The following is a 72,089-nucleotide window of genomic DNA, read 5'->3' on the forward strand; positions in this document are numbered from 1 at the left end:
TCTCAGCTGCAGATCTTAAAAGGTGAGCTGCAATTGCACATGCAATAAGGTTTCTAAATTACTAGCAACTCTGAGCTGGTCCCAAACGCAAAACAAAAACCAAAACAGAGCCTGATGCTCTACGCATGAAAGATAACAAGCAGTGAATGTGCCTGCGTACCTGAGAGACTGGCAGCATACTGCTCTGAAATTACACAAGCAGTACCCTGGCATACCATCAGCATCTTCTGTGACATGTCCATACTTCCAGTGAGGTCTTCAAAGCCTCCATACTTGAAATACTGAAGTAGAGCTAATTTGCTTAAGCTCCAAAAGCCCACTTGCCTGCTTCTGAACTGACAGGGACAGGAATAAAAACAAAAATGCAACAAGATATGCCCTTCCAGGGCCCCATTTATTAAGTGAATAAAAAAATAAGATAATTTAAGTGCATAGGCACAGTAATCCGCTCCATGGTGAAAAGACCTCAGGTTAACAGTAAACAGAGTTTACAACACCTTGTAAACAGATCGCTTTACAAGCAGGAAGAATACTGAAACATGACACACATTGGATTAAAAGATCCCTGGTGCAGCAATACTCCACACTTCTCATCTGGTGATTTCAGAGCACTTCGCCAAAGGCGAGAGCATCCTTTGGTCTGTTTTCATAGAAGCACACGTGAAACGAACAAAACACAAGGAACTTGCACTGTAAACAGCTGAAAAAGCGCCACAGCATTTTTTGAGGATGATGGCTTACCCCTTGTTAGGTTTGTTTTGCAATGAAAAATAATGGCCAAAGCTATTGTGCATTATGGAACTTTTAAAAATTACTTTTTTTTTTTTTTGGGCAATCTGTTGCCCAGTTGAAAAGATTTTTTTTTTTTTAATACAGTACATGGCATTTCTCCTCAATTGCACCAGAAGTAAATTTGGAAGCACTTTCAGTTTGTGTTATAGGCAAATAGAAATGAAAAACAAGTCAGGCAGGCTTTTAACATCCTTTCCATCTCTCTGCCCACTATTTTATCCCCACCCTTTCACATCTCCGATTCCACATACATTCCATTGATCAGATAATCCACTTGCGTGTAATCCTTCTTCTTGTAGCTCTCATAGGCTTGCATAAGGAAGAGAACTATAACAGCTATGAAAAAAACCATACCAACTAAAAGCACTGCAAGAAGTGAACTTCTGTCCACTAAGTACTGAGTCAGGGGCTCTGCAGCAATGAGAAGATACTCATTGTCCATATCCTGAGTTTTTGCAAGGCCCAAAGCTGTTGTTTTGGGTGCATTTGCTGGAGCTGTGGTTGTTGAAAAAATGTGAGATGTTGAGTTTATCCCATGTCCAGCCATAGCTTCTGCTGTAGAGGCAGTAGTTAAAACTGTGGCACCTCTTGTAGAGCCCAGAAGAGAAGCTGATTTACTCCAGGATGTTGTGGCTGTGCTTGTTTCTGGCTCTGCATCTAGCAATGTAACAACAGACAGTGGATTCGCAAAGTGTGAACTCTCCAAGGTGGTGAGTGCTGTGGCATGAGTGGAAGCAGTGGAAGATGTTCCTGCATCCTGTGGGGTGAGGGTGGTCAATGTTGTGCTCAATGTCTTCAGGCCAGCTCCAACAGTGGTGGGGCTATTAGAGTGGGGAGTGCTGGTGGTGGCGGTGGCTGCTGGGTTAAACTGCTCTGTTTGAGGCCTTTGAATACCTACCTCAGGAATGACAGTGAGGGGAGCAGAAACAGGGGACAATACTGAGAGCGCGCTACTATTTCCTGATTTTTTGGTGGTCACAAGCTTGGTGACATGGCTGGAAGTGGAAGCAGGAATGTTACCAGAAGTGGGAGAAGAGACAGGGGATGACATGGCTTCAGCAAGGATACCAGAACCTCCAGGGCCGTTTGAGGCTTTGGCAGTTGCTTCAGAAGCTGTAGTGAGGACAGTCGTGTTTGTAAAGTTTGTTGTGACAGCTGTAGCAGTGGTGGTGGTCGCTATGGTGGTGGTAGCATTGCTTGCAATTGTTTTTCTTGCATTTGTTGTTACATCTCTACTCTCAACTGAAAGCAAATGCCTCAGGCGAATCTTGTGAGTCCAAGCAGCTGAGGAAAACAGGTTTTCCACCTTGTGTCGGTCAACCTGTGCATTCACCATCCTCTCCTTTTTCTGTGGATAGCTTTGGTGATGGAACACGACCATTTCCCTTCTCCCACAGACAATTTCTTCAAAAAGACAAAACCAATGAGTTTTATAAGCATACAGCTCAAGCTCAAATCCAACCTCATACCCCCAACATGCAAATCAGAACACGTATTCTGTAGTACATTTAGTACAACTGGAATAAATCAGTCCTGAAGTCAGCAAGAACATGAAAACTCAGACCCCTGCCTTCATTGCACATAATCTCTTTGGGGTTTGGGGGGCATTTTTTGGGGGTGGGGTTTTTTTTTTGCGCCACAGACCTCTGGCATTTGCCCAACCAGGGAATTCATTCCACAAAAGGGAGGTAATGAAGTACAGAGCAACAACACAGAAGCACATTATCAACAGGAGCAGCGTTATGAGTGCCAGTTCCTGAGAAGACGACTCATGCTTTCACAGATACACAGCATCAATAAAGCCTTCGTGCTTAGATTTGTAATTTTCACCTCTCAAAACTAAGTGGAAATCTCCACTTACACCTTCATACTTCACAAGAATTTCCTTCACAACTAGTGATATAGATTTATAGTGACATAAATCCCATCTACTTATCAAAGGTCTGGTTGCTACGTTACAGAGAAACCTTTGCTAACCCAAAAGAACCATGAACAAACTTTCTTTTTTTTCAACTTGGGTATAGCGAACTCTTGAAACATATTTTAGAAGATTGATTCCCCAGTTACCTACAAGTTTTGCCTTATTATTGTGTCATTTCATTAAAATTCAAGATCCTGGCACTGGAAAGTCACCATGAGCAATTGCTGCTACACCTCTGGCACAAAATCCTGGTAATCTCAGAAAAAACAATGCCAACACATTTTCCTTTCTCTTAAATATATCTGTCATGCCTTTATTTTCCAAAGGATAGTGTGTGGAGTGCAAATAGTGTGAAATGAACGTCTTCAACTTGGAGACAAACTGTTACTCGGTAACAGCTACAAAAGTTACTCAAAGACACACTAAGCACATACAAGTGCCAAAACCTCTATGTGGCTAGTGAAACAGTTTTTCCACTGACCTGACTTTACCTACAGAATCATCCTGCAGGCCTTTCATAACCCATTTCCCTCAGATGAAAGCCAGTCAAGGTCTAAACGTAGGCATTTAAAGCAAAAGCACCAGGACCCTGGATTCAGCAGGAGCCTGAAGCATGGCGTTACCTCCAAGCAGATCTTTGATTTCTTGTTCTCCGGCATTCTGGCACATGCTCAGCTGGTGACACTGCAAGAGGATACAGCAATTCTGGTAGGGCGTAGACCAATGACAGTGACGGTTACCTGAAAACAGCAGCAAAAACGCATCGCTACACACAGTATTGAACACAGTATATTGCTTCATGGCTGTAATAAAGAATTAAAAAAAAAAAGATAGCTGGAAGGTCTGGCTTTCAAGGATCCTGACACAGTCTTAGCAAAAATAACTGGAAAATCAATGAAATCGATATAGCAGCTGCAGCATACCTACCTGCTTGTCTTCTGGTACCAACATGTCACTAGCATTCACCTAGATGTCTTAATAAGGGGGTGGAGGGGAGGGAAGAGTGAGCCAAAACTGAGAAGATTCCCATCTCATCACCCATAGGGGACAGCTCTCATCTTAGTGCTTGGAGTTACACAGAAATTTACTCTTCATTTGCTGAACAACAATATCATTAGCCATGGAATACAACACAGAAATTGTATTTTAGTAAGTCAAATCCCAACACAAGCTAAATAAACTCAACAAGAAATCTCTCTCCTGGCATCCCTTCAAACTCACTAACTTCTTTCCGGGCATGTCTACATACACATAACCAAGCTTCGAGGGAAGGAATGAATCTCCTCTAACCAGCGCTGAGGAGACATCTCAAACACTGCACCCAGTTTTCGGCTCGCCAGCATACAAGTGCAGTATTGACATACTGGAGCGAGTCCAAGGGAGACTACCAGAGTTCTGAGGGGCTGAAGCAGAGGAGTTTCAGGAAATTCCAAATTAGCATCAAGCGAAAAAACTAGTTTCTGCCATGAGGGCACTCAAACACTGGGCTGGGGGCCAGAGAGGTGGTACACTCTCCATCAGGTCTTGAACAGTCAGATCTAAGTCAGGTTCAGACCAAAGACCTTCAAAAGGTCCCTTCCTGCCTAACTTCTGCTATGATTCTTATGTAAGATCCTAGTACCATGCAATGAATTTCTGGGACACGTGCTGTAACAAAAAAAACAAAACAGAAGACAACAGTGTTCAGTCTGGCACAAAGCAGATACGTGCCCAACTGACCACCCATCAGCGAATTAAAAGGAACTTAAGTGCACAGTAGGAGAAATTAATTTGCATTTTGTTAGAAGTGTGAGGAAGGGCAAAGAACATGCTTATGTGGTACATGTGGCTATGTTTAAAGCTCTTACCTACAAAGAGAGTTACCCTCACTGAGGATTAAGGCTACGAGAAGCCTGAACTTCTCATTTACGTTACCACAGTTACTAAAAGGGCTTGTGGAAAATTTACGAACTTTGAGAAATCCCTGTACCAACAACTGCAGTCTGTTTTGACAGCAGTAAAGCAACTAGCAAAGGTGGAATTCTACTGATATTGAGAAAATGTTAAGAAAGTGACTGAAACCATTCAAAGCCTCTAAAAAATGGTACTTACATGATGAAATAAAAAGCTTCAAGAGTCACACAGAGCAGGAGCCCTTCAAGAAATTCAAATCCACTTAGAAATGAAAGCATGTTTAGATGTGCCCCGATTCCCAGTTCCACCTCCAGACCCTCGGTTGACAAGCCATGCTAGTGGAGAAACGCGGGCCATCTACTACTGTAAATCGTGCCATTCTCACTTCTTGTGAAGGCGAAAACAAAAAGCCAGCAGCATATCTTGCACTGGCTACATATCTAAGTCAGTCAGTTTAGAAAGGTGAAGAGACTAACAGGGTAAGAATGGTTAAAGCACCCAGGTTTCTGCTGCTATCAGGCAGGGTGGTGCCCAGCTGCTTACAGCTTCCCTATTGCTCCCCAGGAAAACCAGGTACCTCTGTTGAGATGGACTGATTAGTACTCCCTTCGATGCAACTCAAGACTGAGGCTCCAGCTAACGTGTCCACTGCAAGATACGTGCCACCCAGTGCCTCCTAGTTACTTCCAGTTACAAGACAGAAAAAAAAAAAAAAGAAAAAAAGTGGAAGGACAACAAAAGCTCTTCAGAGCTATTGTGAAAGGAAACCATGTAGGCAGACATCAAGGTCTTGCCCTACCAAATTGGTTTGTTTCATTTTTAAGCCTGCTGTTACTGGAAGGAGTTCACAGATACCCAAAGGCAAGCAGAAGCCAGGTAAGGAGATGCATTGTGGAAGCAGGGAGCGGGAATATTTGCTCTTGCAGCCATGACGTATTTTCCCTTTATTTTCCTCAGAGCATGCAAGATAGCTCAGAATTATGGCTAATTGGCTCTGTTCTCGGAGTCAGACTGCTCAGATGGCCAAGATGCTCCCCTCCAGACCTGGACTGGCCACCACAGAAGAAACTTGGGAGAGCTCTGAATACAGCTTGGGATGCAAAGGGAAGAGCATGATCCTATCTCACCTCCCAGCACGGGTTCATTGTGCTCACCAGGCATCTGGGAATCCTGGATTGCCAGATCTTTGCTACGATGGACACTTTCTCTATCACGTATATCACTTACCCTAGCAGCATCTAGAGACTTGAACCCGTTGCATTAGACCACATACAAAGGTTAAGAGTTATGACTCACGCTGTCAGCCCTACAGAGTTTTGCTGCTCTATTAGCATGCAATTGAAGTGTCAAATTGTCTTGTGAAATTGGTACAATCGTTTTGTGATATGTTGGTTGCTAACTACATATCCTGGCCTCTGGTGTGGACATTCGAAGGCGATGCTGGAATAGCTAGACCCGCAACCATTCCCTTTTCTGGAGGGCACATCTGAGATGTGAATGTATTGGCAAAAGTGGTTCTTTTTGTGATAGTTGCCCTAGTTCTTTAACTTAGTGATGTTATGTCAGCAAAGGTATAAATTACATCTACAGAAGAGAGCCTAACCAGAGGCAGCTGATAGCACCTTTTCTAACCATATCAAGATATCAGGAGGTTAAGATGACATGTCCACAGTGTTTAGAGATTCTCAGGTAGAACAGACAAACAAACAGTGCTACAGACCCTAAGGGTCAGCACAGTCAGTGTGAGTGCATCATCTCTGTAGGGTGTGACATTTTAAAAAGCAGAAGCTGAAGTTTTCACAGCTCTGGTGCCTGGGAGACAAACCCACTCATATTTTACCTCCTAAATAAAATGCTTAGTTTATAAAGGTGCTTTCTTTCCACTACGAAGGGATGTCTCACATTTAAAATAAACGTTTGAAGCCACTGGCATTAAAAAAGGCATCTTTATGATGTTCTTACCAACCTGATTGTCAGACACCTGAGTAGAGGTCTCATCTTCACTACAGCATCATCTGTTGTTTGTAGGTGTTACAAGCTTTCACATATGGCTAGCTGAGATAAGGTCCTTCATAAGGCCAACTCTGAAAGACTCATTCAGCAGTTTAATGCTTTGTAAAGCCATCCCAGAGGTCGACAGCAGAAGACTCACCTCTCCAGATTTGTTTAACCCTGTGCTGGGTTGCAGGATACAACTGTTTTCTTCTAAGGCAGAAAAACCACACATAAATACCTGTGAGCAAAGACTACTCATTCCAGTGAAGCTGTCTACAACAGCACTGTTCACTTGCAAACATCTGGAAACATAGAATAATCATTCTTCAAGTGACCTAACACCGTTTGCACGCTACCAGTGCACACCAAGCGCACATGCATTCTGTTTCTCAAGGAAGCTAGAAGGGCCCTGGGAAATGGCTGTTCTGGATTCAATTTAACCAAAGCTGTCAGAAGTAATTTAGTACCACAGGACTGTACAGACAAGCTGTAACTGTAAATGCCTGTAAACGACGGGAATTAAGAAAGATAGTTGTCAGGGGAAGCAGAGGATACTTTTAAGAAACAGAAAACGCAGCTGGAATTCCAGCTACGGGTAAAGAACCTCACCTGAAGCACTTGGGCTTCGACAAGCCTGTCTGCACTGCTTTTCAGTTGTAAGCCTGTTTATTCGCACTACATGGACTCCTCTCCCTTTCATGACAGAAAATCCGTGTTCACATCTACAGAAGGAAATCAGCAGGAAGAACACAACGGCAGTCCACATCTTCAGGGTTGGCCTTGCAGGGGGGCTTCTCTTCCCAGCAGTCATTCTTTCTTATACCACTTTCAGATCCAATGCAATATACCTATTTAAAAAAGAAAAAGAAAACTATCAATTTATAGCACAGAATCACAGAATGTTCGGGGTTGGAAGGGACCTCTGTGGGTCATCTAGTCCAGCCCCCCTGCTGAAACAGGGTCACCTAGAGCAGGCTGCACAGGACCTTGTCCAGGTGGCTCTTGAATATCTCCAGAGAAGGAGACTCCACAACCTCCCTGGGCAGCCTGTTCCAGGGCTCCGTCACCCTCAGAGGGAAGAAGTTCTTCCTCATGTTCAGATGGAACTTCCTCTGCTTCAGTTTGTGTCCGTTGCCCCTTGTCCTGTTGCTGGGCACCACTGAAAAGAGTTTGGCCCCATCCTCCTGACACCCACCCTTCAGATATTTATAAGCATTTATTAGGTCCCCTCGCAGCCTTCTCCAGGCTGAACAAGCCCAGCTCCCTCAGCCTTTCCTCATAGGAGGAGATGCTCCAGTCCCCTCACCATCTTTGTAGTCCTCCTCTGGACTCTCTCCAGTAGCTCTTCATCTTTCTTGAACTGGGAAGCCCAGAACTGGACGCAGTACTCCAGATGGGGCCTCACTAGGGCAGTGTAGAGGGGAAGGAGAACCTCCCTCGACCTGCAGGCCACACTCCTCCTAATGCACCCCAGGATACCATTGGCCTTCCTGGCAACCAGGGCACACTGCTGGCTCATGGTCAACTGGTCATCCACCTGCACTCCCAGGTCCCTCTCCACAGAGCTGCTCTCCAGCAGGTCTGCCCCAAGCCTGTACTGACGCATGGGGTTGTTCCTCCCCAGGTGCGGGACCCTGCACTTGCCCTTGTTGAACCTCATCAGGTTCCTCTGCCCAACTCTCCAGCCTGTCCAGGTCACGCTGAATGGCAGCACAGCCTTCTGGTGTATCCACCGCTCCTCCCAGTTTGGTGTCATCAGCAAACTTGCTGAGGGTACACTATAACTCTTCATCCAGGTCATTGATTAAGTTAAACAAGGCTGGGCCAAGTACTGACCCCTGGTGGACACCACTAGTTGCAGGCCTCCAACTAGACTCAGCGCCGCTGATGACAACCCTCTGAGCTCTGCCATTCAGCCAGTTCTCAATCCACCTCACTGACCACTAATCCAGCCCATACTTCCTGAGCTTCCCTAGGAGGATATTATGGGAGACAGTGTCAAAAGCCTTGCTGAAGTCGAGGTAGACAGCATCCACGGCTCTCCCTTCATCTATCTATATCCCCTCATCTATCTATACCACGAGAATGTTCTACTAAACACAATCCTATCAGCAGGAATGGGAAAAAAACGTACAAAGGGCAGACAAATATCATTACACACAACATACAGGCAATAATGCAGAGGTAGGAAGAAAAAAGACCATTCCCAAATTCATGGAGAGGCTTTCTTTGGAAATGGTACTTTGCTCTTCTTTCCTCAGGGCCCAATGGAGAACAGCTCATCAAAAGCCATGTGTACAAAACCAAACTGAAAGACCACAGGCATACGGCAGCACAGACCTGATGCCTTCTGACTCACTCTGGGACCTTTAGTGTTTTTCCCAGGCTCAGCAGAAGGGTTTGCAACAGCTTGAGCCCACTGATAATATGGGGAAATATAGTCCTGGTCCCACCTTTACACCAAGTCAGTCAAAACCAAGCATCAACCTTAGTTCCTTCCTGCTTTGATTTTCCTGCTCATTGCAGAAAGCTAAAAGAAACTTCGATTGAAAACAAGCAAAAGCCAATACTTCAGGTCTTCCAAGACATTACACAGACACATCAGCTGTTACTTAAGAAGATTCACACCCACAGTAAGCCTTCATTTCCCCACATAAAACAATAAATAGGCTATGTCTTTTCTTCATTATCAATGCACACAAGAGACACTGTCCCAATGGATGTGCTCTCAACCTTAAAGTCACTGGAGCAGCTCCCGTTGACTTCAGAGCAGATCATCACCTTCTACCTGGATTTATCCTCTTGTTTACAAGACTTTAAAGCCTTATACGAGCCAGACCAATTGTAAGTCTCCTCCCTAAGTATTATTTACAGCTAACCCTCCTCATCATCACTGAAGCAAGCTTTAGTCCTGATCCTGCAGTTATGAAGAGAAATGTCCTGGCCTTCAAAGAGTGTTGAGATTCAACTTTGCATGACATCAAGAGGTGTACAAGACGACTGCAGGCGAAGACGCAAAGGCAGTTCACAACACAGAATGAGCAGTATGTGTGAATGGTATAAATAGCACAGTGAAACACATCCAACAATCAACTGTAACATGCGAAACCCTGATCTAGCCATCTATGAAGAAGTTTTGCCCTGACCTCTCAGCTCCAGTCCCAATCAGTCCCCATCATTTAAGAAGCTGAGCAAGCACTGTTTTTTCCTCCAAGAAAGCCCAAGATAACATTTATTAGCTTTGACTCTCAGATTGCAACATTTTGATGCTTCATACCATGAAACTTTTGTTTTCAAATTTTCCTCCTTTATGCCCTAAAGCCCTGAACAGGGTAACAGAGTTTTAGCCTCAAAACCACCCTGCCTGAAAAAGGGTGGAATATAAACAGCTACCCCATACTTCACAGAGGACACACAACATACAGGTCCACATTGGGCTACCAGAGTCAAGGATGGGGACAAAACTCGATACTAAAGTTCAGTGCCTCAAATTCAGCATCCCTAGTCACCCTGTAAGCTCCCTAAGGAACTAAAAGCCTCTTTCCTGCCCTTTTATTTCTTCTAGTAAAAAGTTTTATTTTGCCTGTCGAAAATAAACGGAGCATTGCTACATCTTCTGCTCTCCCAGAGAGCAGGGGACCCCGAAAGGATCAAACTGCAAGGTACTTGCACTGCTGACCTTAGCTGATGCACTCCTCTGTGGGTTTCTCCCTGGAGTAAGTATGCACAGCACCATGCTCGTTTTGTATGAGCACGTTTCTCACTGCAGCCAAAAGTTCATGCCTGGGTCATCCCACCTGGCAGCTGGAAATATTTCTAAGTCTAACCTGACAATAGACCAGCCTCATCTAGTCCTGTGTACTGCACCTGGTGTCCAGCCAGTGCCAGCTTTTGCTGGGGTCTCTCCCCCATTTTGCACTGCACAAGCACAGCGCAGACTGACTTTGTTCATTCCTTCTCAACTCTTGCTCTTCCAAGTGCAGCTTAGCAGGAGCTGAAAGAACCAGCACAGCAGAGGAGATGACCTGTGTGATACACAACCATAGCCTCCACAACACAGAATTATAGAATCATTAAGGTTGGAAAAGACCTCTAAGATCATCAAGTCCAACCATCAACCCAACACCACCATGTCTGCTAAACCATGTCCTGAAGTGCCACATCTACACATTTTTTTAACACCTCCAGGGATGGTGAGTCCACCACTTCCCTGGGCAGCTTGTCCCAATGCCTGACCACTCTTTCAGTAAAGAAATTTTTCCTAATATCTAATCTAAACCTCCCCTGATGCAACTTGAGGCCATTGCCTCTTGTCCTATCGTACATGGTACACAGGCATCAGCCGCTCAGGAAAGCAGCCGTGTATTTTCAGCACAGAATTTGTAATACGAATCTATATTATTCAGCCAAGTTAGCTTCAATACTTTTCCCATTATTCTGAACTCCAAGGCACTTCCACAAGTTTGCCTTAGCATACGCTGTAGTTTAATCATTGAAAACTCCAGTCGACAAGACTGGGAGCACGGAGGAAAGCAAGGGAAGATGTGAACTACTCCGCCCACAAGAGATTCTCCTAGAGCAAGACAGATCCTTATTGCTGACAGACAGCAAAAGTTAGCTTTAAGCTCTGAATCCTTCACCTTCAAGCAAGTGCTTTGGGTTGCCTCACAGACACTATAGGTAGCTCACCAGGACACTCAGAGCACCGTTTGTCAACCTGCACTACCACCACACACTTTTTTTAAATTTTACCCATCACAGGCACCGATTCAGCAAGCAGTATTTGACTCACAGAATAAAAGAAAAGATACATGAGTAAGGGTAAATTTTACATTTTAAAGACAGTGCAGCTTATGTTTGCTGTCCCTTTTCAAGGTAAAAGGCTTACAAGAAACAGTATTTTATGGCCTAAGAAGTGACCCTGAGAATGAATTGGATGTGCAACAATGCATGCATTTACTGTTTTAAAGAAAATAGTAAAGAATAACAGCAATGAACACAAACACAGAGCACTCTCTTATTATAGGTTTTTTTCCTACCTTTACTAATATCTTTGTAGTTATACTAACCAACCCCCAAAGAATAAATATCTCCCGTTACATTTTGGAAATGCAGATATAGCAGCATTACATCTATGCATAAATACTATAATTATTATAGTTAAAATCTCAGTCCTTTAGGACAAATAAAATAATTTAAATTAATCTCAACTGACACATTTTTGTAATATCAAATGTTTATCACACTCAATGTCCAGAAGCTGTCCTGTTGCATCAACACACCCGTCTGTTCCCCATGCATGGAGATACTTTGTATCCCCAACCACATTAACCCACCAGAAGTCCTTCCCATCACAGCTGACTGTGGTCCCACTCGACCGCAACAGCTCCAGAGAAAAGCAAAATCCCAGTAAACGCCTCATCTCTTCCAAAGCACCTGGCACCCTTTCTGGATTAGGCCAGCATTGGTTAGTGGGACACACACACTGAGCTCTGACACAAGAGGTTTGTCTCCCTTTTCCCTCTCACTAAACACGGTCTCCTCAGGGACCAACTGATAATCCCTTTCCCAAGGCACTCAACAGAAACTTACAAGCTTAAAACAATTTTAAATGTTCCCTAGCCAATTATAAAAACCCCTTTACAAACTGTATAGTGAAAGCATGTGAAGTAGACAAATGCAACAGACTGTAAGCACAGCAGACAAGCAAACTGCTCATTTGCAAGTCCAGCAAGGGGATAACCAGATGCAGTCATACCTTAATGTAGTCCAGATGATGCTTGGGATGCTGTATTAAATATCAGAACCTTCAGCTAGGGGTGTACTTTTTTTGGCCTCTTCCACTTTAGCACAATCCCATGCATCCAGAACAAGAGTTGCAATTACTTGCAGATGACCTTTCCTGACTTAATAACAGCCTTTTATAACTACAAGCAGTAAGCTTTATTTCTGCCTTCCCACCACACTTCTAGCCAATCCCACATGGCTCCATTTGTACTCAGAGACCCCAATGAGCACCCACCTTACACATCTACACCCCAGAAAAGCACCAGCTAAAGCTTCTTCTCCAGATCATGTTGCTCACCAGAAGAAACCATCCTCTGGCTTCTGGAGACAACACAAAGGAAGAGATGAATATTACTGTTCCCATTAGAAGTAATTTTGAGAAATCAGTGCAAAATTCACTCTTTGAGCACTACCCTTCTTCATCTGTAGAGCATCCCCAAGGAAATTAAAAGTCAAACCAAACCACAAAAGACAGCAACAAATAAAATCTGGGAAAGGACTACGCTCTCAAAAGTGCAAAGTTTATTTTTACCATCTGTGTCTACAACTCAGCAGGGAACAAGCACGCTGGAAAACCAGAATAACTTTGACTCAACAGCTAGATGACTGATGACTTTACAATGTACACACACATCCAGAGGGCATTGCCTGCTGGGTTTCAGAAGTATCCCTCCTTTCTTGCTAATCTCCCTGTGTCTGAGCCAAGGAATCTTTGCAAAAAAAAATAAAAATTCAAATATTACTTCAAACAACATTGATTGGGGTGATGTTGCAAGAACAGAGTGAAACCTTTGGAATATAAACCACTTGCCTCCATGCCTTCCCAGCTAGCCTCAATTGTTCCTTGTTAAGCAGCTGCAAGGCGCATGCAGTGACTGCACCAAGACAAAAAGGAGAGATGTATAAGAGCTAAGCAAAAAAACATGGAAAGAGGGAGTGTGCATGTTAGAGATCAAAGTGAGCAAAGCAAATCATTTAGGGGAACACATGCTCTTTTGAGCCGTCATCGAAGAGCCAGCACACACTGCCCCAAAATTCATATTTACAAGCGTGCATGGAATAGACATGAAACAAGGTCAAAGAGCTGCAGATGAATCTTCTGCCCTAACAAAGGAGGGAAAACAAGGGTGGAATACCTTTTGCAGACAATGATGCTACTCTCACATCAAATTGAGAAGACATAAGGCCTGTTTTCAACTTGCACTTGCTGCTAAACACTTCATGTGTTGTCAGCTCTCAAAACAAACGCTATATTTCACTCTTTACAAAACAAGAACTAAAACAGATTTTGCTAAGGGAGGACAAGTACATCTCATTTTGTGAATCGAGGCTGGAACGCAGGAGGCAGGGAATCTGTGCTGCAATCTTAAGAAGCATTTGGATTCCCAAGCTTACATCCAAGGCTGAAGTTGCACGTGTGGATAGGTCTGGAGACAGACAGGGCAGCACCAAACACAGGAGGCTGACCCACTGTCAGCTGAGCATGACCAGAAGAAGTTGTAACATTCTCCGTGCAGCAGCTTTAGAGCCATTAAATTCCTTTGGCTCCCTAAGAAAATAAAGGACAAGTAACAAAGCTGTTTCTACAAAGTGTCACATGCTATCAACAATGAAGGACAAACTGAACAGAGGTTGTGAAGCAGAGAAGCATTACAGATTACAGGGGAGGAAATGCATTACTAGGCCTCTGGTCTGTACACAGTTCCTTTGACTTCCGAAAACACCTGCACAGCATGAAGCATTCCTACTTAGAAAACCTGGGATACAACAGTCAAAGGTCCATTTGCTGCCCCAATACAGGCTCTCCATGCCCCCACAATTTCCAGTATTAACAAAATGCTCCTATGGGAGGATGACTAAGGTGGACGTGCACAGTTCTGTACTTTCAGAGGAAGCTTTGAAGGAAAACATTTCTAGAAATCACCGAGTCTTCTGATGGATACAACAGCCAGGCTAGGATGGTGACCAGCCAGCTAGATCTGATAAACACCTGGGGCTGACACAAGGCCACCAGAGCATTCAAGGTTGATCTGTTGCAACAGTAATACAGAAGCTATATGTGCTCTGAAATGTGATTCAGAGAAGAAACACTGCCAGCTCAGGTCTGGAAGAACATTACTTACATTCCTTCTCCTACCACACAATTTCTTCAAAGCATAACACTGCACAGCTGGCCATGTATTACAGAAGAGATGGCACATTCTTTCACATTAGCAGGCACACTCCTCACTGCGGCAGGCAGAACAGGATATTGGACAGACATCAGTTTGGTCTGCTGCTGCCTTTTCTGACGTTTCTCCTGATACACGTCCACAAAAAATGATTTTAAAAAATCCTACAAAGCCAAGAAGTCTACACAGAGTGCCTCACACTGGAATCTGTTACAAACAACAGCCCGATAAGTAAAACCTTTTTAATTAGGCAGCCATAAAGTTATACATCTTCTCCTCCCCTACATATGAACAACCTCCTCCAGTTCATAGTGTAGTCCCCTTCTTTAGGTGAATCTCCATCAATCTGCACAACACACAGCCCACAGGAAAGGTGACTGCGATGCTGACAGTAGCATCTACAAGCTTCAGAGAATGAGCCAGAAAATGCCAACAGCTGCAAATGATGAAGTCAAAAGAACAGAGAGAGCATCCTTGCTCAGCACACCCAACATGCCCTCTAGATTCACATTTGACCAACTTAGATGGGAGTTAAGCCAGAGAAAGAAATAATCCAGTGTCACTGAGCAGACAGCCTCTGAGAAGGCTGCTGCATCATCTGGAAGACTGGTGTGGACACGGTGCTTTTTAAAAGAAGTTTGCAGCTGCTAAACTATTTCTCCAGATACCACATATTACATTCTGCAAGAAAATTCATTCTTCTACTCATAAATGGCCAAACATAATAAATCAAGACTTTCAAGACACTCTGCATGAATAGAACACACACCGGTGAAAGTCTCTTTCAAAGAGTGGGAATGCCAAATTTTGCTGAGAAACTCTGCAATCATACTTGGACTTGGCTGACATGTGAAACTTCCATAAGTATACAGCGCTTCAGGCTCCATGCTGACAAAGGCATGTTAGGCTACACGGGGCCAAGGCTGTGCAAAGCTCACGAGCAACAGCATCTCTGTAAGGTCAACACCACCACTTTCCCACAAAAGTAATGGAAATCCATTTCCATGCAAGAGGTGGATTAATTTCAGGCTCTGAACAGCAGACCTCATTCACACAGATATTAAAGTGCTATATCCTTCATGTTCAGGATTTTCAGCAACTTGCCCAATCATCCTTTCCCTATCAAGAACCCAGAGAGGAAGGAAGTTTTAGTGGTTAGTGCCCACGTCTGACAGTGACACAACCCAAGCTCAGGCTCCTTCCCTCCTTCCAGCTTCCCGTGGAAGTGATTCAGGGCTACAGATTCACAGTCTTTGGCAAATTTAGCCACAGTGGCTTTTGTGGGTGGGTTTTTCTGGTTAGTTTTGTTTTGAATATTACCGGCTTTACCCATCTCCATCTTTCTGTGCCTTGGTTCCCCACCATATTCCTCTTTCAGGGCACAAGACAGACATCTTATGCATTTGTTACCCCATTAACGAGGACAGCCCACACTGACACCATTGAGGCTTCATGGCCATCACATTTTGTCTCTGAGAAAACGAATGTTAAAGTCTAAACCGCCAAAACCAGTATCACCCATCTGTCATCTTTTCTCACTCATATTAGTGCCATGTTCTGCGGTTCTGATGGTGAGAAGTACTACTCAGCAGGACACTTTTCCTGTGAAAAATGACCAAACAGCTATTCCATTTATGAAAATGTGGCTTGTTTTAGAATATCTGAAACAATCCAGTTTTAATATAAAGAAAAATAAACTGCCAAAGGCTAACTGCATAAACCTGTGACTCTATAATAAATGCATCAACAAAAATACCTCTAAGCAATAAAAATGCGCATGATGGCTCAACTGCAACCTTCCCCGGTCTGATCCGTACCCCAAGCAGCAAGCAAATTTTCAGACATGCTATTGTCTCATAGGAACAGGAGATCATATGCAGGGCATTTCACACCACATGGTTCAAATTAACCAGCTTTCAACAAGACCCTCAAAGGAACCATCCCAGCAGGCTCCCACATGAACTCTGCAGCCATCGAGCTGATACAGAGCAAAGGCGATCAGGAAGGGTTCAGGAAGGGTAAAAGGTAAGCTCATGAATTTGGTTTCTCTGAGTGCTTGCAGAAGCAAGTACACTGCAGCATGGGTGCTTCATGCTTGCTGAGAGATGGCATTAGGAGCTAGAACCAGCACACTGTACATGCACAGGAATAAGTTGTGTCTGAGGTGCTATTAAATTCAAAACCGGCAAGTCTGGAGCTAACAGAGACTTAAAAAAGCAGCGACTTCAGCCTGAAGGTACAATTAACCGAGTGTTACTTTTGGAGCAAATAAAGCTGCCAATGTGTTAAAGTCTGGTCACCCACCCATCTCCTGCCCTACAGAATTTTACCACAATCAGCAATTTCATGGCAATACAGGTCAAGTTTAATGTCACTGAAATTGATAGTTTCAGTGCTACCTTTCACTCCAGACATTTTTGAAAAATCGTTATGCTCCTCTAAGTTTATGTAGAGGAATACTAATTTTAGACACGTAGAAACAGAGAACACATCTCCATACAGAACACAAGGCTCTGCAAGTTTGCTCAGGAATTTAAGCAGGTGCATGGTTTTCAGCAGGGTTACACACAGCAGTGATGGCACCCTATGTTACAAAAGCACCAAGCAATACTGTGGAGAGCTCAGAAATGGAGAAGAAAGATCAGACAGCCTGGAAACAGCCAAAACGTGGTCCCAGGGCAACAACTGAAGGGGAACATCTGCTCAGTGCTAAAAGAACTGGAAGGAATGAAAGCATTTTTAGCTATTTCTCCTTTCTGAAGGAAGTAGGATCTTTGTGCACATCCTGAAATACAGAGAATAAAAAAAATTTTTTTTTAAATATGAAAAGATACGTGCCTCCTGCTCTGGTAATCCTTACGAGCAAAACAACCAGAAGGCTCCTAAGGGTGTTTCTTCTTTTTACCTTTGTTTTTTAACCAGAGTTGTTAGTTTAGCTTTATGTGGAAGGTCTGCCAGCTGAGATGCCGCAAAAAGACATTCCAGCTTATCACAATGCAATACGATACTGGGGAGCTTTTCACCATATATATGTTAGCACAAAACAAAAGATTCTTCACAAACTCTCCAAGCCAGGAAGTCATTATATGAAAGTTGCTGGCACATACCTCCCTGCTTTGTGATTTTGACAGCTTGAAAGATGTGGAAATCACAGGGCAGGGTGGGTGGGGAAGCTCGGCCAAGTCTATTTTTTCCAAACAAAGAGAGAATCAAATGCAGTAGCAGCTCCCCTCATCGCTGTTGGCTGTCTCTGTGGTAGGTTCTTCATAGACAGTAAGTCTTCAAGTCATGTACCAACCTGAATCTAAAACTACGGTTCGTCAGAACCTAGAGGGAAAAACATCCTTCCCTCTCCTTACTCTCATGGCTGTCTATGGCTGCCAAGGCAGAATCCACAGAAATGCTTCAGCCTGGCTCTTGTGTCTCCTCTCCCACACAGCAACAGCGCAGCAGATGTACTCTCCTACCTTGTTCTAGGTTCCCTCTTTTCAGTTTCAGAGGAACTCATTTGAGTATTGAGTCCTGATGCTAACTGATTAATAGGTCAAAATAAAATAAGCTTGGTTTGAGATCCTGAAAGCTTTTCCAGTACAAATGACTGTACAAAGAGCCCCTTATTAGAGCAGCAGTTCGCGCAGGCAGGGCGAGCGGGGAAGGCGACTGGCAGGGTACAGCCGCCCCTTCTGGCAACTCAAGTAGTGGGCATCGCTCTTCCAGGAGATATTCTAGCCATGGTTACCACCCGTGGTAAAGCTGTTGCTCGAAGGAGTGTGGGGACCCAGACGGAGGCCCCACGCAAGAACGCGGGTGTCCAGGTCTCTGGCTGCAGGGAGTGCCTGAGCCTGGCGCTCGTACCGGAGGACAGCAGAGACAACGGCTGTGTTGGGTGCGAGCAGGTGAATGACCTGCTCAGCCTGGTGGCAGAGCTGAAGGAGGAAGTGGAGAGGCTGAGGAGCATCCGGGAGTGTGAGAGGGAGATCGACTGGTGGAGCCGCACCCTGCCCTCCCTGAGGCAGAGGCAGCAGGAGGTGGCTCCACAGAAAGCAGAGAACTCCCTACTCTCTTGCCACCGAGCAGAAAGAGGGGCCCTAAGAGATGGGGGGGAATGGAAACGGATCCCTACTCGGGGTGGCAAGCGAATCTCCTCCTGGCCTCCCTCACCTGCCCAGTTGCCCTTAAGCAACAGGTATGGGGCTCTGGAATGTGAGGGACTGGCCACAGAGGATGTGGGTGAAGGTGAGGCTCCATCCAAGGGGTTGCCTAGAACGAGTCAGACAGCCCCACGTATTACAACTGCCTCAACTAAGAAAAAAAGGAGGGTCATTGTCATAGGTGATTCCCTTCTGAGGGGAACAGAGGGCCCGATCTGCCGACTGGACCCATCCCACAGGGAAGTCTGCTGCCTCCCTGGGGCCCGGGTTAGGGATGTTGCTAAGAAACTCCTTGGTCTGGTGCGGCCCTCTGATTACTACCCCCTCTTGGTAATGCAGGTTGGCAGGGACGAGATCGCAGAAAGAAGTCACAAGGCCATCAAAAGGGACTTCAGGGCACTGGGGCGACTGGTTGAGGGATCAGGGGTGCAGGTGGTGTTTTCCTCCATCCCATCAGTGGCAGGGAACAGCACTGAAAGGGGCAGGAAAACTCACCTGGTCAACAGGTGGCTCAAGGACTGGTGCCATCCGTCAAATTTTGGCTTCTTTGATCATGGGGAGGTGTACACAGCACCGGGCCTGCTGGCCACAAGTGGAACTCAGCTTTCACAAAGGGGAAAAAGAATTCTTGGCCACGAGCTGGCGGGGCTCATTGAGAGGGCTTTAAACTAGGTTCGAAGGGGGAAGGGGATATTGCCCAGCTCACTAGGGATGAGCCTAGGCTTGGAGTGCCAAGGCCAGGGGTGAGATTGACAGCCCAGCTCAAGTGTGTTTACACCAATGCACATAGCATGGGCAATAAACAGGAGGAGCTGGAAGCCATTATACAGCAGGACGGCTACGACTTGGTCGCCATCACAGAAACGTGGTGGGACAACTCGCATGACTGGCATGCTGTCATAGATGGCTACAGACTCTTTAGGAAAGACAGACCAACAAGGAGAGGTGGGGGAGTTGCTCTATATGTGAGGGAGCAACTGGAATGCATTGAGCTTGGCCTGGGGGCAAATGAGGAACGAGTTGAAAGCTTGTGGGTTAGAATTAAGGGACAGGCTCACACAGGTGACATTACGGTGGGTGTATACTACAGGCCACCTGACCAGGAGGAGGAGGTTGATGAGGCCTTCTACAGGCAGCTGCAAGCAGCCTCACAGTCACAGGCCCTGGTTCTCATGGGGGACTTCAACCACCCTGGCATCAGCTGGGAAGACCATACAGCTAGGCAGGCGCAATCCAGGAGGTTCCTACAGAGCATTGATGATAACTTTCTGATGCAAGTGGTGGAGGAACCAACAAGGAAAGGCGCGCTGCTGGACCTCGTGTTAACAAACAAGGAGGGACTGGTGGAGGATGTGAAGGTTGGAGGTAGACTCGGCTGCAGTGACCATAAAATGGTCGAGTTCAGGATCCTGCGTGGAGGAAGCAGGGCGATAAGCAGGATCAAAACCCTGGACCTCAGGAGGGCTGACTTTGCCCTCTTCAAGGAGCTACTGGGAGGAATCCCGTGGGCCAGGGCTCTCGAAGGCAGGGGGGTCCATGAGTGCTGGTCACTCTTTAAACAACACTTCTTCCATGCACAGGAGCAATGCATCCCCCTGAGAAAGAAATTTAGCAAAGGAGGCAGGAGACCTGCATGGTTAAACAAGGAGCTTCTAGCGGAGATCAGACAGAAGAGAAAGGTCCATGGAATGTGGAAAGAGGGACAGGCCACTTGGGAAGAGTACAGAAACGTGGTGAGAGCATGCAGGGATGCGACGAGGAAGGCCAAGGCTCACCTGGAATTGAAGCTGGCAAGGGATGTCAAAAACAACAAGAAGGGCTTCTTCACCTACATCAGCAGCAAAAGGAAGGCTAGGGACAACGCGGGGCCGCTGCTGAATGAGGCGGGTGTCCTGGTGACGGAGGATGCGGAGAAGGCAGAGCTACTGAATGCCTTCTTTGCTTCAGTCTTCAGTGCTAAGACTGGCCCTCAGGAATCCCAGGCCCCGGAGGTAAGAGAAGAAGCCTACAAAGAGGACGACTTTCCCTTGGTCGAGGAGGACTATGTGAGGGATCGCTTAAGCAATCTGGACGTCCACAAATCCATGGGCCCCGATGGAATGCACCCACAAGTGCTGAGGGAGCTGGCGGATGTCATTGCTGAGCCACTCTCCATCATCTTTGAAAGGTCTTGGAGGACAGGAGAGGTGCCCGAGGACTGGAGAAAGGCCACTGTCACTCTAATCTTCAAAAAGGGCAAGAAGGAGGACCCAGGGAACTACAGGCTGGTCAGCCTCACCTCCATCCCGGGAAAGGTGATGGAGCAGCTTATCCTGGAGGCCATCATGAAGGAAGTGGAAGAAAAGAAGGTTATCAGGAGTAGTCAGCATGGATTCACCAAGGGGAAATCATGCCTGACCAATCTGATAGCTTTCTACGATGACATGACTGGCTGGGTAGACGAAGGGAGAGCCGTGGATGTTGTCTACCTGGACTTCAGCAAGGCTTTCGATACAGTCTCCCATGATATCCTCCTAGGGAAGCTGAGGAAGTGTGGGCTGGGTGAGTGGTCGGTGAAGTGGATAGAGAACTGGCTGAATGGCAGAACTCAGAGGGTTGTCATCAGCGGCGCTGAGTCTAGTTGGAGGCTGGTGACAAGTGGTGTCCCCCAGGGGTCAGTACTGGGCCCAGTCTTGTTTAACTTCTTCATCAACGACCTGGATGAAGAGTTAGAATGTACCCTCAGGAAGTTTGCTGATGACACCAAACTGGGAGGTGTGGTAGATACACCAGAAGGCTGTGCTGCCATTCAGCGTGACCTGGATAGGCTGGAAAGCTGGGCAGAGAGGAACCTGATGAGGTTCAACAAGGGCAAGTGCAGGGTCCTGCACCTGGGGAGGAACAACCTCATGCACCAGTACAGGCTTGGGGTGGACCTGCTGGAGAGCAGCTCTGCAGAGAGGGACCTGGGTGTCCTGGTAGACGACAGGTTAACCATGAGCCAGCAGTGTGCCCTGGCTGCCAAGAAAGCCAATGGGATCCTGGGGTGCATCAAGAAGAGTGTGGCCAGCAGGTCGAGAGAGGTTCTCCTTCCCCTCTACACTGCCCTAGTGAGGCCTCATCTGGAGTACTGTGTCCAGTTCTGGGCTCCCCAGTTCAAGAAAGATGAAGAGCTACTGGAGAGAGTCCAGCGGAGGGCTACAAGGATGGTGAGGGGACTGGAGCATCTCCCCTACGAGGAGAGGTTGAGGGAACTGGGCTTGTTCAGCCTGAAGAAGAGAAGGCTGCGAGGGGACCTTATAAATGCCCACAAATATCTGAAGGGTGGGTGTCAGGAGGATGGGGCCAAGCTCTTATCAGTAGTGCCCAGTGACAGGACAAGGGGCAATGGGCACAAACTGAGGCACAGGAAGTTCCGTCTGAACATGAGGAAGAACTTCTTCCTTCTGAGGGTGACGGAGCACTGGAACAGGCTGCCCAGGGAGGTTGTGGAGTCTCCTTCTCTGGAGATATTCAAGACCCGCCTGGACAAGGTCCTGTGCAGCCTGCTGTAGGTGACCCTGCTTCGGCAGGGGGGTTGGACTAGATGACCCACAGAGGTCCCTTCCAACCCCTACTATTCTGTGATATTCTGTGATATTATTCGTGGAAGGTGGATTGCACAGGCAGTAGCAGATTCTTCTGAACCTTTCCAAGCTTGATATGGAAGGTCTGTCTATCTAGCTGTCTGCTGCTGACACTGCTAATGAACACTCCAAAACTGTTCCATAGAGTTAACTGAATACTATGGGTATCTACAGACAGTCAGCAGAGCAGCTCACCAAGAGAGATTACAACTAGCACAAATATCAGTTTAACTTATACCAAAGTCTTTGGACACTATGCATGTTTTCACATAATCTCTCATGTTCTGTGTTTTACTGGACATACGGGGTCCAAATACAGGTATTTCCTGAAGCACTCTTGGATGCCTCTGTGCTTACCTCAGTCTCCAATTTTTGCTCAGCAGTATGCCAACAGAGTTTGGAAAAAACAAAGCTGAAACCTTCCTCTCAACTTGTAACACCTGAACTCGAAACAAAAGCAAGAGGCTATTCTTACTCCTCCAGAAGTTGTGTCCTAAAGGCAGCAGCACAGGCTGAACCCACTAGAAACTTCTGGCTACTGATTTTATGCCAAAGATGCTCTGATCCTGTAACAAGGGAAACACTGAACTAGAAAACACAAAACACCAACAAGATCAGTGCACCCTGGTCAAAAGATGAGCTCAGCACACATTAATTATCTAGGTCAACAGACTGCCTGGGGGAGGTTGTCCAAGCACAGACAACAAAAACAAGGACAAGCATATGAAAGCCGCACTACAAGTAGTAACTCTTACCACTTGCTTCGATATGTTGAATGGTGTTTTGAAGACTCCAGCTCCAAAGCAATCCAATTAATTATCTACTAATTATCTAGGTCAAGAGACTGCCTGGGGGAGGTTGTCCAAGCACAGACAACAAAAACAAGGACAAAGACAATCATATGAAAGCCACACTACAAGTAGTAACTCTTACCACTTGCTTCGATATGTTGAATGGTGTTTTGAAGACTCCAGCTCCAAAGCAATCCAATACAAAGCTGTCAGATATCAGCAGATCGCAGCAGAACACCATCATAGGTCAGGAATAAACAAGTGGAACAGGTTATGACTGAATGAAATCAGACACAAAAGAAAAAACATGTCAAGAATTAAATAATTCACACTTGAATTAACATGCACATCCTGCCTATCAAACCCCTCCTTTTGCTCCAAATCAGGCTGCTGCTAGAGTTTCTGCAAGCCTGGAGCGAGAGAAGGCTATAAATGCAGAAGAGCAAGGACACAGGTGGTCAGCACCAAGGTACAATACTTCTTCAGCCTCATCATTTAAAGCAAGTTTAGGGTCCTCAGAACCAGACATCAGACAAACAAGTCCAACTTGCAGGCTGGAGAGTCCCATCAGCTGGTTGTAGGGGCCTCCCACCCATAAATCCACCCCTGGTCTCTCAGCTGCTCTTTCTCCTGTTAGAGACTGTTCATCTACTCACAAAGCAGTGGTAAATCACACCAGTGAACTGCATCAGCTTAAAACCAGGTACACAAGGTGAACTGGCACCAACTCTGCTTTCCTTCAAAGCTGCAATTTGTAGTAAACCAAGAACTGCTCCATAAGCAGCAGAGTCATCCATACAGAAGGACAGTAACCTCAGAGTGACATAATGCATGCTCTGGCATGACAACTGTTAACTACTAGGAAGTGTATTTGCTTCTTAAAATAATCCAGAAAACTGAAAGTTTCCAGAGGAGATCAGAGAAAACTCCAGAACTATCTTTTAAGCGACTACATGGACCAGAGGACCAGCAGTCTCCTCTTCTCTTCAGGCTCCCTCTCTATTCTGGGTCAGTTAAGTGGAGAACCAGCATCCTCTCAGGACTTGAGGGAGAAGGGCCCTTTTTGGAAGGCTGTGGCCATCTCAGAAGACAGAAGAGCAAAATTCCAAGTTGTTTCTGGTAAATCTAATGCCAATGCTCACTTCCAAAAGGCCAAAAATTAAAGAGGCAGAGCAAGTTAGTCCCCCTAGCCTTCAAGCATGGTTGGGCACAAGGTGCCCTGGCAAGGCAATATGAAGGAAGATTGCAACTGATGCCACGTTTTCACCTTCTTTGTTAACAATCAGTGGGCATCAGGCTTCAGCAATATGAACCTTCACAAACAAGAAAGAACACTTCCACTGGATATAACCCTCAGGTCTTCCAGCTCTCCACTGTAATTCCAAATTTTACTTTTTTTTTTTTAAAACAAACTCTGAAGCATCTTTCTAAAAGAGGTACTTTGGACTTTCAAACAGAAATCTGTCTTTAGGCTTAAAAAACAATAGCCAATGGAGCTAATCTCAATCTAGCAAGGATTAAGTCTTACAAAACCTGTCACAGTACTAAAAAAAGGTGTGCTTGCTTTCAATGGAGAAAAGACTTGGCACGGTCCAGTTCATGGAAGAATCAGCTCCAACCAGGACAATGTGACAATACCTCTCCGAGATCAGAAACTGTGACTGAGTTGAGTGTCTCATTATCTAGCATCGTTAGCCTCCACCTAAAGCTAGTAATAAGCTTTAGTTGTCAACAACAAAGCATTTGCACAACCTGTTCTTGGCTACAGAACGTTTATGTGTATGAATGCATGAGATAACCTGAAAACACAGCTCTAAGCCTGACAACACTGTATCAGACACTTTCATCAGCAGGAAGTAGTGATAAATAAATACATAAAATACATTAAAATTAACACAAATAATACATAAACATAAATACATAAAATACATAACTTTATCCTAATGTTAGTAACCATGAGGACTTTAGAACGCAGAGTGCAGATAATGTTTAGGTGAACCACCATGGAGAAGGGATCTCCATCAGAAGAGGCTCTGCTCCAGGTCCAGGCTCCCAGTTCATACCGATGGTGCCAGAGGCACGTGGACCATGAGCTTCAGCAGGGCAAGGAGACACCATCTCCCCTACCAGCTGCATCTCAAACAATGCAATCACCCACAGGAAAGTTTAACAAAGCTATTATAGCAGCTCACACTTTAAACTCACTAATTTTCCAGAGAGCCTGGCGTAACTAAACAGTCAAGTACTTTTAGCATTTAGTGGGAGGATCTTCACAAGTTTCATTTGCAAGTATGGAGAAATTACAGGCTTCCTCTGGTCTAGAAAGCAGTGCTTCTGCCTCTACCAGCTTCTCAACAAAATCCAGCTTCTGTCTCAGCACCCAGTTTCAAAGGCATTTGAGCCACTTTACAGGAGGGCACGTCTACTTCAGTTGCCTGAATTGTATCATGAGGTAAAGCTGCCCAAGCAGGTAACATAGCAGAAAAAGTACCCTGCAGTGAGCATTAGATGTTCACAGAATTGGAGTTTTTGGGGGTTGTTTTTGGTTTGGGGTTTTTGTGACAGCCATCTGAAGAGGAGCTACACATCAAACCCTGCTTAGCAAATCCTTTAACACTGATAGGCCAAGATAGAAGACTCTTTCTTCCTGCATATTAACGTCTACAACATAGAACAGTATCTAACCGCTTAAACTGCATGCTCAGCCTTTCAGTATTTGCTTTTTAAAGGTGCTGCACATTGCCTTCACTTCCCTCCAGCAATAACTTTCCTGAAGATGAGAGAAAAATACTGAAATAAATTTGTACATGTATTCTATTTACAAATTCTCTCCTTCATCCAGATATCCTTTATGCAGATGAATCGCCATATGAAATCAACTGTTACGGCTGTATGTTCACTGGATGGCATTCACTGCATCTTGCTCAGAAGCAATTGTAAACGTGAACGCTTGAGCACACTGTGAGATACACCTAGTGAATCACAGTTTTGAAACGTGTATTTTAACTCCAGAAGGAACCTCTGCAGGTGTAATCTTGCTGATTTCAATACGGTTCTGTAAACAAATTTGTCCCAAGACATGCAATAACCTAAGAGCTCATTTAGCAGAAGGGTTTGCAGTTTTCAGTCAACTCTCAGGGGACAGCTTGCCCACTCCACAGTTTGCATTACATCTGTTTCCACTTTCAGAGGGGTCAAAGACCAACTGGAGAACACACCACCCAGAAAGAACTGCTTGCTAATGTTGCCAAAACCTGGGGAGAAGAGCAACCAAAACCCACAAAACCGCCCACCTCACCAACATTTTCTGTTTATATTTTTTTCTAAAACTCTCTTTCACTCAGATATTCCTTATGAGGATGGATCATCTGCACCATATATCCACTTCTGTTACCGCCGTTTATTCACTGAATGGATTTCATTGCATCAACACATATCCAGCTTCTTGACACTATGAGATTTTCAAAGCCTAGAAATCCTTGCTCCCTTTGCAACAGACAGAAAAGGAACAAACAGGAATCTATGAATCCACCGAATCCAGTCAAAAGCTGTTTGCTAAATAGAAAACAAACTCAACTTCTGTGCTTTTGTTTTTCAAATCAGCTGGTAACAAAAGCCACCTGCATTACAACTCCATCCAGGCCACATGCTTCTCAAACTTCAGCAGCAAGTGTCCCTGAAGAATGTTATCAGCCATTTCCATGTCAGCATATCTACTTTAGGCAGCACTTCTTCAAACGCATAAAGCATGTGTTTAACTTTATACCTGAGAGTAACTCTAGCAGAACCAGTGGAACCTGTGACTTGCATAAAATTAAGTCCCATAACCACTGGCAGGCTCACGACATTGCATTCCCTCTGCTGGCTTTACTTGCCCAAGATGTGCCCACTAGAGCCAGGCATACCCCAGACATCATCAGTGGTGCATTTCGGCCACAGTGCATGCCTACTCCAGCCATCTCAGAGACGGTCACTGCAGCCAGAACACATGGATCCCGTCATATCTACAAGGCAAATATAAACTGTCAGCCATCCCTCAAAAAAAAACATCATAGATGAAGATATAATTGTTCTTGGTGTCAATTATCAACTTGTTTCAGGAAGAGTCAACACAGCTTCTGTAGGAGGAAATTATCAACTCATATCTAAAATCTTTGAGGCTATTCATTACACGTGGATTCGTATAAATGTTTTAGTGAGGAACCATTTCAAAGTTCTAATGCAAACTAAGATGCTGTTGGCTACAAAGAAAGGATTTTGCCTGGACTGATAACTGATTAGAATAGGAAACAAAGAGCAGAAAGAATCAATAGGTTTTCACAAGGACAAGTGGCCACCAGTGAAGTTCCAGAGATCTGTGCTGGGGCCTCTGCTATTTAATGCACACACAAGATTCAAAGAGAAAGGGAACAGTGGGACGATATTGGCTTTTAGCTGAACTGCCAGAGGGTTTCATGATACCAAGTGTCAGGGGATGATGCCTCTATCCAACACTACTGATCACTGTAGAAGACAATACTGTGCTAGACAGACCTCTGCTTCTGCCTCATGCAGACAGTCTCCTGCACTTAAGGTCTGCTACTACGGCACAATAAGCTGACTGACAAACAAGTCCTACAGCTCTTACTGACCAAATGTCCACTGCACCATTTTTAAAATAGGTCCAGAAGTAGTGTAGACATACAGTTCAGACAACGATGGCCAGAAGCTATTCTAGAGACAGGGAACCTACACACCATGCAAACCAAGTTTATTTTGCAGCAGGCAGCTTGGCCAGAGTTATGACTTCCAGTTAGACATTAAATAAGCCCTCTGCACAATTTTCACAGAATCACAGAACAGTTCAGATTGGAAGGGACCTCTGGAGGTCATCTGACCCAATTGCCCTGCTCAAGCAGGGCCACCTATGGCCAGTTGCACAGGACCATGTCCAGACGGCTTTTGAGTATCTCGAAGGACGAAGTCTCCACAACCCTCCCAGGCAACCTGTGCCAGGGCTCAGTCACCCTCACAGTGAGGAAGTGTTTCCTGATGTTCAGAGGGAACCTCTGGTGTTTCAGTTTGTGCCCATTGCCTCTTGATCTGTCACTGTACACCACTGAAAATAGCACTCTCCCTTCAGGTGTTTATATACATTGATAAGCTCCCCCCTAAGCCTTCTCTTCTACAGGCTGAGTAGTCCCAGCTCTCCCAGCCTTTCCTCACAGCAGAGTTTCTCAAGCCGCAATGCCAATTCAAGAACAGAAACCTCTACAAAAGTAGCAATGAAGAACAGGTCATGTGGACTGCACTATTCGCCATTTTATATGGCTTAACGCACTATGAGGAAGAATCCTCACCTTCAAGGGCATATGCTCCACCTCACTGTCAGGTGAGAGGTGGTCTCCACCCATAGTACTTAACATTTCTTATTTCTAAAGGAGGTCTACATAGCAGTGCCACATTGAGACAATGCAGGAGCTGCTGCTCTTGCAAATGAGACTATTTCCAGGCATGGAAGGCATCTGAGATACATCAGGCTTAGCAGTTCTACATCAGCCTAAGCAAATACTGTAAAGACACTACATCATCTGTATCACAAACCAAGGAAGATACTGTGACTATTCCACAAAAACTTTGCTATAAAAAGGAACTGGAAAGATTAAATAGGTTTTGCACATTTTGTAAAGCTCTAGATAATCAGGATTCATTACCAAAATGGACAAATGACAAAAAACACTTGAGGAGGGAGTGTGTCTGCTCTTTTCAAAGCTGGTCTCAAATTTTCACACTCAGACCAGCTGGTCATGCCTACAGTCCCAGCACTTTCCGTCATGCTCATGAATGAGATATTTTTCCAAACAAAACTTTTTTTAAAAAATGAAACCTAGGTCTAGAATGTTATCTTTTAAAGGAGGGAAGCACATTGCTCCTTTTTTAATCGTTATCAGGTCAAAGAGTGTCAGCAACCCACATGAAGATTCCCAGAAGCTGCTGTGAAATCTTAGTGACAACATAGTCTTTCCAGATCAGCTAGGATATGAAGAGATTTAGAAACAGGAAGAAATGATAACTTAAAACAAAACTGGTCTCAGCAGGAAAAAAACCTTGATCAGCACAGCTGAGAAAGCCAGAAAAAATATTTATAGCAATACTTATTGTTTCTTGAGTTAACAAATACACTAGCACCCATTTACTGTGAGTTGAGATCTAGGGAGTAAATGCTCTTTGCTTGGACATGGAGAATTTCAGCTTATCACTGGGCACCTCTCACCCATCAGAAACACTCATCCTTAACCCTGCTAATAAGTCAATCTCCTGTTTATCTTACAGCAAAAAAAATTAATAGGACTTCTTTTCCACCATGCTCTCCTTTATTAATTAGATACGGGAACCTAAGTCCAGATGTTACTGCCCACAAGAAGACATGCTGATGATGTAAGGTTTCATCAAACGGATGATGATGTAAAGGAGCTTTGCTGACACAAATACACCAGCCCAATCTTTGTAACACGGGTCAGTCCATAGCATGACAGGGCATCAGTTCAAAACAGCAGAGTGTAGATAAGAGAGATCAACCCTCCCTTATCTCACAGGGTGAAAAAAAGAGGTGCGAGAAGACTGAGCCATTTGCATATAGCTATACAAGGAACTAGTCAGAGTTGGAAATGAAAATCGAGTCGCTTAAAATCCAGCTTAGTGCACAAGCTACAAGACAGTCCACTCTTCCTATAAAAGCATGTATTTAGCAAGAGTGTCATTAAGAGCATCTCAGGAACATGCAGAAATATCTGCTGTGGGTTTGTCTTTTCTGAAGGAGAGGGGGAAGAGTGTTCCTATAACATCAATCACTGTCCTGGTTTTGGCTGGGATAGAGTTAATTTTCTTCCCAATAGCTGCTGTGTTTTGGATTTAGTATGGGAAGAACCTTGATAATACACCGATGTTTTTAATGGTTGCTAAGAAATCAAGGACTTTTTCCAGTTTCCCATATTCAGCTAATGAGCAGGTGTGCAGGAGCTAGTAGGGAGCACAGCCAGGCAAATGGCCCAAGCTGGCCAATTCATATACTCCATAGCATACATGTGATGCTCAATCTATAAATGGGGGTTGGCTGCAGGGGCAGGAACTCTTTTTCTGCGAGTTCAACTTTTTCCATGAGTTCGAAGCTACCCGTGAGTTCAGCGATTGCTGCTCAAGGACTGGCTGCACAATCAGTTGTCAGGTGGTAAGAAAAAAATTGTATCATGCATAGTTTGTTTTGCATATTCTTTATTATTATTTCCTTTGTTGTCCTATCAAACTGTCTACATCTCAACTCCTGAGTTTTACTTTTGTCTACTGGCCTCCCCATCCCATGGGGGGGGGGAAGCGGGGTGGTGATGAACAAGCAGCTGTCTGGTGCTTAGTTGCTGGCTGCTGGGTTAAATCACAACAATCACATACAAATCAAAATTAGTCAGTAGTAAGATTCAAGGAATAACGTACATTGAGAAATGAGAAAGCGAAGAGGTCGCACTAATGCATGAGGCATACCTTGCTTGATCTTAAATGGATCCTAAATATTTCCCTTGAACCAATTTGCATTCATAACACTTCTAACTTTATTCCCTGTTCTTCAATTTATTCCCATTTCATGAATAGGGAATGAATTTTGCCGTCACTCATCCGCACCTGGTCAGCTCCTGCTGACTTCTACAAAATTTCCCTCTGTTAATGGACTTGTTTCATAGCAGTCTCAAATCCGTCCAGAGCGAGCACACAAAAAAAGAACAAAAGAAAAACACAGAAAAAAACACAATACTTTTGAGTGTAGAAACTTACCAGGCAAACACTTATAACAGTTTTCTTGCTGTCAGGAATTATTGCACCTTTAGGGGAAGCAAAAGCCAATAAAAGCCTGGATATAGTAGGACTACAGATGAAAGCATAGGAAAAAAAATTGTGTAAAATACCATTGTATGCAACCAGAGAGCCACTTCTCTGAGACTGTCAAAGCATTGTCACAAAGAGATGGAAGAGTGGAAAGGTTTACCCTGCTTTTTAATTTAGAGAAGCCAAACAAAGAAAGAAAGAGAAGAGGACTCAGTAAAAGAACATACTTGATCCTATTAAAATTAATGAGATTTCATCCTAGTCTCCACACACAAGTTGTACTGGGAGTTTAACTTAAGTGGATTTAAATCCAGATTTAGTTAAAGTGCTGCAAAGTCTCCCCAAGCCAGACAAATATAAATCCAATACAAATATGCATGCAAAATTCAATGCAAATTTAATCAAATAACTTTTTTTCCCACTTTTTTTATAAAACAGATCTAAAACCAGCACACCTTCTCTATCTGAAATACGTGCTCACGTGTTTTGCTGAACTATTGCATAAGTCGTTCTCCTGGCCTGGCACCGAGTCAGCTGGAGCTCAGCGAAAGGCAATCCCAATGCCCTCCCAGACAGTCAGAGGCAAAAGGGTCATCTTTAGCAGAAGCAGTGATGGTTGTGAAGAAGACTTATTAACTGTCTCAATAAATTAAAAAACAGCCCTTGTATACAAACAACAACCCCTTCCCTCTTTGTGTATTTAGGGAATAAAAGAGGTAGCTATGGTGGCTTGGACACTCCATAGCCATGTCTGCAGAGCACAGTTTAATTGTACTTTGGGGGGACAGCTCAGCTGATACTCCCCAAGCAAAGGTGACAGGAGCTGTGGCAATGTAGAGATAATCTAGGCATGCAACTGGCAAGCCACACCAACTGTGCAGACCTAACTTCCTCCTCAAATGGAGGACCCATCTGATTCCTTAAGCAGGTGCAAGATGTACAGATGCACTGTGGGTCCTGCCGCATGCACTGGAGGATGGTCCAGCTGGCTGCAAATAAACAAGTACCCATATCCCTGGCTCTCTGCCCTCCATTCCTTTCTTCATACCACATTATTCTATTAGAAAAAACAAACAAACAAGCACCCAATGTGCTTTCCAAATCACTGACAAGTTATCATGCAAACTGGGAGGAAAGGACATGATGGAAAATCCAGGCTCACACACTGTCATTCCAGAGATCCCATGTTCTGCAAAGCGCACTTGAAGACTAGCTCTCTCACCATGGCAACACAGCCATCAGAGACCATATTTCAGCCCCATCCTGTCTAGTACCAACTCTGTGTCAGTGCAGTAGCAGCCCCACCTCTCAGCGCTGAAATCCAAGATCTGATCCTTAAGGCCAAGCCCACAACAGCAAAGAAAAACAAAGCCAGCAAAGGCAATGAAAGACTGCCAGAAGTTTTGGCACCTACACCGACTGGCACTCAAAATTGCCCAGAGGAAACCTCATTTTAGTGATAATTACAATAATGGCACAGCAGAGCCATCACCTAAAATGCAGTGTTTCCATGAATACACCTAAAGAACCAAAGCAATGAGGAAGGCAGACAGCACAACAGCAAGCAGCAAAGTGCTGCTTCACACACCAGCAATGCAAGCATGTGGTTCCACTGAGCATTAAAACTCACTCCTACAGTTCTTGCCACTTGCTTTTGTTGGAGAAGTTGTTCACAGGAACATGTGGCAATATCCATGTAGACATTCCTTCAAGAAGGGGGTTCCCATACCACGATGGAGATATGTTGTCCTTTGCTGGATGAACTGCTGTGCCAGAGGCATGGTGATCTCCTTGGACTGCCAGCAGTCAAAAGCTGACGGAGCTGCAAACCACATTTCCAAAGTGCACAACCAGCTCCTGCCTGCACCCATTTGCAGCATGACTACTGTTCCTGCAGTACCAACAGCATCCTTACACCCCAGCTGCAAGCTCACAAGCCCCACTAACTGCTCTAAGCCTAAGTCATAGAAAGGGAACCACAACTTCAGTCCAAGGGAGAAGAACTGACAGAAGGAAGAAACATATTAAGTGCTTGCTACAGTCCAGAAAAAGGGTTGAACTGCAGTTTACTTCAGAGGACTTCTTGGCTTCCTAGCTGGCAAAGTCAACAGCCCTTTAGGAGTCCTTCCCAGGCCGAAACAGGCTGGGTATCACTGACAGGTGGGGTACGATGAGGGATACACCTGCAGAACAGGCTGGAAGCCAGGAAGGAAAGCAACCTTACTGAGCCAGAGCATGCAGTGTCAGACGGCACCCAGCAACAGCGCACGCAGTACAGATATTGCCCTCCCAGTCCTTTTAAGGGTAGGAAGAGAAAAGCCACAAAGCTAATCGAGTTCAGCTCCTGGTGCAGGGAGCTTCACCCAGCAATTACCGTGCCGGGAGGAGGGGGAGCAGGAATGGTATCTCATCCACCGCACAAACAAACTTTGTACCAGCTCCGTGATCCTAATTTAAACACTTCAAAGGGCAAACGGCCAGCTGGTGGGGATTGTCATTGCTCTGCAACTGAGCCATAGCAATGCACAGCAGCTGAGGATCTACACGCAAGTGCCAGTGAATTGACTGCTTTTTCCTCCAGCTTTCCCAGTGCGTAATTGCTCTTGCTATTAGAAGTTTGTATCAAACACAAAGCAACAACTAAAGGGCAAGGATAAATCTAAAACAGAGATTAGCCGTGCCTGAACATGCTTATATGTGCGGTCTGGCAATGAGAGCAGAAACAGGTCAGAGCAGAAGGATCCGAGCATAGCCGTTCAGCCCATGCGTGCAGGCAACATAGATCTCCGTACGGAGACAGGGGCTGCAGGGAAACGCATGTGCATGACACCCAGCCATCCACACAACTGCTCTCAGCCATAAGCCCAGCATCACTCAGAACACACACCTCAGCCAGGACGAAGCAGTCACTGCGATACACCTGGTTTGTAGGTACGCAGCAGAGCAACAAGTTCATTCCTCCTACGTTCAAGTGACCTGTAATTTTTCACTGCAAATATGCTGGCATAAACTCTTGCTGTACCTGGTTTACAGTGCTTTCAGTTCAAAAAACTGTGTTCAAGCATGGATGACGATACATAGAACACATGCTTGGTTAACATTGTGTCAGAGCACGGGGAGACATCAGCAGAACTGTATATGAAAAGCTTCATGCAGAAACGTTCTATCCATGCCTTTAAAAAACACAAAGTGGCGAGAAAGTCCACCCAAACAGATCAATTCTTTAGGGTTTCTTCAAGCAAAGTTTTGGACATTTCCAGCATGCACTGCTTTAAACAAACTTCTCCATTCCTTAATGTCCCTGCAACATTTTCCCTTGAAAATTTAGTCAGTCACACACAACTGAGGAAGTCAGCTACGACATTTAAAAATAGCTACGTTATCTAACCCTGTAATCCATGTTATACAGACAGACATTATCAGGCCTTCAGCATGGACATTTTTCATCACTGAAGCTTCAAATTTTGCTTGCAAATTACTCTCTTCGCCTCTGAAAAGTCTGTGCCAGGAGACTTCCCTTAGGAGGCTGCAGGTGGCATGGATGTGCCAATTAGAAGTTCAATAGCAGATAACCAGATGCAAAGTCTGTTTTCTGGCAGATAGGTTTACAAAACCAGCAGTGAATTCACTATTAAAACAAAAAATAAAGATGTCTGCACCAATGTGTTGAGAGGCATGTAGTTTGGAATTTCCCCCAGAAAAGTACCAAAATAATAACTGTATGTATACATACATTGTGTACATATATACATATAAACTAGAATCACGAGGTAAACATTCACAGCAAGCGCATTAATCTACCACAGACATGAAAGGTAATAAAGATTGATAGATTCTTTCCAAACTATCCATCACCATGTAATGGACTGCATTAAAATACATAGTAGTGGATGATTGTGGTAGATAAGTAAGACTAATACACAAATACGTGCACTTATGAGAGACAGACACTGCATCAACATGCATCTTGTAGACTAGTATTCAAAGCTACTGATCAGCCACAGAGCCTCTGAGGTCTAAAGGGCACCAAAGGCTCACTATCAGCAAGTTTACCTCACTCAGCAAGGCTGAAACTTAGCTCAAGGCGGGGAGGATTAGTATTTCTATGGGTTTGTTCCTCCAGTAAGCAGTCAGTTAACTCACTTTATCATGAAACAGAAGTCTTGTTGCATGACGAGGCCTGGCAGGGATTCAGTCAGCTAACACGCAGGAGATCAAGGCACCTTATTCGACAGGATCCCGAGAGAGAATTTTTCTTTGCCAATCCTAGAAGACAAAGTTTGGGAGACAGCAGAGGGGAAAGTTAAGGGATTCACTGAATCCACCAGAACAAGATCCACAGTGACAAGATAACCCCACAGGATGCTGTGTTTGAGAGCTTGGTCAAAGCAGAGTACTTATTCTCCCTAATATTTACTGGATTCCAGCTGACACCTTGCTAACATTGCCCAAGGTACAGTTAACCCTACTGAAAACCTCTGCTTAAGGTATGACAAGATGAAGGTTTCAGTAGGATACCACACAAGGCAGGATTCAATTTACAAAGGTAATCTCAGTCATACACACTGGACTTTATTTATTGAGACACAAGATATTTTCACACATCTGTGATGCCATGCACAAGGGTGACCTGCTGCAGGCACCGTATTTCTGCGGTGGTCCACAGGGCCCAACCATGTTACCTTTCAGGCAGTGAATTACTCGCTGAGTCAATCAGCTCTCTTCCCCACCATGAAACCCAGTTCCCTCTGCTCCCACCTGCCCAAGAACAAAATCACCTACGAGCGCACACACACTGCGAGGCGAGGGAGCAATGAGCAAGGACAACGCTGCCGCCTCCGCGGCTACTACACAGGGGTGTAACTCGTTAGCGAATTTATCTCCAACTTCTGCGGCAAACTGATTTGCAACCTACGTAGCAAATTTACCGGAGCGACTGCCGAGCGGCTGCTACCCCCGCAGGCTGCGGCCACCCGTCCCCGCCCTGCCTGCAGCAGGTCGAACCGACTCCCGCTCGGCGGCTCCCCCCGCCCCGGAGACCCGCGGCACGGCGCCCCTCCCGGTTCCCGTTTCCGCAGGCCAGGGACAAGGCACCGCCCGCCCTCACGGCGCGGCAGGGCAGAGCACGGGGGCGGAAGAGGCACTCACCCCGGCGGAGGCGCCCGCCGGCGCGGCCCCGACCGTGAACAAGAGCAGCCCCGGCGCCCCGCCACATGCCACGACCGCGCCCCGCCCCGGACACGCGTCCCCCTCCTCTCATTGGCTGGCCCACCGGCCTACTGCCCCTCCCCCTCCACCCGCGCCGGGGGTGCTTTTCAGCCCGGAAACACCGAGGCGCGGGGGGGGGGGGAGTTGTCTGCCCGCGGAAGTGGCGCATGCAGCGGGGCGGGGCGTGCGGTGGTGTGGCGGTCCGCCTCGGGGCTATTGCAGGCGGGCTCGTGTGGCTGCGGGTGCCGGGGCGCCGGCCCCGCCTGGCGGGAGCGCGAGCTCGGCAGCGGCCGTCCCCTGCGGGCCCCGTCCCCTCGGGAGAGCGTTGCCGCCTGCGGCGCTGCCGGCCCCACGCCGAGCTCCCAGGCGCAGCGCTGGCCGAACTCTCGTTTTTCTGCGGCTGCACCAAGCCGCGAACGGCCCTGGTTCCCGCTGTTGCGTATAAACTGCCCTAAATGTGTGCCGCGGTTCAGATCGGTGTGTTCCGGCGGCTGGCCTAGCTCGCGCTGGTGAGAAGCCGTAGTCGGGTGGGGTATTTTCATTCTCCGGAGTTTGCAGAGCATGAGCTCCAGCGTCGGCCATCTTCCGCAGGCAGTGGCGTTGCCGCAGGAGCATTTGGCAAAGCTCGGTGTAGTGCCAGCGCGTCTCGTCCATCCGTGTCTTCTGCAAGCAAGCGTCACGGGACGTTCTGCAATGAGTAGAGGAGCAGTGGCTGGATTAGTTGGGTCCAGACTTCCATAACTGCCACCCAGGAGGGAAAATCATAAAAATGTACAGGCCAACAGCTTCTTGCCACCCTGGGCTATGGAAAACACAGATATTCCACTGTAACCTCAGCATAACTTCTCTCATACAATCCCTAAACTGTGCAAGGTTTACTAGACATGATAGTCCACTGGCGACAGCATGGAGCTTTGAAGCTTTTATATACCACATTATGTGCATGCATATACAGACACATTATATGTAATATGTATGTCCGAGCAGCATGCTGAAGCATGGAGCTGGCTTCATGAAGTGGCAGAAGGTGCAGGACTTTGTTTAAGCCATGGGTGCCCATGCTAGAGCAAGCTCATTTATCTCCTGAATTCAGCTCCTGTGTATTATTTCATAAAGGACAAGGAGGAGGACCCAGGGAACTACAGGCTGGTCAGCCTCACCTCCATCGCGGGAAAGGTGATGGAGCAGCTTATCCTGGAGGTCATCAACAAGCAAGTGGAGGAAAAGAACGTTATCAGGAGTAGTCAGCATGGATTCACCAAGGGGAAATCATGCCTGACCAATCTGATAGCTTTCTACGATGGCATGACTGGCTGGGTAGACGAAGGGAGAGCCGTGGATGTTGTCTACCTCGACTTCAGCAAGGCTTTCGACACAGTCTCCCATGATATCCTCCTAGGGAAGCTCAGGAAGTGTGGGCTGGATGAGTGGTCGGTGGGGTGGATTGAGAACTGGCTGAATGGCAGAACTCAGAGGGTAGTCATCAGCGGCGCTGAGTCTTGTGGGAGGCCAGTAACTAGTGGTGTCCCTCAGGGGTCAGTACTGGGCCCAGTCTTGTTCAACTTCTTCATCGACCTGGATGAAGAGTTAGAATGTACCCTCAGCAAGTTTGCTGATGACACCAAACTGGGAGGTGTGGTAGATACACCAGAAGGCTGTGCTGCCATTCAGCGTGACCTGGACAGGCTGGAGAGTTGGGCAGAGAGGAACCTGATGAGGTTCAACAAAGGCAAATGCAGGGTCCTGCACCTGGGGAAGAACAACCTCATGCACCAGTACAGGCTTGGGGCGGACCTGCTGGAGAGCAGCTCTGCAGAGAGGGACCTGGGAGTCCTGGTGGACAACAAGTTGACCATGAGCCAGCAGTGTGCCCTGGCTGCCAAGAAGGCCAATGGCATTCTGGGGTGCATTAGGAGGATTGTGGCCAGCAGGTCGAGAGAGGTTCTCCTTCCCCTCTACACTGCCCTAGTGAGGCCTCATGTGGAGTACTCTGTCCAGTTCTGGGCTCCCCAGTTCAAGAAAGATGAAGAGCTACTGGAGAGAGTCCAGCGGAGGGCTACAAGGATGGTGAGGGGACTGGAACATCTCCCCTACGAGGAGAGGCTGAGGGAGCTGGGCTTGTTCAGCCTGAAGAAGAGAAGGCTAATAGGGGACCTAATAAATGCTTATAAATATCTGAAGGGTGGGTGTCAGGAGGATGGGGCCAAGCTCTTATCAGTAGTGCCCAGCGACAGGACAAGGGGCAATGGGCACAAACTGAGGCACAGGAAGTTCCATCTGAACATGAGGAAGAATTTCTTCCCTCTGAGGGTGACGGAGCACTGGAACAGGCTGCCCAGGGAGGTTGTGGAGTCTCCTTCTCTAGAGATATTCAAGACCCGCCTGGACAAGGTCCTCTACAGCCTACTGTAGGTGACCCTGCTTCGGCAGGAGGGTTGGACTAGATGACCCACAGAGTCCAACCTCTACCATTCTGTGATTCTGTGATTTCCAGATCGCCCAGAGAAGTCGTCAATAAAAGGTGCAGAAAACAGCATTGTGCGTGCAGAGGCGCAGTCCATATTGTGAGGTGCTTTACACAGTGACTATAGCATTGAACAGGCGAAGAAGGAGCCCTTGCTACCTCAGATGGTGTAAGGAGTTCAGATGCTGCTGCTAATCTGGCCGTAGATGAAAGCAATGCTGAAATCATTCACACATCCCTATGTAATTTTAGAACATGTACATTTACTTTTTGAAATGAGCAATGAGGAGGAGGAGAAGTTCATACCCTGATCCATCAGCTAATTAAAAGCAGACAAAAGGCAGACCTGGCCAGCACTCCACATTAAGGACTCAATTTAAAGCACGTCTGTCTGTATATATTGTACAGACATAGAATTCCATCATTCATCTACGATATTGACATCTACAAAAATATGGCCTCCCCTCCTTTCCAGAGAAGGAGGAAGGGAGAAGGAAGCTCTCCAGTTTAAGAGAATTAGAAGAGACAGTTGAAGTGGGGAGGAGGACTGTCTGTTGTAGAACAGATTATCTGGCTGGACCAAGCACAACCATGGAGGAAATAATGTGAAGCTCTTGAGCAAAGCAGGAGGGCACATGGCCCTTAGGGCTGGTGTAGAGAGGAACAAGCAGATTTCTGGGAAAAACAGTCTAAGTAGAAAAAAAACCACATGCACATGGAGAAGCCCAGATTTGGAATGGGAAAATAAAGGCACTGAAAAAAAGCCGTGATGACGCAAACGAAGAGAACGGGATGTCATGAATGTGCCCTCACTCACCTCTCTCACTGTGACGCATGGGGAATGTCAGTCGGCCAGGCTGTTACCTCTGAGAATCCCAGAGGTCATCGTTCTGAAGTGTTTAGAGATCTTTGCAACCTTGCATGCCTTGTGTGAAAAGCTGGGGTGCCAAGAGATGCTTCCAATAGCAGGTTTTCACAGAATATAAATGAGGGCTAAGCCATCGTTGTGCTTTCAGTTGTTATGTACTTCTTCCAGATTGTCAGGAGAGTAGAGATTGTGTGATATAATAAAATTATATCAAAGGGGATTGGGCTAGAGGTGCAGAAAAGGAGATTTTAGGATATTAATTAAACCAGAAATGGCTCCAGTATAGTCAAGCTATGTCCCAGACATTAACCCATTCAGAGACTTTGCACTGACTGAGCTAGAGACCAAAAGGCAGGTCTGCGTTTAAGAAATAACACATTTCTGTTTTAAGAACAGGTGGTGATTGGGATAGGGAATATTTGCTCTTCTGAATTATTCAAATAAACTTAGCCAGTTGATGCAACGCAATGAATAGTCACACATCTCCTGTTATGTCTAAGAAAAGGTAGAACTACATTCCTTAAAACACATGGAAGGTTGAACCTCCCTGCCCTGCATTGTAGTGGCCCTTTTCAGCCAGTGACAAGTGAGGTTCCCAGCCTGCTTGGGAGAGCTGTCGCCCTGGAAGCATCATCCCTCCAACTCTGCGTGTGATGGGTACAAGCTCCTATAATAGAGTTTTAATTTGGTGTGGGCCAGATTCACCGCTGGTATAACTCCAGTCTAATTATGCTAAGAACCTATTTAGCCTGTTATAATTTTGTTCCATAACGATCTTTTCACATAGGACATGCCTCTGCCAACTCTCAGGCTGCAATTAGGGACGAGTCTGGGTAGAACTGTTGACAATATGTTTGCAGAGTACTAAATACCATTGAATAAGATCTGTAAATATTTACACTTCGAGGAAGAGATTTGCTCTTTGCATAGTTTGCATGCTGGTATCTGCTAGGGTGAATAAATTTGTAATAAAAATCACACTGTGAAAAAAAATAGTCCCTGCTGATTCTTTGGAGCTATTTTATGGAAGACAATGGTGTGATAAGGAAATACAATCCTTGAGAATGACATTCTCTCCAATATTTCGATGCTGGAATAGGCACTATTGCGCTGTGGAACTGAGACAGTACACGCTGCAGGAGTGCAGGTTTTCCTAGTGAGGAGCCCTAGGCTGACACAAGGGACATTTCAGTTGGGGAAGGAGAGTCCTTCTTCTCCAGCAGGACTAGCACCTGCAGCCAGTCGTACGATATCTTGCTTTGGCATGGAAGTCTTGAAGGGATTTGGCCACGGTTCCTTTCTGATGTTGCGTCTTCCCCAACCCTGAATTCAGTCCCACCAAATCATGAGTCTGGCCAACTCTTGTGATTTAGTCTTTTCCGAGCATTCTAGCTTCCTCAATCAAGGTACTGCATAAGAATATTGACTATCATTTTGGTGTATATGAGGAAGTGTCTGGAAATGTGAAACAAGTGCCCCTAAAAGTGGAAATGTCGATAATCCTATCTCAATTTCAGTGAGCTGAACTCCTCATATTTGAGCACAGGCGTTCCCATCTACTCACAGTAGTCACTTAAAAGTCAAATTTCGTAAATAAAATTCCAAATGCTCTTTATAAACTTAAGTTAAAGCCAAAATTCTCGTGTAATATCGTAATTGTAGCAATGTGCACCAAATAAAAGAATTGGTCACAGGGACAGAGCATCAGATTGACTGCATTTTGAATTATTGTAAAGAATTAAATACATGCAAACAGCTAAAATTGGCTGCATTTTGAATTATTGTAAAGAATCAAATACATGCAAACAGCTAAAATTGACTGCATTTTGAATTATTGTAGAGAATTAAATACATGCAAACAGATAAAAATTACCTTCTCTGTGCGTTAATTTGGCAGAAAATAAACCTCCTTGCTTTCTAACACTCTTCACCAAAATGAGAGGCTAGGTGCAGCTAGGTTTAAATTCTGAGTGATATCCAATTTGCCACTACCAGTCCAGTCACATTTAATATGTATATTAAGCTACCACGATTCTGGATACACTAATAGCGGTCTGCACCTTCAGTCCAGTCGTGCTCATGAATTAGCACGGCCGCATTTGGTCGCGTTCAGTGAGAAACTGTGACAACTGGCTACTTAAACAGTGCAGTTTTATTTGTGCAACAGGTATACAGGTTTTTGAATTGCCGGTGATAGTGACTGTCTGCAAGAAAGCACGTGCAAATATAGAATGCGTGAAAAGGTTATAAATAATGCAGCCTGGCTATAAACATTAGGGAGTAACTATTCCCCAGAAAAGCACTTAGTTTAAGTCTCACCCAAGGCGTCCCAAGGGGGGGAGAAGCAAAGCTCAGCCCGTCGGCCAATCCCGGTTGTCGGAGGCAGTCTGAGGTGGAGTTTCCCTTGACTTGCTCACGGTGTTATCTTCTTTTCCTCCAAAGATCTTCTTCTCCAAAAATCCCCCATTTCCCTGGCTATTTTATATCCTTTCTACCTTTAAGGTGGAGTTTGAGTGACTGTAGTCATACATACCTTTTATCATGATTGGTGTAAAATTCTCTCGCTTCACATTTAAAGGTATAGTTTACGAGAAATCGAGAGCGCAGACTTGAAAAGGGGTGGTCACACCTCGGAGGCGGGTAGCCTTCGGGATGGAGGTGTGCTTTGGTATTATAATGATATTAAAACGAGCAAAGTTCACGAGAGGATAGCACTTTGGCAAGGTTTTGAAAACCTTTTGGCTCAGGGGGCCAGATGAGCTGCTTATCAGTTCTAGAGAACCATTTCTTCCCGCTTTATCATCACGGAGCAGGGCCACGGAGTCTCCACTCCGTTCCGTCCTCTATGGTACATTGCAGGGAGTTGCTGTGTGAGTGGATTCCTCGCATGCCTGCTGCAGCTGTGTCCCATCCTCAGAGCTCCTTTTGATTTCATGCTTTTCCTCAATGGGTGAACACTGCTACGTTTTTCATATAAACCTTAATTTTCAGATGTAAAACTTTAATTTTACTAACAATTCCACATATTCCACCCCATGACTAAAGTCACTCAAACTTCACTAGATTCGGGATTAATCTGGAATGTCACACGTGTTTCTATGGTAATGGTTGTCAAGTACAAACGAATTCTGGGGAGCTAGCAAATGAGTTAACTTTTTCATCATAAGCCAAAGTTTAACATAGAAAGCAAGTGTTAAAACAAAGCACAATGTGATGAGTATTAATAAAACAACAACGGGATTCAATATCTTGTTAAAGAGTCCTGTAGCTGTTGGCGACCATCCGAAAAGAATGTCCCACCATTTGTGTTCTCTGTCCTTTTCAACTCTTTTGAGTACTTGATGTATCTCTTCCACATCATGATGGACAGTAATTAGAGTCTTTTGTCCATTTTCTTGGGCTTCTTTTAACAGTCGTTTCAAGTCATCATGTTGTAGCTGCTTTTTCACCAATGTGATGTTCATTCCAATGGGGACAGGTAGTAAATCGTGAATTAGTGTATAGTTGTTCTGTAACAGCTGGTAAGACATAACAGGAGTCGAATAACTGAAATCGCATCCAACAATGTTAGTGAAATTACAAACACAAAAATTCAAATGATTATCAATATCTGTGACTATGTTATCTATGAATATAAAATTACAAGGAGATCTCATGCAAACACATTCTTTCCCAATATATACAAGCACAGTGTTGGGGGCCTCATTGGGATGTACCTCAAAATGACAAACGCTTTGTTCTGTGTTGAGAAAAATGTCTTGCGCTTTAAGGGTATTACTCTCACAAATAAGGCTTTGTTGTTCTCATGTGATACATGCATCGATGTCAACAGTTTGCCATTTGTCACCATCTCTTTTGGCCCACACTCTATGCTCAATAGGATAGAGTACCGTTCCATTGGTATTTAATCCTAATGCAATGATTGGGTGTATGGTATATACCGAGGCATTTTGTATCGTTAAGACAAAAGCAGTGGCTTTACTTTCAGTGGGGTCATAGGTGAAATTAACTAGGTACCACCAGGACTGAAATTTTTTCTCAAAGTCAATTGCATTATCCCATATCACCTTTCGAATTTCAGTAGGTAAGGTGCCTTCTTCACCTTCCCTTATAATTGCAGCAGTCATCGATTGCATCCAAAGCTGGGCTTGGATACAGCTGAGTGCTAAAGAAATACTGCTTTGGGCTGCACCAAGTGCATTTGCAATCAGCTGATTGTCCTTTTCGCTTGTTTCTTCCCACTGAGGTAATATATTAGAAAAAAGCCATTGGTGATTTCCCAGAGTTAAAAGGGAAGACCATAGGGGGTGTTCTAACCTATTCAAGTCACCAGTAGTTGTGACTAGTTTGTTAGCAAGTACTTCAGCATCTATACTGTTTAAGACTCCCAAGCTTGTTTCTAAGATACCAGTTACATCTCTCTTCAGTCGTGAGGAGGTAAGAATTCGTTCATGTAACCACGCATACCATCCCGCATAGGATGTACCTAGGAAAGGTGAGCAAATAGGTTTGATGGCAGAGACATTAATCTGCATTGATAGTTCCACTCGCTTGAGAGAGTAGGTCAGGTTAAACAATATTTGTTGCTGACCAGTATTTTTGATAACTTAAGGACCAATGTTAAAAATGTAAATTAGACTTGTGGGTGTCTGAATGGATTCATTCTCAAAATTTTGTTGGGGTGACATTGTGATTGATACAGGCATAGCCATAGTTGAAGTCTTTTCCTGTGAAGTGTCTAACCCAAATTTAAATGATAGTGCTTTGTCTCCTCTGTCAGTGCTTTCTAAACAGACAACAGAAACTGATTGAATTACAGTAAAATTGAACCAACAAACATCAGATGCACAATGCTTCTTATCTATTGTGGGTTCTGGTTTTTGTTCAGGAAATTTCCTGATAGTAGCTTGGGTTGAAGGAGGGAAATCTTTTCTACTACTAGCATTAAAGGTTCGACAACCTATGTGGATTGTTTTCCCTTTATCGACCTTCCATCTATGCATCAAATGCTTCCATTCTGATTCATGTATTTGCAATTCCTTGTTGTCATATATGATGAGAGTTGCTAAACTCATTCATTCTAAGTAGAAATACTGTTATAGTTAGAATGAGGGACAAAATTCCTTGGATGCACTTGAGGTTAGCGTAAGCCAATGCGTCCGTCTACGTGCAGTTCATCCAGGATTCCTGTGAACACAAAAGGGAAGAAAAACATGCTCAGTCTTTTGACCGACGGGGTTAAAAGGAAAGTGAAATCCACCAGGTGCTGATTCAGTGTGTCTTTCTTGAGCAATCTTTGGCTTCTCATGCATAGGGATTTTTAGGAGTGACTAGTACCATTGGCACTGCTCCAGTTTGAGGCATTTTTATCAGCACAGGTTGTCTTGCATAAAAACCTGTAGGGTATTTTACCACTTCAGCAATATTTGGAACTGTGGCAGTTAGGGGTGCAGTATTGGCATTTACTTCTTTTTTTTTTTTTTTTCCAATTCTACTACCACCCCGTCAATACCGGTAAGTGTTGTTGTTGGCAACGGGTATTGCTGAACATTAGTGATTTTAGAGGGGGGTAATGGTATGGAGGTTTCTAGCAGACTTAGTGCCACTGTGTTTAATCCCTTTTCATGTCCTGCAAAGCTCCGTATAGTTCCATCGGGGAGTTTCCACACTCGCCCATGCAGCAAATCAAATCCTAAAAGATTAGTGTGTGCAGCACCCACTAACAGTTCTTTCCTGGTCATTCTCTGTTCTCCTGGTAACCAGAGGGTAACTTTTGCAGTGGGGCATGTTTTTATCACACCATCAATCCCCATAAATTTGACTTTGCGTTGGGTGGGTTTTATGCCTAGAAGTTGTGCTGTTTTATTAGTGATTACTGACATTTGGGCCCCAGTATCGATGAGAAATTCGGTTAATATTTTCCGGGGTCCAATGGGAAGGGCAATAATAGGTTCGTTGATTTTACCAGAGTAACGAATTTTATTGAATCGTTAGTACCCGCCGGGCAGGGTGGCTCACTGCCTTCCCCGGGGATGGGAGTTTTTTTGCTGGGACTCTGACAAATCAATCAAGTTAGATTTTGGTGCAGAAGGCACAACACTGTCATAACCAGGAGATTCTCCGGTTGGATGCTTTACCCCAACTGAATTATGTTTCCTAGTTAAGGATTGGACCAGTGCAAGGAGATCTTCCGCAGGGACACCGTGCAGGAGCCGTCGAGGTAATCCCAGGTCTAGGGCTTTATGCCACAACTCATTTCGCTCCTTATCAGGTTTAAATCTCCCGTCAGGTTTAGGGTTGTGAGTATGCATTCGATCAGATTTGGAGTCTTTTATGTGGATCTGGCTAATCCTTCGGGGTAGGATCGGGGGGTTTCTCACCAGTTAGGGTAGCCCAGCCCATTTGGCATCCGTATTTATCTATTTCCTGCACAAATTCATTCCAAGTGGGTATATGGTTACGCCGACCCCGACCACGGTTAGCGTTATCATAAATCTCCCGTATGCAGTTTCGAGTTTCGACCGTAAATGGCTTAAGGCAATCGGGGAAACCACGGATGAGAGGGGCTAGTCGATCTGGGTCAATAGGAGCTAACATCAGGGATTTTTGAAACTCCTCCCAGTCATACATACCTTGCAGACAAGCTGCTTTTCGTACTGCTGCAGACAGGTCAGAGTAACCCTTACTAATATCTAGCGGCTCTCCCCTTTCCCGCGGATCCATACCACCTGCCCAGTAGGCTGCTCGAGCGGTTAGGGAATAACAATGATCTGCTGGAATAGTGGTTAAAAACACTCCAGGTCCCCAGGAGTCTCCCACTTCATCCTCACTTAACATAATTCTATCTCCATCTTTAGCAGAAACTCGCCACATATATTCAACAGCTGACTCGCTTGGCTGCCTTGAGTATTTATCTTTATTCTTTCCAACTCTGTCGGTGTCCACAGCACGGTACGGGTAGTGGTATGGATTTCATCATCATCATCAACAGCTGCTTCAGTTTTAACCAGAGGTCGCAAGGGTATCACTTGGGATTTAAAAGTCGCTTCGACTTCACTGACTTCCTCATCATCACTGCTACATCAAAAATCTTCAGTGTGCATTCCTGAGCTCGGGTAACGCATTAACTTACAAATATGCTGGACCTGGGCAGAAGGTTGCATTTTATCTAAAAGCCCATTCATCTTTTCCAACAACATCCTAAGCTGCTGATTTTCCTCCGAGAGCTCATCAACTTGGTTTGTAAGTTTGCTAACCTGAGTTTCTAATTTTTCTCCTGTCTTCTTCTGGAAAGCTAATGCTGATTTCAGCACCTCATTTTCTGATTTTAAAGCTGCATGTTCTATGGCAGAGACCAGAGTAGGAGCAGGGGCTTCCTTAGCTTCTTTTTGTGCACAAGATAAACAGGTGCCTAACACCGCACAAATCACTCCTTTACCTTTACCCGTTCGGAGCTTTTGTGAAACCTGAAACTGTCTAATATGTTCAACTACTTTCTCTTTGTCCTTCCAAAACTTCTGGGCCCACTGCTTCCCAGCTTGGGAAGGAGCACAACCATATTTTTGCAGCAGTTTATCCATGGCAATCCTGTCCGTGATGCCAATTTTCTGTTGCATTAATTTGGCAGAAAATAAACCCCCTTGCTTTCTAATGCTCTTCACCGAAGTGAGAGGCTAGGTGCAGCTAGGTTTAAACTCTGAGTGATGTCCAATTTTCCACTACCAGTCCAGTCGCATTTAATATGTATATTAAACTACCACGATTCTGGATACACTAATAGCAGTCTGCACCTTCAGTCCAGTCGTGCTCATGAATTAGCACGGCCGCATTTGGTCGCGTTCAGTGAGAAACTGTGACAACTGGCTACTTAAACAGTGCAGTTTTATTTGTGCAACAGGTATACAGGTTTTTGAATTGCCGGTGATAGTGACTGTCTGCAAGAAAGCACGTGCAAATATAGAATGCGTGAAAAGGTTATAAATAATGCAGCCTGGCTATAAACATTAGGGAGTAACTATTCCCCAGAAAAGCACTTAGTTTAAGTCTCACTCAAGGCGTCCCAAGGGGGGGAGAAGCAAAGCTCAGCCCGTCGGCCAATCCCGGTTGTCGGAGGCGGTCTGAGGTGGAGTTTCCCTTGACTTGCTCACGGTGTTATCTTCTTTTCCTCCGAAGATCTTCTTCTCCGAAAATCTACGGTGTTATCTTCTTCTCCAAAAATCCCCCATTTCCCTGGCTATTTTTATATCCTTTCTACCTTTAAGGTGGAGTTTGAGTGACTGTAGTCATACATACCTTTTATCATGATTGGTGTAAAATTCTCTCGCTTCACATTTAAAGGTATAGTTTACGAGAAATCGAGAGCGCAGACTCGAAGAGGGGTGGTCGCACCTCGGAGGCGGGTAGCCTTCGGGATGGAGGTGTGCTTTGGTATTATAATGATATTAAAACGAGCAAAGTTCACGAGAGGATAGCACTTTGGCAAGGTTTTGAAAACCTTTTGGCTCAGGGGGCCAGATGAGCTGCTTATCAGTTCTAGAGAACCATTTCTTCCCGCTTTATTATCACGGAGCAGGGCCACGGAGTCTCCACTCCGTTCCGTCCTCTATGGTACATTGCAGGGAGTTGCTGTGTGAGTGGATTCCTCGCATGCCTGCTGCAGCTGTGTCCCATCCTCAGAGCTCCTTTTGATTTCATGCTTTTCCTCAATGGGTGAACACTGCTACGTTTTTCATATAAACCTTAATTTTCAGATGTAAAACCTTAATTTTACTAACAATTCCACAGCATTCACAGAACGTTACAACCACAGATATAACATTACTCAACACCCATCAAGATGCTCCAGTTATGTTCAAACTCCTAGAGCCGTCTCACTGGCATTATGTTACTGCACCTTCATCATGAAAAATGGATATCATGCTCTGCCAGAAATCCTGCCTCTCTGAAGCCATGGGAATCTCTGAAGCACAAGTGAAAACGTACATTAACTCCTCACAGCAAAGAAGCATCATGAGGGACATTTCTAGCAGTGCATTATCAGAGATGTACCTGACATCATTGCACAATGTGTTGCAATGTCATGTACTTAACTATCTTTCTCCTTACTGGCTAGCATTGCCTTCTGGTGCAGCCCCTTGCTAGGCTCACCATCCTTGATGATGTGGAAGAGAAAGTGTACGTTGAGAGCAGAGGGAACCTTTGACCAAAGAGAGCCACAGATTGTGCAAGAGGTAGGGCAGAAAGGGGGTGCCAGCAAACTGTTACAATTGCCTTTGGGCCATGGCACAAGGCAGAAACCAGCTCTTCAAGAGGTTTCTAACCACAGTCCCACCACGTTACGCTTGCTGAACGGACATGGAATGTATCTGATAGGTACTGTAGAGACACACAAAACAAGAGCTGGTCCTCACTCCTCAAACACCATGCTGAAGAAGAGTAGACAGGCTTTGTCTTCACTAATGGAGGTGGAAAAGGAGAAGGGACATGTTTCCAGTGTGTTAATTGATGATTTTTTACTAAGGAAAAATGAAATATGCTATGACTGGTCAATACAACCTGCCTTGTCCACATGAAGATTTTAAGCACGCCTCTACTTCCAGCATAGGTGTCGCCATACAGGGAAGTAGAAGGGTTGAAAGAGAGACAGATTAGAAGTGCCATGCCAGGGATATAGCTAAGTTCTCGTGGGAGCTACTGCTGACCTGTTTTATGCTCTGCTGTGTTTAGCTCATCCATAACAGTTTCTGACTCACGGCAGAATGCTTTGCACTGGCTGCTTCCCTGTTTGAAGGACTGCCCCAGCTGATGCAAAGGATGTATTTGGGAAAAAGAGGCAGCCCTTCAGAAAGTAAAACTGGAAAAGCAACATAAGCAAGAATCCGAACAGTGGAAAAAGTGGGCTGCTGAGTGGGGTGGCAGAGAACAGGGAACTGCCATTCAGAAAAGAAAAAAAAATGTAATGAGAGTAGTCACCAAATCTCGTTTCTGCCTAGAGCTATGCCAGGAGGATTTTTAACTTGAGGTATTAAAGAGTGCTTAACAATAATAACCTGGAAGTTGAGCCTGCATCCTTTATGCTGAAAGCAGGGTTTTTCCTGCATAGAATCATAGAATGATTTGGGTTGGAAGAGGGACCTCTAAACATCACCTAGTTCCAACCCCGCTGCCATGGGCAGGGACACCTTCCACTAGACTGGGTTGCTCTAAGCCCCATCAGACCTGGCGCCATCCAGCCTGCTTGAAGAGATCAGCCATAATAAGGAATCAAGCTCAAATGCTGCGGCTCAGTTTGCACCACACCTGATTTTGAGTGCAATGTATTCAAGTCAAATAGAAAGCTTCCTGCTTCAGTCCCCCTCCTCCCTCCCTCCTCACAACACAAATCAGGACCTTGATCCTGTGCCAGGAACACCTGAAGATTACATGCAGCTGAAGCCGGAGATGACTGAATGCTCTGCAAATGTTGCCATTTTTGCTTTTTCCAGCCTTTGTGTATAGAATAAGGGGTGGATACTGTCGTGGTTTCAGCTGGGGTAGAGTTAATTTTCTTTTTAGTAGCTGGTATGGTGCTGTGTTTTTGATTTAGTGTGAGAAGAATGTTGTTAATACACTGATGTTTTAGTTGTTGATAAGCAGCCAAGGCCTTTTTTGCTTCTCACACCACCCCTCCAGTGAGTAGGCTGGGGGTACACAAGAAGCTGGGAGGGGACACGGCCAGGACAGCTGACCCCAGCTGACCACAGGGATATTGCATGCCGTTCAGTGTCATGCTAAGCATATAAAGTGGAGGGAAGAAGAAGGAAGGGGGGCATTTGGAGTTTGTCTTCCCAAGTAACTGTTACACGTGACGGAGCCCTGCTCTCCTGGAGATGGCTGAACACCGGCCTTCCTATGGGAAGTGAATTAATTCCTTGGTTAATTTAGTGAATTAATTCCTTGTTTTGCTTTGCTTGCATGCATGGCTTTTGCTTTACCTATTAAACTGTCTTTATCTCAACCCATGAGTTTTCTCACTTGTACCCTTCTGAATCTCTCCCCCATCCTACCGGGAACGAAGTGAGCAAGCGGCTGTTGGGTGCTTAGTTGCCAGCTGGGGTTAAACCATGACAATGAGCAATGGATTTGCCAATGAATTTTGCACTGTTTTCTCTCTACTCGCTGCCTTAACAGCATGTCCTGGGTTTGGCCAGGACAGGGTTAATTTTCACTGGACTCCAGGAAGGGGCACATCGGGGGGTGGGGGCCATGTGATGTCACGCTGGGTTCCGGGAGGGGGGGGGGTGGGGGTGGGCGACGTGGCGCGGCAGGGACTCACTTGCAGCTCGGCAGCGTGCAGCGCCGGTCCTGTCCAGGAGAGCGGGTCTGTGGGGCCGTGCAGTCTGTTCTGTGTATTCCCCTTATCTGTATCGTTGTTGTTGCTGTTCCCTTTGTTTGCTGTTCTGTTAAACTGCCCTTATCCCGACCCACCAGTTTCTGCCTGTTTCTTTCCATTCTCCTCCGCACAGCGGCGGGGGGAGGGGTGGCTGCGTGGCACTTCTGTTGCCATCAGCAGCCGAAACCAAAACATTAAATTGGCGCCCAACGTGGGGCAGGGATAACAGCAGGGCTGAGCAGCGGGTGTTAAAACAGCTTTCTTAGATTTTGTTAAATTTTGTTATAGGCATTTTTCTGTGTTAGTTAACTAGTTGCCGGTAAAAAATGTTTCTGTCTGTGATCAGATGGCTGTGGTTTTTGAATCCTTACTTACACTATGTTTTCCGTGTGGTGCTGTTCATCATCGCGGGGAAAAAGATCAGGATGATGATTTTGCTATACTGTATGATGTCGACTTATGACATGATAACGTCAATGTGCATAAAATTAGGATTGTATTTGCATGCAGCACTGCGGTCATTTCCGTACCTCGGGTCCTATGTCTTAGAATTTGTGAATAATCAAACCCACTCTGGGGGGGATACCTTCCCCCACTCTTTCACCCCCCCTCTTTCCCTCAGGCTGGTCCTAACTGCTTTTGAGAATTTGGAGTACCCGTGGGATGCTCAGGCCAGCACTCTCCTTTTGTTCTGCCTCCTGAATGGGTTTTGGGTCTTGTTTAGGGTTAAGCAAGTAATTAAGAACATTGTGCAGAGACCTGCCCCGGGGCTGGATAGCTATGAGTGGCTGGGTGTGTGGGACAGCATGGGCAAGTACCTAGGGCAGTGGGCACCACCGGTGTTTTTTAAACTCACCCCTGAGGAAGTACAGGATCCGGACAAACTAGTAAAGTATCTGCAAAAAGTGTGCTGCCACCCTGGGAACTCCAGAGAGACACAAATCACTGCAACATGCTGGGGTCTGGCCCACGCCTACTGAGCCCTGTTCAACACTGTTCAGCGCCCTAAAGGGGAAAGGAGGGGAAACGAAGCGGCAGGCACTGCGGCTGGCGCTGACCCCCCAGCCGGCCCTGCAGCCCCTCCAGCCCAGCAGGCAGTCACAGCCCCCCCGACCGGCACCGCCGCTGCCAAAGCTGCAGGGTCTGCCTCGGTTTCCCCGGCGGGCACAGCAGCAGCTCCAGCCCCAGCTCCAGCTACAGGCATTGCGGCTGAGCCCAATGACCAACCTGTGCCAGTAGCAGTCACCCCTGTAAAAGTAAAGAAAGACGCAAAGAGAGCAGATCGCTCCGGGAGGGATGACGATGAGCCAGGGTCATGGCGGGAGATAGAGACAGAGATCATCACCCGGTCCCTGTCCCTGGGCAAGCTGCGAGACATGCAGAAAGACTTCAGCTGCCACCCAGGCGAGCACATTGCCACCTGGCTGCTGCGGTGCTGGGATAACGGGGCCAGCAGCTTGGACTTAGAGGGCAAGGAAGCCAAGCAGCTGGGATCCCTGGCCAGGGATGGCGGCATTGACAAGGCCATTGGGAAAAAGGAACAAGTCCTCAGCCTCTGGAGGAGAGTTCTGTCAGGTGTGAAGGAGAGGTACCCCTTCAGTGAGGATTTTGTGTGCTATCCTGGCAAGTGGACCAATATGGAAAGGGATATTCAGTACTTGAGGGAATTAGCTGTGCGGGAGCTGGTTTACTGTGACACAGACGATGAGCAGGTACCCACAGACCCAGATGAACTCCAGTGCTCACAATCCATGTGGAGGAAGTTTGTGCGGAGCGCACCATCCTCATATGCCAACTCACTGGCAATAGTAGACTGGAAAGGTAAGGAGGCACCAACAGTGGATGAGGTGGCTGTCCGACTCCGGCAATATGAGGAAAGTCTCTCTTCCTCCCTTGTCTCAGCCGTGGAGAAACTGGTCAAGCGACTAGAAAAGAATATGTCCTACTCCCCACCTGTATGGACCAGTGTCTCAGCTATTAGGGGCAAGCGTTTCTCTGCTCAGGAGAGGGAATACAGAGGCTATACACCCCGGGGCACCCTGTGGTTCTACCTGCGTGACCACGGAGAGGACATGAGGAAATGGGATGGAAAACCCACCTCAAGTCTAGAGGCACGAGTGCATGAGTTGCGAGGTAAAACAATCACAAAAGGGGATTCTGTTAGGAAAAATGCTACTCCAGTTTCCAGCAGCCAGTTCTCCAGACCAAGTAGACAGTTTGATCTTGATTCCGATTCTCTGGAGGGGACCTCCAAGTCATTTTTATAGCAGGTGAGCCGCAATTTCTCCGACCAGGATTAGAGGGGCCCTGCCTCCAGCCAGGTGGAGGAAAGGGACAACCGCGTTTGTTGGACGGTGTGGATTCAGTGGCCTGGCACGTCAGATCCGCAAGAGTATAAAGCTCTAGTGGACACTGGTGCACAGTGTACTTTAATACCATCAGATTTCAAAGGGTCAGAGTCCATTTGCATTTCGGGAGTGACGGGGGGGGGTCCCAAGAGCTGAGTGTATTGGAGGCTGAAGTGAGCCTCACTGGGCAGGAGTGGCAGAAGCACCCCATTGTAACTGGCCCCAAGGCTCCGTGTATCCTTGGGATAGACTACCTTAGGAGAGGGTATTTCAAGGACCCAAGGGGGTATCGGTGGGCTTTTGGCATAGCTGCTGTGGAGACAGAAGAAATTAAACAGCTGTCCATTTTGCCTGGTCTCTCGGAGGATCCTTCCGTTGTGGGGTCTCCACCAACCAGCAAAAAGGAAGCACAGGCTTTCCTGGATGTTGTGGGTTTTTGGAGGATGCACATCCCAAATTACAGCCAAATTGTAAGTCCTCTGTACCACGTGACCCGGAAGAAGAATGATTTTGAATGGGGCCCTGAGCAAAGACAGGCATTTGAACAAATTAAACGGAGATAGTTCATGCCGTAGCCCTTGGTCCAGTCCGGTCAGGGCAAGATGTTAAAAACATGCTCTACACCGCAGCCGGGGAGAATGGCCCAACCTGGAGTCTCTGGCAGAAAGCACCAGGGGAGACTCGAGGTCGACCCCTGGGGTTTTGGAGCCGGGGATGCAAAGGATCCGAGGCCCACTATACTCCCACTGAAAAAGAGATTCTGGCAGCATATGAAGGCATTCGAGCTGCTTCAGAAGTGGTCGGCACTGAAGCACAGCTCCTCCTAGCACCACGATTGCCGGTCCTGGGCTGGATGTTCAAAGAGAGGGTCCCCTCTACGCATCATGCCACCGATGCTACGTGGAGTAAGTGGGTCGCGCTGATCACCCAGCGCGCCCGAATGGGAAACCCCAGTCGCCCAGGAATTCTGGAGGTAATCATGGACTGGCCAGAAGGCAAAGATTTTGGAGCATCACCAGAGGAGGAGGTGACACGTGCTGAAGAGGCCCCACTGTATAACCAGCTGCCAGAAGATAAGAAACAGTATGCCCTGTTCATGGATGGGTCCTGTTGCATTGTGGGGAAGCAGCGGAGGTGGAAGGCTGCTGTATGGAGCCCTACACGACAAGTCGTGGAAACTGCCGAGGGAGAAGGTGAGTCGAGCCAGTTCGCAGAGGTGAAAGCCATCCAGCTGGCTTTAGACATTGCCAGTCGAGAGAAGTGGCCAGTGCTCTATCTTTACACCGATTCTTGGATGGTGGCCAATGCCTTGTGGGGGTGGCTGCAGCAATGGAAGAAGAACAACTGGCAGCGCAGAGGCAAACCTATCTGGGCTGCCCCATTGTGGCAAGATATTGCTGCCCGGCTAGAGCAGTTGGCTGTAAAAGTCCGTCACGTGGACGCCCACGTCCCTAAGAGTCGGGCCACTGAAGAACATCAAAACAACAACCAGGTAGATCAGGCTGCTAAGATTGAAGTGGCTCAGGTGGATCTGGACTGGCAACATAAGGGTGAACTCTTTATAGCTCAGTGGGCCCATGACACCTCGGGCCACCAAGGAAGAGACGTGACATACCGATGGGCTCGTGACCGAGGGGTGGACTTGACCATGGACACCATCGCACAGGTTATCCATGAATGTGAGACATGCACTGCAATCAACCAAGCCAAGCAGGTAAAGCCTCAGTGGTATGGAGGACGATGGCTAAAATGTAAATATGGGGAGGCTTGGCAGATTGACTACATCACACTGCCACAAACCCGCCAAGGCAAGCGCTATGTGCTCACAATGGTGGAGGCCACCACCGGATGGCTGGAAACCTACCCTGTGCCCCATGCCACTGCCCGGAATACCATCCTGGGCCTTGAACCTGGTGTGCCTGGTGGGTAATGCAGAAGGATGGGGAAGTCCGATGTGTACCTCATGGGGATTTGATTTTGGGCGAGAATAGTCCATAAATAAATTGTATAAAGTTAATTGTTAAATAACCCTGTCACTGTCTGTTATCACTGTTATAAATGTTATATTTTGTACCAGTAGTAGCATAGTAAGAATCGTCCAGATTAAAGAAGGATGGACTTTTTTTTTGATGAACACCTAGCAGAGCACAGCGATGATGGAACTGGACCTGGTTTTCAACAACTGGCATCCAGCCACTTCATCAAGATCAACATCTCCTGCAGACTGTGGGCACGGGCCGCACCAGATACATCAGCCGTGAGCTCCGGATGCAGTGACCACCCATCATCTCTCCTGCCACGAAAGACCATTACGACAGATGGAGCCTGAAGTCATGGATTAAATGAACTCAACGGACACTTTAGAGTGACGATCCATAGACTACGGGAATGATATCTGGAGACAGGAGAAGTGGTGGTGATCAACTGGACAATGGGGGACCTGGGCATGACGTAGATGGTATGGAATAAGGGGTGGGTAATGTCCTGGGTTTGGCCAGCACAGGGTTAATTTTCACCGGACTCCAGGAAGGGGCACAGCCGGGGGGGTGGGGGCTGACCCCACCTGGCCAAACAGAGCCCGATATTCCATACCATGTGACATCACGCTGGGTTCCGGGTGGGGCAACGCGGCGGGGACTCACTTGCTGCTCGGCAGCGTGCAGCGCCGGTCCTGTCCGGGAGAGCGGGTCTGTGGGGTCGAGCGGTCTGTTCTGTGTATTCCCCTTATCTGTATCGTTGTTGTTGCTGTTCCCTTTGTTTGCTGTTCTGTTAAACTGCCCTTATCCCGACCCACCAGTTTCTGCCTGTTTCTTTCCATTCTCCTCCGCACCCCCCGCGGTGGGGGGAGGGGCGGCCGCGTGGCGCTTTTGTTGCCGGCGGCAGCCGAAATCAAAACACAGTACCATCCATTGAGCCATCAGCCTTCTGGCCTCAGACAGGCTGTAGCTACTTGCATAACTCAAAGAAACAAAGACTGTTACAGCATTGCCTGGCAGAGTTGCTGTCAGCCTTGTGCCTGGTGGCATTTCTGCAAGGCACCATTCTGCCCACCACCTTTCCACTTCAGGGTTTATAGCTGTGATACTAAATGTGAGGTGAACAGAAATCTGCACAAATGAACTCAGCATGGAGCAGATGTGGTTTTGGTTTGTTGTGCTAAAAAAAGAAAAAAGCTAGTTATTTTAAAACAAAGCCTTTTGACTTGATTCAGACAAGTTCTGAGGCATCCCTGTGTAGAAAGAGGCACTGTATTATTAACAAGCCGCCACAGTCTGTGCTTGTAGATTTTTTTAAAAAGAAAAATTAACCCAAACAAATCACACAGCAGCCTAAACAGTGGAAGAATTGATGGAAGAACAGGGTAGCTGCTCTAATGATACAGCATGTGCAGGAACACCTACATTTTTTTTAGAGGGGTCCATGCAGTGTGCAGAAGCTGGAGGACAGCGATGCATGGTGCCATTCTCCTCCTGAGATCAGGTACAGCCAGGGCAAGAGAAGACAGTTAACCAGTAACATACCTTCTGGTGCTTAGTTTCCTAAATAATAATCCGTTTAACATTAACTGAGCTGATTATGGATTTTTCCGCTTCCACGTAGGGGGCATATCCCATCCAAGGGACTCAGAAACTTCCCTGAGGCTGGCAGGGGAAACGGCAGCAGTGACGGGGGCTACACTCCAGGTGCCATATGAGAGTTTCCTCTCTGGCCTGCCCAGGACACTGTGCATTTCCCAGCCTCCACCCAGAAAATCCCAGGACTGCCAAAAGCCTCAAAGAAGGAGTGGGGTGGTGGAAGGTGATTGCCTGAACACGAGTGGGGAGTTGGACTGACTGGAAAGCAGGTTAGAGAAGGAGGTGCATGCACATGTCCAAGGGTGGCTCAGGGACTCACTCACCTTTCCAGAGCCTACGAGGAAGCAAAGAAGGGTTAAAGCTTCCTCTCCTTACTGCTTTTTCTGCTTGATTAACCTATTGCCATTCTGTTAGCCAAAATAAATGTCTTTGATATAAGCCCACCCTCATGCCACTTTGGCGACAGAGCTGAAGTCACTCTGCAAAGCCCCAAGACCAGCGCTCAGCCAGATCTCTTCTTTGACCTTCTCTTCTGGACTTGACCACATCCTAGAAGCAGAGCAACCACATTCCATTCATGCATGTGCCATCCTGCACTCCACAAGCATGTTCAGCAGCTGGCTGAGGAGCATTTACCTTCACACCAGCATCTGCTGGTGGGGAATGTGCCCACCGCCGGGCAGTAAAGCTGGAGCATTCCATGTCCTTCAGGCTTGGCACTGAGCCTCCCAAACGCATGCATGCACACATGCACACGCACACAGGTGGGAAGGTGTGCGCTGGATGCAGGCAGAAATGAGACGCACAGGGGGTGGAGAGGGACACCACACCACCAGCACCTCCTCCCACTGCACCAGGTCCCCTGCAGATCTCGGTAAAGCAGCTGCTAACAAACACGAGGCTGTTGGAGCGGACAGTGCGACATGAGAGCGTGCTGGCAGGGGAGCCTTGCTCATTGCCCCCCAAACTGTTGCACAGTTCTGAGACAAGCTGCTCTGCGACACAGTTGCAAAGCAATCTGAGTTTCATACTGCAATCCGGGCTGTTGGTGAGGTTCCACAACCTGCTGGTGACATGGCAAATGGACCTCCTTTGACATCTGCATCCCCTGAAGACAACTTTACACAAACAGTGCAGAACAACACACTGTCCCTAGCTGCTGGTTGTATCCGTTACCTTTCCTTCAGCTCTGCTACATCCTTCTTCCCCTTTGCTCCTTGGTGATACCTTCAGAACAAAGTGCTTTTCAGTGGACTTCAAAGTGCTCTTCAAAGTACCTGATCTTACAGCTGCACTATGATCTCTGATCATAGCAGTGTCTCTTCTGCTTCTTTCAGACTGGCAAAAGGTGTGCACTGCCTCCATCCTTACAACTAGGTCATTTAACTCTGAAACCTAATGATAATCACTTTAAAATGTCTGTTGTTTGGAGGTGGCACCCAGCTGCTCAAACCTGAAAAGACACTACTCTTCTCTTACTCTATAACCACACACCTAGACAGTGGTAGGTGCCGAGTTTCAGCATCCGTGCAAGGACAGGAACAACTCTCACACACATTGATGCAATGCACAGTCGGATCCCTTTATTATTCCGCTTCACAGAATAGAATATCACAGAATAGTAGGGGTTGGAAGGGACCTCTGTGGGTCATCTAGTCCAACCCCCCTGCCGAAGCAGGGTCACCTACAGCAGGCTGCACAGGACCTTGTCCAGGCGGGTCTTGAATATCTCCAGAGAAGGAGACTCCACAACCTCCCTGGGCAGCCTGTTCCAGTGCTCCATCACCCTCAGAGGGAAGAAGTTCTTCCTCATGTTCAGATGGAACTTTCTGTGCCTCAGTTTGTGCCCATTGCCCCTTGTCCTGTCACTGGGCACTACTGAAAAGAGCTTGGCCCCATCCTCCTGACACCCACCCTTCAGATATTTGTAGGCATTTATAAGGTCCCCTCGCAGCCTTCTCTTCTTCAGGCTGAACAAGCCCAGTTCCCTCAACCTCTCCTCGTAGGGGAGATGCTCCAGTCCCCTCACCATCCTTGTAGCCCTCCGCTGGACTCTCTCCAGTAGCTCTTCAGCTTTCTTGAACTGGGGAGCCCAGAACTGGACACAGTACTCCAGATGAGGCCTCACCAGGGCAGTGTAGAGGGGAAGGAGAACCTCCCTCGTCCTGCTGGCCACACTCTTCTTGATGCATGGTTAACCTGTCGTCCACCAGGACTCCCAGGTCCCTCTCCGCAGAGCTGCTCTCCAGCAGGTCCACCCCAAGCCTGTACTGGTGCATGAGGTTGTTCCTCCCCAGGTGCAGGACCCTGCACTTGCCCTTGTTGAACCTCATCAGGTTCCTCTCTGCCCAGCTTTCCAGCCTATCCAGGTCACGCTGAATGGCAGCACAGCCTTCTGGTGTATCTACCACACCTCCCAGTTTGGTGTCGTCAGCAAACTTCCTGAGGGTACATTCTAACTCTTCATCCAGGTCGTTGATGAAGAAGTTAAACAAGACTGGGCCCAGTACTGACCCCTGGGGGACACCACTTGTCACCAGCCTCCAACTAGACTCAGCGCCGCTGATGACAACCCTCTGAGTTCTGCCATTCAGCCAGTTCTCTATCCACTTCACCGACCACTCACCCAGCCCACACTTCCTCAGCTTCCCTAGGAGGATATCATGGGAGACTGTATCGAAAGCCTTGCTGAAGTCCAGGTAGACAACATCCACGGCTCTCCCTTCGTCTACCCAGCCAGTCATGTCATCGTAGAAAGCTATCAGATTGGTCAGGCATGATTTCCCCTTGGTGAATCCATGCTGACTACTCCTGATAACCTTCTTTTCTTCCACTTCCTTCATGATGGCCTCCAGGATAAGCTGCTCCATCACCTTTCCCGGGATGGAGGTGAGGCTGACCAGCCTGTAGTTCCCTGGGTCCTCCTTCTTGCCCTTTTTGAAGATTAGAGTGACAGTGGCCTTTCTCCAGTCCTCGGGCACCTCTCCTGTCCTCCAAGACCTTTCAAAGATGATGGAGAGTGGCTCAGCAATGACATCCGCCAGCTCCCTCAGCACTCGTGGGTGCATTCCATCGGGGCCCATGGATTTGTGGACGTCCAGATAGCTTAAGCGATCCCTCACACAGTCCTCCTCGACCAAGGGAAAGTCGTCCTCTTTGTAGGCTTCTTCTCTTACCTCCGGGGCCTGGGATTCCTGAGGGCCAGTCTTAGCACTGAAGACTGAAGCAAAGAAGGCATTCAGTAGCTCTGCCTTCTCCGCATCCTCCGACACCAGGACACCCGCCTCATTCAGCAGCGGCCCCACGTTGTCCCTAGCCTTCCTTTTGCTGCTGATGTAGGTGAAGAAGCCCTTCTTGTTGTTTTTGACATCCCTTGCCAGCTTCAATTCCAGGTGAGCCTTGGCCTTCCTCGTCGCATCCCTGCATGCTCTCACCACGTTTCTGTACTCTTCCCAAGTGGCCTGTCCCTCTTTCCACATTCCATGGACCTTTCTCTTCTGTCTGATCTCCGCTAGAAGCTCCTTGTTTAACCATGCAGGTCTCCTGCCTCCTTTGCTAAATTTCTTTCTCAGGGGGATGCATTGCTCCTGTGCATGGAAGAAGTGTTGTTTAAAGAGCGACCAGCACTCTTGGACCCCCCTGCCTTCGAGAGCCCTGGCCCACGGGATTCCTCCCAGTAGCTCCTTGAAGAGGGCAAAGTCAGCCCTCCTGAGGTCCAGGGTTTTGATCCTGCTTATCGCCCTGCTTCCTCCACGCAGGATCCTGAACTCGACCATTTTATGGTCACTGCAGCCGAGTCTACCTCCAACCTTCACATCCTCCACCAGTCCCTCCTTGTTTGTTAACACGAGGTCCAGCAGCGCGCCTTTCCTTGTTGGTTCCTCCACCACTTGCATCAGAAAGTTATCATCAATGCTCTGTAGGAACCTCCTGGATTGCGCCTGCCTAGCTGTATGGTCTTCCCAGCTGATGCCAGGGTGGTTGAAGTCCCCCATGAGAACCAGGGCCTGTGACTGTGAGGCTGCTTGCAGCTGCCTGTAGAAGGCCTCATCAACCTCCTCCTCCTGGTCAGGTGGCCTGTAGTATACACCCACTGTAATGTCACCCGTGTGAGCCTGTCCCTTAATTCTAACCCACAAGCTTTCAACTCGTTCCTCATTTGCCCCCAGGCCAAGCTCAATGCATTCCAGTTGCTCCCTCACATACAGAGCAACTCCCCCACCTCTACTTGTTGGTCTGTCTTTCCTAAAGAGTCTGTAGCCATCTATGACAGCATGCCAGTCATGCGAGTTGTCCCATCACGTTTCTGTGATGGCGACCAAGTCGTAGCCGTCCTGCTGTATAATGGCTTCCAGCTCCTCCTGTTTATTGCCCATGCTATGTGCATTGGTGTAAACACACTTGAGCTGGGCTGTCAATCTCACCCCTGGCCTTGGCACTCCAAGCCTAGGCTCATCCCTAGTGAGCTGGGCAATATCCCCTTCCCCCTTCGAACCTAGTTTAAAGCCTTCTCAATGAGCCCCGCCAGCTCGTGGCCAAGAATTCTTTTTCCCCTTTGTGAAAGCTGAGTTCCACTTGTGGCCAGCAGGCCCGGTGCTGTGTACACCTCCCCATGATCAAAGAAGCCAAAATTTGACGGATGGCACCAGTCCCTGAGCCACCTGTTAACCAGGTGAGTTTTCCTGCCCCTTTCAGTGCTGTTCCCTGCCACTGATGGGATGGAGGAAAACACCACCTGCGCCCTTGATCCCTCAACCAGTCGCCCCAGTGCCCTGAAGTCCCTTTTGATGGCCTTGGGACTTCTTTCTGCGATCTCATCCCCGCCAACCTGCATTACCAAGAGGGGGTAGTAATCAGAGGGCCGCACCAGACCAGGGAGTTTCTTCGCAACATCCCTAACCCGGGCCCCAGGGAGGCAGCAGACTTCCCTGTGGGATGGCTCCGGTCAGCAGATCGGGCCCTCTGTTCCCCTCAGAAGGGAATCACCTATGACAATGACCCTCCTTTTTTTCTTAGTTGAGGCAGTCGTAATTCTTGGGGCTGTCTGACTCGTTCTAGGCAACCCCTTGGATGGAGCCTCACCTTCACCGCTTCTGCGGTTATATACATTTTCCATATCTGTACACGCGATTACGCTTATTCGGATAGGCGACAAACATAAATCACACGCTGTTCACACGCCCCACATTCCCTTATGATTGGTAACTATGCACTAACGCCAATAGCAACAGACTGCCTCCACGTCCTTGAACACATCTTGGTTTTGCTGACCCGCACCATATGCACTATCAGAACTTTCTCAATGGCTATTCTTAGCTGTCTTTTCCAGCGGCCTGTTCAGTTATGCTGTTTTGCTTAAGCGGCCTAGTCATGCTAACTCTCAAGCTACATCGACCCCAACAGGTAGGAAGATAGAGGTGTCTCCAATAAATCTACACACAAAAATACATCCATGTCCCTAAATCATCAGTGGATGGATATTTGCTTTCTTTGGCTTCACATGCTTTACTTTCGTCTGAATGTGAATTCAGAAGCACTGCCTAACACAACAGCAAAGTAGAAGTATGCAAATGGCCGTATTACTGGGGCAAAATATCTGTTGTCCTTTAAATACAACCAAAGTGTTGCTTTCTAAATGGTACTAAAATGTATGTTTTTATACTGGAAAACACATACACATTCACTATACCAGAGATCACCATCTGTCAGCATCCATGTGCAGGGCTTCAGAGGATCAACTTCAAAACAGAAAATGACCACTTGGCAGACACTGACTCATGCCAGCCCTTGGAGTTCTGCTTGTCCATGGGGCACATAATAGCCTCTAGATTGTGTATATGCTGAAACCAGATCAGAGGTCTTTCCCTGGTCATCTCTTTTTCATGTGGCCCTCCTGTCCCCGAGGTCTTTCTGTTGTTATCATAAAGGCCCTGTTATAATTAAAGAGCTAGTGGTCCACATAAAGGCCCTTATGTGATTAGAATAATAGGAATTTGTTGGTTTCACGTAGAAGAAGAGTTAGTGTTACCTGTAAATCAAGGGAACTGTCCTTGAAGAGATAAGAATGTCCTGAGAAGACTGCTTGTTAGCGCTTAGCTAGTTTTGGCCGGTTCTGGCCAAAAAGTAGTGTCTGAAAGTAACCTATCCTTCAGTATAAGACATTATAACATACAAGTCACACCCCCTGGGGGAAGACCCTCAGACCCTTCCTCACTGAACATGGACAGTGTGAAAATGCTGACCAAGTGTTGTGTAAACGATGTAACCATTCCGCAGCATAGGACTGCCCCATGGGGCTGAAACTTATTGATAAGAAATTGAATAAAGGAATGTCTGCTTCAATCTGTGGTATGCACACTAGGAGGCAATATCCCCCGTGCATCCGGCGCTGTAGTAAGGAGTGCTCACTTTCTAAAATTCCCGAACGAGTTTTAGAGAGTCTTTGGCTTTGCCAACTTACAGTATCATGGTTCATAGCCAAGTTTAAAGAACACTTGCAATGGCTGGTCCTCTTGGGTCCTTGAACTGCAAATGTAGAGCTAAGACCCTCCAGGCAGACCATCCTGGAAGGGGAGGCATGTTGTGGTAATACCGATCAGTGGTCTCCAAACTTTTTTGATTGCATACCCCTATCAGTAAGAAAATTTTGAGCACACATCCCCAACAGAGGTTTATTTATTTATTTACATATTATATACATGCACTGCTGAAATTGTAGTATTTTCTTCCTGCACCCCAATTGATGGTCTTGTGTCCCTCATGGATGCACCCTACTTTGGAGACCACTGATCTAGCCAACAGCTAAACCTTCCTGCTTGTTACTCTGGTCTGATCCCTTTTGTAATCTCTGTTTCCTAAATCAGAAGTGTAGAAATTCCTTTGGTCTAGGCTCGCTCTTCAGCAATGCCAATTGGCTTGCTCAAAGGGTATATGCTAGACAAAAGAGGGAAACTACTAAAGGGAGAAGTAAGAGTGTTCCAGTATGGGAGGGGAGAGGAAAGAAGAGTTCAAGCAGGAGCTGTTGAATGCATCTGTAAGAAATATTCTTACACCAAAGCCCACTAGATCTCATGGGTACGTTGTGGTACTCAGACTAAACCTGTTTTTATGTAAGAAGGAAGAGGACAGAGAAGGGAGAGAAGGATGCAAATAATAATAATCATCACACTGTCCTCTGTGACAACTGTGCCTAAGGGCAGCACAATACTTCCAGGTAATTTAACTCCTGCAAAAATCCTTACAGGCTACAGGGGAGTGTCTACTGCCATCAGTCATATGGCATGGGCTGGATCACTTGGCCATGGGCCTATTCAGTTAAACTACTTTTTAACACAACCATGTGGAAGGACAAACACCAAGAAATAAAAGTGTTTTGTCCCCAGCTGACAAGAGGTGGTGTGGAGGACAGAAAAGCACAGGCTGCATCTTGGATAGGGACATAGTAAATGTGATAAAACTCAAGCTGAACACAGACATATGGAGCCTTGTGTAAGACTTAGCAAAAATAATGTTCCTCACCTGGAGGGAGAAAAAAATACAACAAAGTGGTTGGTCTCTCTGTTTCCCTAGCTCCTGTCTTTGAAGTGAAATGATTATGCATTAAAAACATGCATAGTCACATCAGGAAAGAAAAATCCTTAAGCACACAAATACACTTGCAGGCTTTTTTTGTCTATAAGTATGAAGCAATATGGCCACATACCACTTCTTTGCTCGTTTGGTCACCAGAAAGAATCCAGCTAGAGCAAGTTTCATCACTCCTGTCCACAGAAAATGTTCACAGCTGTTGGCACAGAAAACAATGCAAACAAACCATTGACACTGCATGAGGTCCCTAGTTCCCCTTGATCTGAGGCCGGCACCATGCTGTTTGAATTAATAAGGTACTGGGTGCAGCACTTCTAAACCCTGCGTGGTTGCACAACACATTGAGCAACAACATTACACACTGAAAAAATCTGTCATTGCTGGCATAGGAGCTGAATGAGTGAGATATGTGGCCCTCCATTCATTAATGACTAAGTGCGGCAACTGTTTTTCACTACATTGCTCAGGCCACATCAAACCTTCAGCAGACCAAGCAAGTCAGACAATACTTGACAGTTCACAGTTACCAAACATGCTAGATAAAACTCCCCGTATTTTTAGTAGATCACAAACCGGTTTTAGTAATTTTTAACTTACCTACAGAAACATATAATCTCTGGATTAACAGACTAGAGAGCAGAGGGGGAACTGAAAGCTGGAGTTTCTGCAAGAGAGGGCTAGCATCATTCAAAGAAACAACTAATTTCAGAGATCATATTAATGGATTGCAGCCACAGCTTGCAATCTTCCCTTCAAAAATGCTAGAGCCCGTAAAAGAGCCAGGGAAGACACTTGGTCTGGTTATCTTCCACAAAGAAAGGTATTGCTCAGCTCTTGTGCTTACTACAGTGATGTACCTCCCCTTTGGTGTTTGCAGGAGGAGCAGGTGAGCTTCAGAGATTGTCTCAGTTCGGAAGGTCAACCAGCAGTTGAAAACTGATCTGGGAAATTGTATATACTTTGTACACACTACACTGGTTCATGAGCTGCCAAGACCAGCTCCACAGTTGCCCACACTTGGAGTACCAGAAGGGGTCAGTTATTGTCATTAGGCATCTCAGGAAACTTTGGCCTGCTTTCAGCCTCCAGAATGATCCACCTGTTGACATTGCTGCAAAACACAAGATTATTCAACGTCCTTCCTGACTTCTGCTAGCTTGATGTCAACAGCTTGATAGATGCCAGGAGACATTACTCAGCACATGAGAATTAAAATTTTTATTGGCCATATTTTTTGCCACTGAGCTTTCAATTTGGTTTCATTTTGCCAAGGCTTTGTGTTGTCGAGCTGCTTTTTTCTTTTTGGTTCATGTTAAGTTTCATTTGATTTGCAGTTGTCACTGCATACACTGCATGCACTGCATGGACTGAGGGCTACTTGTGTGAATACGGAGGTGCATGTATTCCATCGGAGCTTGGCCCTCTGGTCATACTGGTAATATGCTTTCTCATGTATCTCCACTTTTTCTGCATGCATTGCTGCAGGTCATGTACCCAGTACAGACAATTTCATACCATTTATTTCCAGCCCAGCAGGTGGGCTGCAGTCTTATAGCTGGTGGTAGCCCAGAAACAAGAAGGCCTTGGGATCATGGGCTACCAGCACAGTTTTGGGGAGATGAGAGGAGCAGCAGCACTGTCTCTACAAGTGTGTCAGGAGTGCATTAAATGGAGCTGTGGCTGGTTGGACCAACTTCTGCCAGAGAGATGCAGGAAGACAGAACATGGTTGCATTAGTGGTGGTCCAAGGGTTTGTTCAGGACATGGGGGAAGAGGAGACTCCTAGGCTAGATCTGTGGGTGAGAAGATGGGCTGATCTTCTGAAGAGAAAGGAGCACTGTCATTTTATCCACACTGCAAAACTGTGTTATTGCACCACTGCCTCTACCAGCACTGAAACACATCTGAACAATGTGGATAAAGAACAGGAGAGTGAGCTCATCAGACATTGTTTCGTCTGCTAATCCCAGGCCTCTCCATGCTTTGCGTCTCATTGGTGAAGGAGCCACAGACCTGACACAGAAGAGGTTCCCATTCTAAGCACTTCTCTTTAATCCAAGACCAGGTTGGATGGGGCTTTGAGCAACTTGGTCTAGTGGAAGGTGTCCCTGCCCATGGCAAAGGGGTTAGAACTAGGTGATCTTTAGAGGTCCCTTCCAACCCAAACCATTCTATGATTCTATGATCCTCAGCGACATATTTGTTGCTCTGGCTTCTCCATGAAGTTTATAGTCCTACCTTCCGGTACAGCTGGGCCCCATGGGACAGAAAGATTGTGTTCTCTGATGCTGAGTTTCTGTGAGCTGAGACAATAAGGAGGAAGGATCTTGGCAGTATCCCCACTGAGGAAGTGGAAGCATGAAGCCTATATCCATTATGAGACAGAAGGGAAGCCACAGGAGATGCCTGTTTCTCCAGGAATACTGAACCAGCAGCCCTCCTACCTACCTTTTCTTCTGCCTCATCATAGCACTGCCAGGCTAAATACAAAGCTCAGGGGAAAACAGATTTGTTGCTTTATTGAACTGTCTCTAGGGATTGCTGCTGATTTTGCCTTCCCGCATGGCTCTCTGTCGTTAATCAAGATCACCCTCCTCAGAGCAGCCAGCAGTCTTTAGGAGGGGGAATTGCAGGAGAGGAACCTTTGGAAATTAACTCAGATACTTTGGGCCTGACTTATTTGCAGTATTGTCAACTCTGGCTATTTCGTGGTCATGCATTAGGGCTTTGGAGCTCTGGGTTTCCAGCTTAACAGTGATTTAGATATCCAAGCTTTCACCCACTAGCAATAATACAAGTTTATAATCCTTAGAATTAGAGAAAAAAAGTAGAAGTGCACCCTGTAGCCTACAGTAACTAGCAGCGAGCTAAGTTTTTAGGGGAAAAAAACCCCTTAATATTTCAGGATGCCTAACATTACACTAGCATATATGATGCTTGTGATCACTCTCTCCAGTGCACAGCTTCATTCTCCCTTGAGGTATCTGAAGCTTAAAGTCACTTCTTGAATCTCCAGCCAGACTCTCCCCCAGCTAGTAGAACACTTTCTTCTAACCTAGTTGTTCCACTGTCACTGCTGTGGAATTATTACTAAAATTAAGGTTTTACATCTGAAAATTAAGGTTTATGTGAAAAATGTAGCAGTGTTCACCCATTGAGGAAAAGCATGAAATCAAAAGGAGCTCTGAGGATGGGACACAGCTGCAGCAGGCATGCGAGGAATCCACTCACACAGCAACTCCCTGCAATGTACCATAGAGGACAGAACGGAGTCGAGACTCCGTGGCCCTGCTCCGTGATGATAAGGCGGGAAGAAATGGTTCTCTAGAACTGATAAGCAGCTCATCTGGCCCCTGAGCCAAAAGGTTTTCAAAACCTTGCCAAAGTGCTATCCTCTCGTGAACTTTGCTCATTTTAATATCATTATAATACCAAAGCACACCTCCATCCCGAAGGCTACCCGCCTCCGAGGTGTGACCACCCCTTTTCAAGTCTGCGCTCTCGATTTCTCATAAACTATACCTTTAAATGTGAAGCGAGAGAATTTTACACCAAACATGATAAAAGGTATGTATGACTACAGTCACTCAAACTCCACCTTAAAGGTAGAAAGGATATAAAAATAGCCAGGGAAATGGGGGATTTTTGGAGAAGAAGATAACACCGTAGATTTTCGGAGAAGAAGATCTTCGGAGGAAAAGAAGATAACACCGTGAGCAAGTCAAGGGAAACTCCACCTCAGACCGCCTCCGACAACCGGGACTGGCCAACGGGCTGAGCCTTGCTTCTCCCCCCCATGGGACGCCTTGGGTGAGACTTAAACTAAGCGCTTTTCTCGGGAATAGTTACTCCCTAATGTCTATAGCCAGGCTGCATTATTTATAACCTTTTCACGCATTCTATATTTGCATGTGCTTTCTTGCAGACAGTCACTGTCACCGGCAATTCAAAAACCTGTATACCTGTTGCACAAATAAAACTGCACTGTTTAAGTAGCCAGTTGTCACAGTTTCTCACTGAACGCGACCAAACGTGGCCGTGCTAGTTCATGAGCACGACTGGACTGAAGGTGCAGACCGCTATTAGTGTATCCAGAATCATGGTAGTTTAATATACATATTAAATGCGACTGGACTGGTAGCGGCAAATTGGATATCACTCAGAATTTAAACCTAGCCGCACCTAGCCTCTCACTTCAGTTAAGAGCGTTAGAAAGCAAGGGGGTTTATTTTCTGCCAAATTAACGCGACAACTGCCTAAGGTCACCAGTCCTTCTTCACCATGAGTGACAGCTGAGCTGAGCCTTTTATTGCTCTCTCTGCATCCAACAACTTCTGCAGGTCAAGCAGAACAGAGTAAATTGATCTGTAATTAACCCCCTCCTTGTCTTCCAAGACCTATATTGAAAAAAATTGGTAGCCACCCCACTCCTTGGGAATTCCTGGGCTCACAGTGTCATAGGAAGGCTAAAAGCCCCAAATCCAACAGTGATACACAAATTTTGTTGTGCTCTCAGAAAGAATTACTCTGTCCTTTTAGCTTGTGCCCTCATGCCTCTGATGGTCCCTGGGACTGCTTCACCCCATGGGTGCCCCTGCGGTCTAGGTTTTGTGGCATCACTTTGCTGAGGGGAGCTAAATCTTTGCTGAAACCTGGCAGGATGTGTCCATTTTGCCATAGGAAGCTAGGTCATCTGAGAGGACAGCCCTCCCTCCACGGGTTTTGTTTCTGATCAAATGGAAGTCAGTACATATTTCATCAAAACCTGGTGCTTCTTTTTGCAGCTGTTTCTTCCTGACTCCGGCAATCTTCATGCATGGCCATGCATTTCAGATGTGTAATGCGGCGTGTCTGTATGCCCTAGAGGTTGCTTGTTGCTGCCAATGCCAAACCATATGGGGTTATTCAAGCGTAAGAGAGTCCAAAATTTGACCCCTAGCAAACATTTCTGTTTCCAAGTGAACTTTTCAAGTGTTTCTTCTGATTTGGGGGTGACAGATGGTCTGCTCCCATGCTCTGACTCCCCAGACATCTAAGGAAACATTAGCAGGTAGGTGAGGTTGAGAATTCACCCTTGTAAACCGGCTGAGTCAGCATCAATGCAATAAAATCACATTCCAGCTCAGCTAGCAAGGTCTCTACCTCAGGGCCAGACTGCAGTGGCTGCCAAAGGAAAACAGAAGGGCTCAAACAACACTGTCAAACTTCAGAGCAAGGGCATGGGCAGATCAGTGGGCATCCTGACTTCAGCTTTGCCAGCCAATCTCTTGCCTCTTTGCTGTTCACTAACAGATTTAGTAGATTTAGCATAAGCTGGCAGAAAAAATGCACAGACTATACAAGGTCAGAAATTCCTGTAATTTCCCATGATCTCAAGCCTGTAGAGTTTCCTCAGGCTTTATCATTTTCTACTGGAACCATTGCCGTTAGTACCATGTTACAGATAATGACACTCCCTCTTATGCTGGAAGTTTTCATTAATGGCAATAGCCACAATAATAGACAACTTTTTGGACATCTTGGCTTGCAGCATTAGCTGCTGGGGTTATGAAGGATGGCTGACTGCTGGAAATCTCTATGTAAACAGAGAGGTACCTCATGGGGGCATCATATGCAGAGTAACACGCAGAATTTTTTCACTGCAGATTGTTCTGTATTCATACATGAACTCTATCTGGCCAGTTAACTCCCTGCCCCCTAGAAAACAAGCTGGACCTCCAAACCTGCATCATACTCTCATTTTATAACTACTACAGTCAATGGCAAAATGTCTTCTTTCCCCTTTAAACACAACTGCTTGCTGGGAAATAATGAATAAAACCTTAGCTAGTGTTTATATAGATTAAAAACTACCTAGAAAATTCATTTCTTACACTTGTGTTTGCTGGCCAGGTGTCCACCTGTGTCAGTCTGAGACTGATTCATTGCTGCAGGACCCCACTGGTGGAACTGCAAGCCCTGTAGGTGAATGAATTGGACCTCTCCCCTTCCACTGCACGCCAGTGTGGGTTTGTACAGCTCAGTAAACCAAGCAGCTGCAAATAAAGCCTAGGGTGTGCTGCAGATAGAAAGAGTCCAGCTGCCACCATCAGGAGTGCTGGGGCAGAATGGGTGAGAGCAGGGTCTGCTGAGACCTGAGCCAAACTAGGAGCAGGGAAATCTTTGCCAGGGGCACACAACAGAGGAAATAAATGAGTCTGCAAGATTTTAGAGACTGTGAGATGGAAATGAGAGGCAGAAGGGGGAAAATGCCAAGCCTGACATAAGAGTACTGGCTTGCAAACTGCTGTGGGAGAAGAGGTCTCCAGGAGGATGCATTGAGTTTTGCTTTCCTGGAATGGGGGAGAGACAGAGAGTATTTCTGTCTGACAAAACCCTGTAAAGGTAGCAATGACTTGGCTGCAAACCAAAAAGGAAGGATGAGGTAGGAGAGGGCGCCACTGGTTTGCTGACATCTCCCACCTCATCTGCCAGGCTTTGCTGATCCCTGCTGACACAGGTCCAATCCAAACCTGATTGAATTATTCCCACCAAATGCAGTGGACTCTGAATAAAGTGGACAGCAGAGAGAGCTGAGTGAGACATGCTGAAACTTCCCATCAAGGAGGGGCAGGCAGGGTGGTAACATCCCTTGTAGGGTGTTACCCCAAGGATGCATTTCTCCTGATGCACACTCCAATATCGGACTGGCTTCATCCCAGAGCCATCACATAAAACATGCTCATGGCCTGTGCAGCATGGAGCAGCTGTGGCTCTGTGTGTCTCCTGGGGCATTAGGTCACTACCTGCTCAATGCTGAGTCATGCGCTGTGGGGCAATATGTCCCCTCTTCATCCCTCTCTCTCTGCCTTGCTCCTGCCATTGACAATAGAGGAATAACTGCAGGAAGAAAGTCACAGCCTGGGCGTGAAGGGAGTGAAGGCAGGACAGCAGGCAGACCCATGTGAGCTGTGAGTCCCTTTGTGCTGCCGGTTCCTGCTCACGTTGTGGCAGCTTGGCCCAAAGCTCCGTCACGCTGGGGCAGCTCCTGGCACGGCAGGCAAGGAGGGAGGAGCAGGGCACGCTGCTGAGGTATCTGCAGTGCGTCCTCTGTGCCCAGCAGAGCAGCCTTCACTCTGTGCATGGGAAGAGCAGTGGAGACTGCCTCTGGGGAGGGAGAGAAGCACAGAGGGGTGGAAAGCCCTCATTTGCAAATATGATGCACAACTGCTTTTCCTTACTGTGAGTACACTGAAGAGCTCACTGGCATCACAACAGGCTGGCTCCACTCATGTGCTGGTGAACAGAAGCAAATGGAAGTATTTGAGAGCAAGAACTAGAGTGATCTGGAAGGGGAGGGCACTGCAGATGATCCCTGAGTCTCCTTGCAAAGCATCATGGACCCTTTTTGAAAGCCTGCACTCACATTCTTGCAAAACACAGCTGACAGGTAGTGCTGCAAGGGGTGGGGGTGTGGGGAAGGAAGGGATGGGGTCCAGTGAGGAGCTATGTGTAGCAGCTGGGGCTGAGGATGGCATAAAGCCCAGCAGACAGTGAAGCCAGAGAAGGAAAACAGGAAAAGATCTGCAATGACATGAGCAAATTCTCCTGAGTTCCCAGGGATTTTCCTGCTCCCCAAAGCAAGCCAGAAGGCCTGGCAGAGGCCTTGGGATGAAACAGAGCTCTGGAAAGGACTGAAGGTTCCAGCTAATGGAGGGTACTTTGGGGG

General features: G+C 46.5%; 1 protein-coding gene across 2 annotated transcripts; it reads right to left on the reverse strand.

Moving 5' to 3' along the window:
• Positions 1-392: 392 nt before the first annotated feature.
• Positions 393-36,180, reverse strand: C7H11orf24 (chromosome 7 C11orf24 homolog). Of its 2 annotated transcripts, XM_075425873.1 has the most exons (5): positions 36,109-36,180; positions 35,104-35,226; positions 7,211-7,449; positions 3,337-3,453; positions 393-2,196 (listed from the first exon to the last, which is right to left on the reverse strand). In XM_075425873.1, the coding sequence occupies exons 3-5, from the start codon at positions 7,410-7,412 to the stop codon at positions 1,022-1,024; spliced, it is 1,494 nt and encodes a 497-aa protein (XP_075281988.1). In that variant the 5' UTR covers positions 7,413-7,449; positions 35,104-35,226; positions 36,109-36,180; the 3' UTR covers positions 393-1,021. The 2 variants fall into 2 exon arrangements, with proteins under 2 accessions (XP_075281988.1, XP_075281987.1); XM_075425872.1 differs by lacking the exons at positions 35,104-35,226; positions 36,109-36,180 and adding an exon at positions 23,071-23,128.
• Between the last annotated feature and the right edge of the window lie 35,909 nt (positions 36,181-72,089).

Source organism: Opisthocomus hoazin, chromosome 7, assembly GCF_030867145.1.
Source record: "Opisthocomus hoazin isolate bOpiHoa1 chromosome 7, bOpiHoa1.hap1, whole genome shotgun sequence".
In the NCBI taxonomy this organism is placed as follows: Eukaryota; Metazoa; Chordata; class Aves; order Opisthocomiformes; family Opisthocomidae; genus Opisthocomus; species Opisthocomus hoazin.

Excerpts from the sequence above, each read along its gene's own strand:
- C7H11orf24 (XM_075425873.1), bottom strand. The coding sequence starts at position 7,412 with ATGACTGCTGGGAAGAGAAGCCCCCCTGCAAGGCCAACCCTGAAGATG. Across the intron at positions 3,454-7,210 it reads TCGAAGCCCAAGTGCTTCAG|GTAACCGTCACTGTCATTGG; the intron begins GTGAGGTTCTTT and ends TGCTGTTTTCAG. Across the intron at positions 2,197-3,336 it reads AATCAAAGATCTGCTTGGAG|AAATTGTCTGTGGGAGAAGG; the intron begins GTAACGCCATGC and ends GTCTTTTTGAAG.